General features: G+C 41.5%; 6 protein-coding genes across 7 annotated transcripts in view; 4 read left to right on the plus strand and 2 right to left on the minus strand.

Annotated features, from left to right (window-relative positions):
* The first annotated feature begins 21,284 nt into the window (after nt 1–21,284).
* On the plus strand, nt 21,285–36,356 carry grhl1 (grainyhead-like transcription factor 1). Of its 2 annotated transcripts, none has more exons than XM_069661533.1 (16): nt 21,285–21,442; nt 23,475–23,664; nt 23,945–24,018; nt 24,529–24,662; nt 24,750–24,985; nt 25,521–25,603; nt 25,906–26,059; nt 26,158–26,269; nt 26,637–26,731; nt 28,366–28,609; nt 29,445–29,572; nt 31,089–31,117; nt 31,382–31,467; nt 33,099–33,184; nt 33,665–33,729; nt 35,075–36,356. In XM_069661533.1, the coding sequence occupies exons 1-16, from the start codon at nt 21,423–21,425 to the stop codon at nt 35,187–35,189; spliced, it is 1,851 nt and encodes a 616-aa protein (XP_069517634.1). In that variant the 5' UTR covers nt 21,285–21,422; the 3' UTR covers nt 35,190–36,356. The 2 variants fall into 2 exon arrangements, with proteins under 2 accessions (XP_069517634.1, XP_069517635.1); XM_069661534.1 differs by having other exon boundaries at nt 29,451–29,572.
* An 11,581-nt stretch (nt 36,357–47,937) lies between these two features.
* Nucleotides 47,938–51,578, plus strand: LOC138591552 (Krueppel-like factor 11). Its single transcript, XM_069662184.1, has 4 exons — nt 47,938–48,108; nt 48,971–49,249; nt 49,697–50,639; nt 50,868–51,578. The coding sequence occupies exons 1-4, from the start codon at nt 48,070–48,072 to the stop codon at nt 51,167–51,169; spliced, it is 1,563 nt and encodes a 520-aa protein (XP_069518285.1). The 5' UTR covers nt 47,938–48,069; the 3' UTR covers nt 51,170–51,578.
* A 2,277-nt stretch (nt 51,579–53,855) lies between these two features.
* On the plus strand, nt 53,856–55,977 carry LOC138591217 (protein kintoun-like). The gene is made up of 2 exons (XM_069661737.1): nt 53,856–55,463; nt 55,543–55,977. The coding sequence occupies exons 1-2, from the start codon at nt 53,856–53,858 to the stop codon at nt 55,975–55,977; spliced, it is 2,043 nt and encodes a 680-aa protein (XP_069517838.1).
* A 127-nt stretch (nt 55,978–56,104) lies between these two features.
* On the minus strand, nt 56,105–60,630 carry lrr1 (leucine rich repeat protein 1). The gene is made up of 5 exons (XM_069662090.1): nt 60,087–60,630; nt 58,727–58,825; nt 57,726–57,978; nt 57,024–57,498; nt 56,105–56,944 (listed from the first exon to the last, which is right to left on the minus strand). Exons 1-5 carry the CDS (start codon nt 60,414–60,416, stop codon nt 56,689–56,691), a joined length of 1,413 nt encoding a protein of 470 aa, XP_069518191.1. The 5' UTR covers nt 60,417–60,630; the 3' UTR covers nt 56,105–56,688.
* Nucleotides 60,631–61,804: 1,174 nt separating this feature from the next.
* Nucleotides 61,805–67,106, minus strand: LOC138591484 (transmembrane protein 151B). The gene is made up of 2 exons (XM_069662099.1): nt 66,522–67,106; nt 61,805–64,040 (listed from the first exon to the last, which is right to left on the minus strand). Exons 1-2 carry the CDS (start codon nt 66,654–66,656, stop codon nt 62,427–62,429), a joined length of 1,749 nt encoding a protein of 582 aa, XP_069518200.1. The 5' UTR covers nt 66,657–67,106; the 3' UTR covers nt 61,805–62,426.
* Nucleotides 67,107–67,428: 322 nt separating this feature from the next.
* Nucleotides 67,429–70,663, plus strand: part of rpap1 (RNA polymerase II associated protein 1) — a 13,165-nt gene continuing 9,930 nt past the window's right edge. The window contains exons 1-7 of the mRNA XM_069662491.1: nt 67,429–67,519; nt 67,983–68,187; nt 68,948–69,096; nt 69,247–69,339; nt 69,595–69,781; nt 69,874–70,026; nt 70,163–70,393. Of these exons, the coding sequence (XP_069518592.1) occupies nt 67,992–68,187; nt 68,948–69,096; nt 69,247–69,339; nt 69,595–69,781; nt 69,874–70,026; nt 70,163–70,393 (1,009 nt within the window). The 5' untranslated portion in view covers nt 67,429–67,519; nt 67,983–67,991. The remainder of the gene's footprint in view (nt 67,520–67,982; nt 68,188–68,947; nt 69,097–69,246; nt 69,340–69,594; nt 69,782–69,873; nt 70,027–70,162; nt 70,394–70,663) is intronic.

The following is a 70,663-nucleotide window of genomic DNA, read 5'->3' on the forward strand; positions in this document are numbered from 1 at the left end:
TGCAAAAAGACACTGCCCCAACTGCTCCAACAAGTCCAACGAGAATCCTGCCTCTGCTAAGTCAAAGATGAATGATAGTAAGACAGCTATGTGAGACTGTGACAGTTTGAGAAAACAATTTTGAAAGCATATTTGCTTTGGTAATTATCCAGAGTGGATAATTGTAATAGCCATTTTTTTGGTTTAGACATTAAGAAGGAAGCTAGTTTTGTTGCCCAAGCACAGCGACAAATTATATAGAGAGTAATGAGTCAGGCTGATGTAATAACATTTACACACACAAAAAAATATTCCACAAGGAAATTGTCATCTGGACCCTTTTTGCCACTATCAATACAGTAAAGTAATTTAAGTAAAGTAAATAAAAGGCTGACTATAGGTGATGCACCTGAAAACTGAACCTATAACACAAGGAGTAAAATGTTAAAGGTATAATTAGTAGGATTTTTCCTTGCATTTTGTCAACAACACATTCAAACTGGGCCCCTCCCCCCATGCTCTTCGTCACCAGAGCCTCACTCTCACTCTTGCTCACTCTCTCTCATGCGAGAACACGCCCACCCCAACGAGCTAACACCGACAGCATCACGGTTACCGTTGCGCTAGCATGCTAACCGCCGGTTAGCTTGCCCTACTCTTTTTGTGGCACCTAACTGTCCACCAGAGAGAAGGCCAACTCTGCATCGCTCTTTCACCATGTTAGCCGTTCTGAATAGGGCCCAGTTGCTAATTTGACTCCCACACTCACCTATACGCTGTGATTGGCTCAGGGAACCACAACAGCACCCCTCCTGAAAACATCCCATGCAAAGAAAAACAACAGAACAGATGCAGAGGGAAGGGTCTCACAAGGGTCACACACACACTCACTAACACACGTATAGAGGCCCATATCTGATGATTTATATTATATTATATTTGTAAAAGTCTATATTTTATTTTTTTTAGGAAAATCCTACTTATTATACCTTTAAACTGATAATCTCGATGATTTCAGTATCGTCAATATTCGGATGATCTCTTTCCTTGTTAGACGCTTCAACTGAGCGTCGAATTTGTTTCTTTTTCTTTGTATTTTCACTTATTGTTGAAGTTGTATCTGTAGTCATCGATCTTTTCTTTGTTTGTTCAGCCATAGTAGATTACTGTTTACCCGCAATACTCGCAGAGACTGGAAGAGCAGCCGCTTAGCTCCACCTACCCTCTCTGGCAGGCCAACCACTGCTGGCTGATGGAAAATGCGTCACTAACTGGGCGCCGCTTGTGACTGTTTCAGCGAATGTCGCCAAAGACACCCAGTCCATAATAATACTGTATACTGCAAATGTAAAGGCTTTCATCAGTGGGCCATAGGCTCAATCACCATTGTGTTACCTCATCCCCCTCAACCCCAACAGACATTTATTTAAAGAAAATCTTCGAGATTATTACTTTAAAAATACCAACTGACTGAGCAACAACAAAAACAATACATATGAAATTATACCTTATAATGTGAATTATGTCAAAAACACAGCCTCCATCTCAGGAAATATGTCGGCACAAAATACACAATATAATTATTGTGTGGAATACCTTAGCATGCCAAAGTAGCTCGCTGTCAAGACTGCAAAAAAATGAAAAACCATAAGAGAACCAGCCTATTTGGATGTAATACTGTAAAATAGTTTCAAACTTAGAGGACCTAATATGTTAGACATCTTACACAATCCCTCTTCAAACTATGTCAAAGATAAAGAGAGAGTGGCACCCTGCTACAGTACAATTTTATTAAGGCCCTGTGCCAAAAGTGCACCATCTATCAGTGAGCCACTACATTATACATAAAGCCTGAAACCATGACCTAATGCAGCACACCACCAGTAGATTTGATATTTACCAGCTCTTGCCAGAGGGGCTTTTCCAGTGTGTCCAGCTTCCTGCAGCTTCAGGCCAGGAGTGATGATGTCAGCTCACATCACAGAGGTCACAAACTCATTCACAAGCATCGCTCATTTTGGATCGATATATCGATTTATTGATTTGGAGTTTATTCCTGTAGCCCAGTAAAAGCAGTATAGTGCATTAGCTTTTTCAACCAGACATTCACAGAATACAGTGCTTCTGTAGCTATAGTATAATTAGCTTAGGCCACATGAAATGGTTTGGGGGGTGGGTGTTAATTATTAAGTGGCTGAGTCAGTTGCAGAGCTTCATTTTGCAGGCAAACAGCAGCAGAAAGGTCACCAGGACCAAGGCACCACTGAGCTCATTTCTAATGATTAAAAGAACCCTCTTATCATTTGTAGCTGATATTTTGATGCTGGTGTTATGTGATGCAAATTGTCTTTCAAGCTTAACCACTACCACTCACCCACACGCTCACAATACCACACACTTACACATGCCCATGCTCATGCTCGCCCACAGTCCAGCGCTCTGCAGATGATTGCAGCTCGTAGCTCATTTTAAACCGAGCAGGCCATCATGAGTTTTCATCCCCTCCTCCCGACCCCGATTATTCTAACTGACAGTGCACTCTGTCTTTTCTGGGTTGCCTCTGCATGCCTCTGGGGCACAGATTGGCACAGAGATAAACTTAGCAACAGCTAGCCGGGTCAGACTGCAGCCTTAATAGAGAGAGAGAGAGCGAGAGAGAGAGAGGTAGTGTGAGTGGGGGATAGAGAAAGAACCAGAATGTATGAGACACAGCTGGTAAAAAAAGGTATTACAGTCAGTTCTATTGGCTTATTTAGCATTTTATCGAGTTAATGTAGACTAAGAAGTTAAAAGACAAAGAGGCAAACAAGGAGGTTTCGGACTTCTGTATGTTCTGTACAGTGCATAGCTTAGCTTAGCACAAACACTGAAAGCGGGGGAAACAGCTCTCCCAGCTCTGTCCAAAGGTAACAAAATCTGCCTTGTCTAAAGCTCATTAGGCTAATTAACATTTTTATATTGTAAAAATACCGACTATTTAATTAACTTGCCTGGTAACCTTATGCTAAAGTCAAGACTTTAATCACCAGCTCCAGTCATGTTTTTAGACATATGAAATGCTCTGCTTGGAATAATAAATTCTATCTGATATGTTTTTTCTCCTCCTCCTCCCTCATTAGAAAATCCTGAATCTGCATAGTCCCCGCCCACCATGCAAATTTCAAACCGCCCCCTCCGCCACGAAAAGAAAACAAGTCTGCCAGCGTTTAGCGGCAACTTGTTGAAACTTAGCTAGCTTGAAATGTAGTAATTAGTAGTAGTACCATTAACGTTAGTAGTCAGTAGTGAGTTTGCAAAAATTACAGTGATGGTTACAGCAGGCTCGCACATCGCAGAAGTGCTTGACATAGGTTGTACATAATGATATGCATAGCGTCACCCCGTCCATTACCGGGATTGGCTCTTTAGGTTTGTGACGTCTCAAACCTGCCAATCTGAAAACGTGTTGTTCAGCCTGTCCTTGGTACGCTGCAGTTTAAAAGCAAACAGGCCCAGCCATGGAGATGACTGCTTATGTTGTCCCTGATATGTCTTGAAGCTCATGATAAAACACCACATGTTTACAAGGTTAAACACTTCATTTTACCTCGAGGGGGTCTTTAAACAACACAAAGAAGTAAAAAACATAACTTACATTAACAAGCTACCTTTAGAGGTGCAGGTATGCATTTTTTAACCTTTGGACCGAGCCACGCTAGATGTTTTACTGTTTCTAGTGTTTGTGCTAAACTAACAAAACCAGCTACTGGCTGTAGCTTCATATTTAGCGTACAAGCTTTGCAAAACCTTCCAAAAATGTCACGCTTTTTCTATAACTTCTATAACTGTCAGTCTATGTGTGTGTTTGTATGTGAGTGTATTTAAAAGCAACACCACCAAACCAAAGCCCTTTAGCTCAAGTGTTTGTTGTAGATACTATTAAGCTGCTGACATTTCCTCTAAAACATTACCCTTCAATTAGAGAGATGATATTATCAGCTTTGTGGGGCTCTTTATCTTCCATGTCTGTGCTTTTGTTCTGAACACAGTTTATTATCATTCAATCAATGCATCTGCTCACTCTTCCCTCTCACATTACCGATTCATACACTTTTGCCTTTCTTACCTCCTGCTGTGATCTTGTCACCATAGCAATGTGAGCTTCCTGCCCACGCTTTCTATTATCATTTAAAAACAACGGCTCCATACAATAGAAAACAGAGGAGCTCTAGAGATTTAAAGGACGCTTTCACACACTACACTAGAATTACATTAAGATTATTTCCCCTGTTGGCTTAATTGTCCTTAACATTTGCTATTGCGGTTAATTTAATATATTAAATGCATGTTTGGAACAGGCCTGGAGCCAGAGCTAGTGCAAATATCCTGTGGCTATAAACACACAAAGGATATCCCAGGAGGAAGTGCTGCCACACTGTCGTCTGTAAACAATGCTTTACAGGAAGTGATTTATGACCCAAATATGAAAAATAAAATTGGATGCTTTATTAATGTATGTTCAATAGCTTTTAAATCTTTTCATCAGTCTGGATTTTCAAGTTATTTATTCCCTTACTTCAGGCAATCTGCTCTGCTCTTAACTGATTACGCAAGACCATCAGACTAACACAGATGGAGATCTGCGTGGTCTTCAGCTTTTACACTTGTGATAAACGATTGTTCGTCCACAGGCACAAAACTGTCATCCCAATGGCTTTGTTTCAAAAGGTTTTCTGGCTAAAAGGAAGAGAAGCACAGACAGCAGTACAGGGAGAGACAGAGAGAGGCTTCAATCTGTGTCCAAGCCTCGGGTCACGTTCTGCTCTGATGACGAGCTCGGTGCTCTCGTTTCTATTTTCTCCTCTCCTCTCCCAAGGTGACCCTGATGCAGCTGAGGGTTTTGAAAAATGGCTAATTTGCACCTAATATTTTTTCTCGGCAGTGGCGGAAGAAGTATTCAGATCCTGTAATGAAGTTGAAATATTTATACCACGCTGTGAAAATACTCGACTACAAATGAAAGCCCTTACTTACGTCACATCAGCATGTAAGCAATGTAGCATGCTAATGTTGGCATTTTGCTTAAAGCACAACAGTCCCTAGAGATATACCCTTCTACTTGTAATATTGTATACGTTATGATTGCCCCCTCAATTGTAAAACACAAATGTGTCCCCTAAAAAGAAGATAGTTTACAGTGGTTGCAGGATTTATTAGGTTGGCCATCTCATCTTATCTGATGCTAGTGAGAAAAAATATTTACAAATGAACAGTATTATTTAACAGCTGTAGGATATATTACTAACCAAGTATGGATGTGATAAGATTTCTAACATAGAGTTTAATAGACTAACTTTGTACACTATTGGAATCCTTCCTAAAAACAAGCCGAGCACTTAGAAAGAAGCTGAGCTAACGTTAGCAGCAGCTTGGCTAGTAGCGACTCCTGACGTCCTGTGTCTGTAGAAGGCTGTCTGGGAAACCCAGATTTTTAACAATAAACTCCTTTACTTTGTGTTTTCACTGGTTTTTATTATCTTACACTTTTTACAAAAAAATGCAGCCTTAAAACGCTGATTGCTGAAATGTTGCTAACTTGCTAATGTTAAACTCTTACCTACCAGTGCTCTGTTGTTCATTGTCGCTCTCAAACAGTAGTTGCAAGTGGCAGCCATAGTCTATATTTTTTCTGCAAGCCTACCATTTGGGAGCTAGTAAATAATGTTATCAGGCCGTGTATCTACTGGTGTACATGCAGATACCTCATACCACATTTTAGGCAGTATTGGAGACGTTTCAGTTACTGCTATCAGTACTGGAACAAATATAGTCAGTATATTGCAATACAATTCAACAGAGAGTCAATGCTAATGAATTTTTTAACCTCACTTAAACAGTTTCAACAATAACACGTACATTACAACCTATGAAGATCACATTTATTGCATTGGTTTGTTTGAGACTTCCTCAGTTAAGCTAGGTTTGACTAATTAACTGGTAGGTAACTGTAGCATTAATGTAGTAGCTCATAATGCTATTCCCCGCATTTCCTTATGAAATCCAGTCACGCTCAGAGCCTTAAATGGCCTGCATCCTGTCTACAAACCTGCCTCTCTCACTGTCTCCTTTTCCTCTCTCCCACGCCCTTACTTTGACTGTTGCCATGGAGACCACAGGCAGTAAAAAAAAAAAAAAAAAAAAAAAAAAATGAAGACGGAATAAAAAACAGGTTGACATGCTCACCGGCATCCCTGTGTGATCTCTGGGCAGCAAGGGCATGTGGTGCATACAACAGAAAGAGAAAGACAGTCAAACACAGACATAAACAGACAGGATTTGGGAGGGCAGACAGAGGGAGGATGCCAGGAGGAGTGTGTCACCACAGACTGGTCAGTAATCTCTCGACACCTGGTATCACATGCACAAACACAAAGAAAGGCTGACAGAAAAAAGGGCCAGTCTGTTTCTGCATTGTGGCTTAGAGTGTGAAAAGTAGATCTTTATTTCGTCTGTTATCACTCGTCTGGATGTGACAGTGCTGTTTACATTCCAGAATGACGGCTGAACCAGGGCGTTAACTAGGCTGATAACTGGGCTGATAACTAGGCTAATAACTGGGCCGATAACTGGGCAGATAACTGGCTGGTAACTGAGCCGATAACTGGCCTGATAACTGAACCGATAACTGGCCTGATAACTGAGCTGATAACAGAACCGATAACTGAAATGAGAACTAGGCTGATAATTGAACCAATAAGTGGGCCAATAACTGGCTGATAACTATTCCGATAACTGGACCGATATCTGGGCTGATAACTGATAACTATTCATGAATACTGTACACAAAATTGTACAAATATGTATATACATGTGCATAAAGAAAATACCACCAATTTACAGTTAGGCCAGAGGCAACATAGAAACAGGTGGTATACGTTGTAGATCATGACTAAAAGGGCACCAAATTTCACAAATCATTAAGATCTACGAATGACTTTAATGCGCGCTCATACTCAACAGGATTATAATTTCTAAGACCATCCAAAGTAGGAAAATTGTCTATTTATATTTTAGTAATAATGACCAATAAATTGTGATCAATGTAGCAGGTTGTCTGTATGAAGCATGACAAATTAAAAATGTCACATAAGCAAAAATATGCTTTCCAAAATATCCATGGCTTTGACATTCTCTTAATAATTTCCCACCTAATTTTAGCCATCACAAAGAGAGACAGAATCTACAATTTTTCACTCATGGGATAAAAATATTGAATTGATCTCAGGATTTCTTCATGGAAAATGAAAAAGGACAGCTATGGAAGTAGCAGTACATTTTTAAGTGAGGTTTTTCATTATTATTAGACGTTTTTCAACTATTAACTTTGCTTAAATTTGCTTATATAACATGGACACTAGATAAGCATTATTACATATTGCTACTGTGTGAGTATAAACTGTATGTCTAAGTATTTCAGCCCTTGTTTCTCTTGAATACTTGTCACATCTGTGTTATGCTGTCAGACCATCAGATTGAAGTCTAGATGCTATTCTTGGACTCTCTCGTCGTGTTTGCAGCAGTCGGCCATATTAACGCCCCGATCTGCCCTCGTCATGGTGATGAATGCAACCCTCTTCCTCCGGTGGGAGGGATAGTCCCCCCCCCCCCTCCTCCTTTCTTTTTTCCACGCTGTGATTCTTCTGAATACATTTCAAGCGGGTCCGGCATGCAGACGTTTCCATCGTTACCAGCAGCACGCCAACGTTTTACAAGTGCAGAGGATTGGGAGGGAGGGGGAAGTACATGGGAACATCTGTGTGTGAGTGTAGTGAGGAGGAGGAAGAAGAGGAGGAGGAGGAGGAGGAGGAGGAGGGTAACCCGCAGGAGAGGGATGGTGTTGTTGATGACCTTCCCGTCTTGTTTTCCTGTTTCCTGTTTCCTCTCCTGTGTGGAGTGGAGGTCTGTCCATCCTCCCCCCTTTGTATACTGTCTGTCATGTGTGTCCTACTCCTTGTTGCATGTCCACAAACATGAAAGCCAAGTGTTTTTTTACCTTAACAAATCCTAAATTGAGGCAGAAATCATGTCAGCAACAATAAATCATTTTATCTGCTTCCATTTGGTGCCGAACAGATCGATGCCAAGCCCCCCCCTTCTCACACTCGTCGAGATAAAAGAAGGGAGTCGAAGATGAGAGCAGCCAGCAAGAGCAAAACTCAACAGGGGAATGGAAACGGTGAAATATTCATGAGAGAGAGACGGCAGAACAGAAAGGAAAGAGACAAACTGCAGCTCTGCATGCATGTGAGTATCATCCTCATAAGAGGCCTCACAGCTACAAGGCCTCATATCAAACACTGTCCCCTCGCCTGCTGCTCATTTCCATATACAAGAGCCTCCATACTCCATGTCCTACAGCAAGACATTTGCATGAAAATAGAGCGGTCAGACAAGACTGGGAGTAAAAAAAAAGCCCGTTTTACTTGTGTGGAAAAAAAAGCCCGTTTTACTTGTGTGGAGCTGCGTAGTGTAAGCGGTGGTGTACGTGTGTGTCAGTTTCAGGACAGATGGCATGTCGGGACAAATGTTAGAGAAAGATCAATGTTACACAACCCGGTAAAATAGAGCAGGAGGAGCCGGTTTGACTCCTGTTTGTTGGTTTTACATAAATGTGATTGTACGCTGCCCTCTGCTGGTCGTTAGCATGCACTGCTGCACTCACAAAGATGGTGATGTTTCCTGTGTGTGCAGAGAGGGAGTGATGCTGTGTTTTTGAGAATCAGGTGACTCTGAAGCGTCGGTTGACGAAGCTTAGTACTTTAAGCTCTGGCAACCTCTTCTGTGTCTGCCAGTACCTTCTTTGCATCTCTTCTCTTTATTGAACAGGTAACTTCTGGGCCTCTGGGTCTTTGTGCCAGAGACGTAGGTCCACATCAATATAAAAGCATAATAGAAGACAAGAGGAACACATTGTGACACTTAGTGTGAGCGGAGTTTGTGCCATTTGTATTACTTTTTAAGTCAATTGACCAACACATTTGTACTCGTACTAAATCTCTCAGCAGAGCATGAAGGGCGGGAACATTATTCAGTCCCTCTAGGATTTTGTGGGCGTTTTCAGTGATTGTTTCAGCCAAAAATGCCTCATTTCGCAGCAGCTTTTTAAAAAAGTATTAATGTTTTCAGCCTTTTTTTTTCTGTTTAACACATTACACACACACTGTGAGCGACTGGAACAAACGCTCCGATAAAAGCCATCTATTGGCTGAGCAAGCTGTTTGTCCTCTGACATCACTTCCTTTCTATTTCTGTGTCAGGACTCCAAATAAAATATGTTAAAATTGAATGACACTAAAGTCAAAAGCCATGAAATTATCATTTCACACTGCATGTGCACATACAATGCTATCCATATGCGCACATTTACACTGTTCTGCTTGGTGTTTCTGATGCTGTGGCAGTATAAGACACTTGATACGAGACAGCGGGATTACTATCTCACTGTACAATTTAAAATCAGCAATGACAAACACTAGTAACAGTAATACAGTAAAAGATGCCCTGTTTATACAACATGGCAGACCTCAGGGGATCAATATTTTGAATATCAGAGAAGTGAATTTGGTGATGCAAATGACTTCACGCATGCGGGGAAATAGGATGATTGGTCAAATCTGTGGAAAATTGCAAGGTGGAGAAAAAGGCAATTGGTTGAATTTGCGTGAATTCATGAGAATGCAGTACCTTTCATTTACAGTTCACTTTTAAGTAACATGCTTAAAGTCATTCAGTCCTGTTATTTACATCGAGGAAACATTGCAAAACACCGCCGGTAGCAGCAACTTAACACCTTTGTGCTGACTTTTGCTAAATCCTTGATAAGTGCAACCATAATTATGCATGTTAAGAAAGCAGGTGAACCGCTCATACATCATGCAATTTACTTTTATTTTATGAATCAAATATGTGATCTCCTATTTCTTCAAACAACACCACCCAAGAGAAGGACATGATAATCCTACTGTGTTTAAGTTAAGCAATATAAACGGAAATCAACTGCACCACTAGAGCGCCTTTCTGGCCTGCTGCTCATTTAAAGCACTTACACACTGATTGCAGAGGCTCAGCAGGATGGAATCTAATTCTCATTCAAACAGTCACACTGCGATGGCTTTGTTCTCAGGTGCATTTAGAGTACCTGGCTTAAGGACACTTCAACATGCAGTTTGGGGGAGGCAGGGGTAGAGCCACAAATCTCCTGATTAGAGGATGACCCACTGTACCTCCTGAGCAACGGGGTAATACTGGACCAACGTGCAGGAGGCCTAAATTTCAAGATATGAGTTCATGTAGTTAATTTGCAAGTAGTTTCAGGTTTCTAACTCTTCCAGATCCACAAAAATACGAGGCTGTGACTTCAGTGCCCTCAATGAGAAATACATCCACGAAGCCTCTCTGGGTCATTAGAGCAAAGGTATCTCTCGCTGCTAAATGGAGCGACTGTTACACATGTGATTCTTCAAAAGAAACAATAAAGAAGCAGAGCATATTGTATGTGTGTAAACTGTAACTGGACATGCATGCACAACACCATTTTTACCTTTACATGCATAAATCTAAGCACACACTGAGTGAAACCCTGACCAACATAAATCAACAAAAAAACTAAAGTGACGGTTAGCCAAACCCAAGCTGTCAACCGCAGTGATTTCTCTGCTCCACCCTGGGATGGACTTAAGGACGGAGGTGTTGCTGGTTTGACGAGTCTGTGGATCAGTGAACAAAAGACATCCATGTGAAGAAGTTGTTTTAGCGGCAGTTTCAACTTAACCCTGACCCCGAGTCTGCGCGCACATTAGAGCTCGACACGTGATGATGAGACAGAGCGGAGAGTCAGGGAAGTCGTACGGATGCAATTAAATATTTTATCAGTTATAAAGATTGTAAAGATTTGTCAGCCAAAAAGTGTGTTAGTAGATGATCCTTTCTGGACTTTTTTACCTTAAAAATAAAACATAACAGTTTTATTTTCCATCAAGAGGCTTGAAACATCTCCATCCTGCCAGAGAATACATTTAACTTAAAAACACAGACAACATGACTTCAGTGCATCAGATTATATTTCATTTCCTTGTTATTCAGGACTACTGATCAGGAGCTTTCCTTCTGTCTTTCATGATATGTTTTTAAAGAGTAATATTTGAAAGTTGTATCATCACTTCTTCTCTCTTCCTCACTCCCCTCCAGCTCAGACGTTTGGCTCTGGTTCAAGTGAAACCCGCTCTGTGTCGAGGCCTGACGCTGACTTTACTTTTGTTTGTCACTTGCCTCCAACCTCTCGTTTTGGAGTTTCTAAAGGGTCTTCCCAAACCTCTCAGACAAGCTGGGATCATGCAGTATAAACCGGGGTCTGCACAGCAAAATGTTTCACCACGGTCTTCTCTGTATGTTACAGGTGAAACAGGTGCAGACGACACATGGGTTTCACTGCAGCGATCGCCAAGCAGCAACGGTTGGCCTGAAGACAACAGAAACTGCTGCAGGTTCCTGCATGCCCTCTGAGATCCTGCTGAGTGAATCATGAGACAGAGAGAAATCAAATCTGAGACTGTGTGTGTGTGAGTATGGGTGTAGTGAAAATTCAAACTCATCATGTATCACTTGGCCCCCCTAATCAACATGTCTGCTCACTGATGAAGAATAAATGGTTTGTTATGTTTTGTATATGAGCAATCTCCCAGATTCAGGGACAGGGTGAAGGCGTGTATCTAAATTACAGCAGCATTTGACTTCTAATAATTTCAAAATAAAAGCGTTCATTATCAATTTATTCATGCAAAATGACAGTGCTCCCATTCTAATCGACTAACACGTTCAAAACATCCAAAATGAACACAATACATTCACACATAGAACAATACATTGCACAGTAAAACTGGTTAAAGAGCCACTCAAATAAAAGCTGTAAGAGTTAATATGTGTCAGTGACACAGAAAGAAAGTCTGATGACACTTTAACCAATGTTGCAACATCTTTACTAACAGGAAGTAAGAGGAGCTACAACATGTGTCTGCAAAGTCCCCTCAGTGACCCTGAACATCTCTCATCATGTTGTTGCATCAGGCCGCACACATGTCATTTTGACATTTGGGAAAGTCAAACAAAACATTATTTATCTAAGAGATATGACACTGTAACTTCAGGACGACATATTGTGTAAAATGGCCGTGAAGGTTGTTTTAAAATTTTCCAGAAACTTTGAAGATTCTGTTTCCTGCTTCCTCCTTAAAGACACATTTCAGGTTTGACAGGTAATGTGCTCAGGAGGGATTCCTCTCTGCTGAGTGTGTTTGTAGGTGAGAGTGAGGGTACGTACATGAATTGAGCTCTTTTCAAAATCTATCTCAGCTTCTGACAGATTTTCCTTTCCTTCTTTTTTAACCTTTAATGGCTGAAAAAATCTTCTCTCTTAGTGGAAACAGCACTTCAGTATTTCTGAGTCCGAGCAGTGGCTGGAAGTAACAAGTTACTACATTTAGACACAAATCAGGCTCTTTATATTTATAGAGTGTGTTATTATGTGCAATATCACCTCTCGTTTAGTACTACGTGCAAATTACCTAACTTTCACTATCTTGTGCAAAATAACCTTGCACTGACCATGCACTTTTACATATTTATATCATGCACTATCTTAGCAGTCATCGTCTCGTGCAACATAAGCTTTCACTTTTTATTTTCACTGCAAATACGACTGTCAACGTATCTGCCACCATTGCTTCTCTTACTAAGCTTAATTCTGTAAAATTGTATGGTACTACTGTCTCTTGGTATTTAACCTCTATGCACTTCATATTGTATATTTCACTTATATTTGAGTTATTTTGTATTTCTCATTTTTTGTACTGTGTACTTTGGAGCAACGTGGCACAAGAATTTCAATGTTTTGATTTATTTTTAAATACCTGATATAAGCCTCAAACATGAAGCACCAAAACTACAACACTATGAAAGATAACTGAAAATCCGTCCCCTGTGAACCCTTTGTGTTTCCCTGAAGATTTGCATATTGTCAGTAGAGGTTTTAAAGTAACTGACTTAATTTACTCAAATACTGTACTTGTATATTTACTTGGTAGGCTACTCTACTTTCTGCAACTTCTTTCTTTTTTCTCTGCATTTCAGAAAGAAAAATTGAACTTTTTTCTACATTATTTTGCACCTGAAGTAACTAGTTATTTTGCATACATTCATTTTCTACTCAAAAAGTGAACTGTTTTTTAAATAAGAGATATTTTCATAATACAAGCATAAAAATGATTAAGTGATTTCAGTCCTACACTTGGTCTTTAATGGGGACTAAATCTGCCGCTGCTGTAATGAATTTGTGTTTTAAAGCATTGTTTCTGACACCTCTAGTGAAACAAACTTCCTTTATTTTTCTTCTTTCAAGCTACATTAAATGTATCTCTTGACATGAAGTATCTTTACACAATGGATGCCTTTGGCTTTTTACACCTTGACCAGACACAACTTTAAAATCCTACTGACATGTTAATGCATATAAAAGTCCAATGACATCTAAATATATAGAAGCAACAGACATTTTTCTAATAAAAAACAATAATGTGGTAAAAGTAAGTATGCACATTTTTAAACACACTGCTTTTACTTGCACTGAAGTACTGTAATGTCCCAAAAACTATATTTTGAAAAGATTTCTACTTTTATTTTGGTGAATAATCTGACTCAACTTCTTTTCCGTGCATTAAACAGGATGCAGTGATTGTTTCCTCTGCGGGCCAGTAAGAATCAATCAGGACAGAAACCAAACTGGACTGGGCAGACTGGGAGGCTCAACCGGGTGATAAGCTGCAGAGCTTGTTTGGCAGAGTCTCCCACGCTTTCTTCAACAATAACTGCCTTCAGTCACAAGTCACCTCACCGGTCCCATCCATGAATCTCAACCGCTCTATTCAGCCTCGTGTGACATGAAGATAATGTACGCTTTGTCGCCTGTGTTTGTCTGAAGGAGCATTTATGTCACAAGACGGTGAAGAGTGAGCTGGAGTGTTTATCAACTAAAGAAAAAAAAGAGGGGAAAAGAGGGTTTGTTTGATTATTCTGAAACTTTTATCAACTCAAAAAGGGATATTAATAAGGCGTGTTAAAGTTGTAACCATCCAGATACTCAAGCACATTTAGAAAAAAAAGCCCTGATGAGAAGATTGAGGTATTTTAACAGACAGTATCTTAAAGTGGGGAGCGTGATCCAAACTGATAATTGTCCAGCTTTTTGATTTCTTTCTGCAGGTACATTTTAACATCTCATGGAGTATGTCCTCTTTTCTTGTGACATAGATGTATATGTATAGAGTACAGATGTATACTTTAAATGACGATTTGAACATTTCCCATGGATGTGAGTCCTAAAATAGCTCGTTGGAACGTCCGTGATCACGCAGGAATGTTGTGCGTTCGGTTCGCCTTCATTCTTCTCAAGATCAGCCGTCAGCGGCTGCTTATAAAACCCTCACACTTGTAGCTGACTGTAAATACTGAACAGTAAGTAAGGTGTCACTTTTTATGGGATTATATCAGACACTTGGCCCAGCAGGTTCAGAACAGAAGATGTGTGTATGTTTGAGTATAATTTGGGAACATGCTGCCTGCAAACATTTTTTTTAATGTATAAAAAAAATCCATCCCAGCACTCAGACCATACAGATTTAATTTGAATCAAAACTTTTATATGTATTTATAACAAACAAAGTTACTTTACTTATTGAACATGAACATTGAATATTCAGCGTACTGAACTGGTAACACTAACACTGGTACTGGCGTCATAACAGGTGATGGCATGTCTTTAATTGTGTCAATTAAAGATACTAACAAAACTACAGCCTTTAATCTGTGATCATCCACACCCACTCACTTCTCATTTAAACTGTAATGAGTAACGCTGTCCTGTGTTCTATCCCAGGTTTGTTAGGCAGCGAGTGAACAGTTTGTTCTTGAAGTTGAAGTTTAAGGATGTGAGTGACTTTGACATGGTCCAAATGGTCACAGGGTCATGGGCGGCCAAGGCGCAGTGATGCGCTTGGGGAGTGAAGGCTGGCCCATGTGGTTCGATCCCACAGAAGAGCTACTAAAGCTCAAATTTCTGAAAAGGCTGATGCTGGTTCTGATAGAAAGGTGTCAGAACACAGTTTGTTCCGTATGGGGCTGCAGAGCTGCAGACGGGTCATTTTGCCCATGCTGACCCCTGTCCACCGCCAAAAGCTCCTACAATGGGCACGTCAGCATCAGAACTGGACCACGGAGCAATGGAAGAAGGTGTCCTGGTCTGATGAATCATGTTTTCTGTAACATCATGTGTTAGGGTTAGGTTTAGGGTTAGCTAACCTGGGGAAGATATGGCACAAGGATGCACTATTGAAAGAAGGCGAGCCGGCAGAGGCAGTTTGATGCTTTGGGCAATGTTCTGCTAGGAAACCTCGGTTCCTGCCATTCATGTGGATGTGACTCTGACACGTACCACCTACCTAAACATTGTTGCTGACCAAGTGCACCCCTTCATGGAAATGGTATTCCCTAATGGCAGTGGCCTCTTTCAGCAGGATAATGCGCCCTGCCACACTGCAAAAATGGTTCAGGAAAGGTTTGAGGAACACGACAAGTTCAAGGTGTTGACTTGGCCTCCAAATTCTACAGATCTCAATCCAATCGAGCGTCTGTGGGATGTGCTGGACAAACAAGTCCGATCCATGGAGGCCCCACCTCGCAACTCCACCGAGGTCTAGTGGAGTCCATATATCCACAGCTCAGGGCTTAAACATCAGCAGTGTTGTGAAGCAAAACACACACAAACACTCCATCAAGAATCCCAGAATCCCATAACACCTGGAAAAAGTCCTGACCTGTTTCCTGCACAGTGCGTGTATGAATGTGTGTGTGTGTTTTAGCACAAGTGTTTGAGGAGTTGCGGAGCAGCATGCGGGTCTGCCGTGCCCTCAGAGTCTGTGAGTGTTTTTACTGTCATCAGTGGGAACAGAGTGATACCATCTAACCCCAGTCTCAGCAAAACACAGGAACACATCACGACCATCGAGCCGCTGTGACTCAAGCCTGAAACGCTGAAATATCCTCGAATTTAAACTCCTAAATCAAAAAGACAAAGTGATTAAGTCCCTACTGATGCTGCTATAATAGCAAAAACAAACCATCCGTTACACGTTAGAGGCGACAATCCCACAATGTCAATAAAAGAGTATTTGTGGATCAGACTCATCTGTCATCCATGAAGAGTTGAGTGAATGTAAGAAGTAGTCCTACACAGCTCACATCGTTTCAAACCTCAACGGCGTCTGTTAACATTCAGAGAGACACAAACGACAACATGATAATGATCTTCAAACACCTTACAACACTGTTTCTTTGTTCATATTGACTCTTCCCCTGTTTACCCAACAACAGCAAGCTTCAAAATGGGCTCCAAAACCAAAACTGACAGGGGTCCACACAGACCTCAATACAGTTACAAGCGCTCAGCTCAGACAAGTGCTAGCGTGCTAGAAAAGTGGGGACGGATTTGCATCTTATTTCCATCCCGTTTGGACGCCTGGAGAGGGGCAGAACGGCGTTAAAAACTAACTGTCTTCCAGGATGAGGGAGGTGAAAGGAAAAGGGAGGTGGAGAGGAGGGATGTGAGAGATGAAAGGGCGATGGGACTAAGTAAATTGACAAAGAAGACAAAAAACGTCCTGGAGGGTTTGAGTCGTTGGAAACTGTTGGGATTGACTCCTCGTGCATGCAGGGTGCACATTAGACAGTGCAGATGGCACATTTGGATTTTCTGTGGTTTATTGCGACGCTTTCATATCTCGCTGCGTGTTTGTTTCTCTCCAAACAGTCATGAGATCATCGCTTTGCCTCGGGCTGTTCAACACTAACAACTACAGCAAGCCTGGCCTGGGTGTGGGTTTCTGTTGGAGATCAGGACTTTATTTAAAGCAAAAAAACATGCAAATAAGCTTCTTTAAAACAAAAGGGGCAATCAAGATAACCTCCGCTCTTCAAGGAAGGAATTACTACACCAGCTCTTTTTTCCGTTTTAGGGTTTTTACTTCTGTTGTGTAAAGGAAATAACATTGTTATATAAGACTTTTTTCTAGGTCAGAAGTCACAATGTGTGTCACAATGTAAAAAAAAAACACAAGACATAAAATACACGTACAATATAACAATAACATTAAGCAAAGGCAGGTCAAACCAGGAAGTTGTTTACAGATCTTAAATTAAGCAAGGGGGGAGCCGTCTTGGAGTCTGAAACCAGGAAAAAAAAGTGATAACTGAATATCTTGATTGATTAATTAATGTTATAGGCAAGAGCTTGACAGAACAGAGACGCAAAAGTAATCACAAATCTTGATTTTGATTTTAAATTTAATGGAGACTTGATAAAAAAACATGGCAGTTCTGAACCACTTCTAAATGTTTAGTGTTGCCTTGCTTACGTAAGAGGCAACCCAGTCTCATGGCAGTTTGTGAAATAGCAACAAAATGTAATTTATAGGATTTGTGTACATTTGCACAATTTTCTCATTTTCTTTGTGTCATTATATGATAGAAATATATTTCTGTATCACCCATGAGGCTGTGATTAACATAGTTTTAGTACAAACTACATCTGGTTCACAGAATTCTCAGGCTAGGTTAACATTGGTTGCAGTTTGGTAAGGTTAGGTCAAGGTTAGGGTCGGAAAAAGATCAGGATTTTCGGTTAATAAACAGTGCTTAAAAGTAACTACATCAAAGTATGTTAAGTCATGTTACATATGTTAAAAATCAGTGTTTTACTTCTTACATGGAAATAAACTCAACCGCTCCTGGGTGTTTGTTTGATAGATCCATCTATCACCACCATATGGACATAATAACTTTTCTCTGTTTAGGATGCATTAGCCTTGGGTTAAGGAAAATTCAACAGGATTGAATCAAACACATCACATACTGGTCAAGATACATTAAGTTTACTCCGAACCTCGGGGACAAACCAGCAGGGTCAAATATAATCTCTGTTTTATCAGTATTAAGTTGCAGAAAATGATAAGCACTCCATTTTTAGTATCATTTAATAGTATCATAAAATAATACCATCTGCATAGCAGTGATCACTTTACACATGTTTTTGGATAATTGAAAAATGTTGCCGACTTTTTCCAGACCTCATAATTAATGAAAATGAAATGTGCTTTATCATGAAGACTATGCTTGCTTTGCTTGGGAAGACATACCTGCAAAACTCCTTAAATGTCTATAAAATGTAAATACAGTAGGACCCAGAACAGTTCCTTGGGGCACACCACAACACTATTATGCAGATGAGGAACACAACGTTCAGAAACTCATTTTAGAGAGGTAGTGACCACTCCTGGGCCAACCCTGAGATCCTGACCCACCCTATTGTTTGAGAAGATACTGTAATCTATCTATAGTATCAAGACATGCAGAGATCCATAAGCACCAAATGGTAGTTACATAATTTACAATAAAATGTCAGTCACAGTCCATTTTACTGCATAATGAGTACTTTTACCTTGAAACCCTTACTTTTTGCCTACATGGGATTTTGAATACAGGACTTTTACTAGTAATGCAGTATTTTTTTACATTGTTGTTTTCGTACTTTTACCCAAATCTACTGTATTCCTCCCAGTTTCAAGAGCTACGTGGCAGGTCTTTTCTCAGGTTTGATCCCACGCTTTGATCTTTTACTCTTTTTCTATTGTCTGTTTTCCTCCCATGGTTTAGCCTCTCTTCTCTGTGTCGACTCAGCATCTAGTCAGACCCACTATCAGCAACCTAGGCAGATATTCCCAGCCTCCCCTCAGACACACACACAAATCCACGTATCCCTCCCTCACTGTATTATCCCATGTCCTCAGTGCAAACACAAACAAGCTCCAGGAGAAGCAGGTGTCCTTCCACTGGGATAAATAAACAATAAACCAGGATCCAGGAGCAGGAGGTTGTGTAGATGTATGTGTGTGAGTGTGAGTGTGTGTGTGTGAGGGGGGAGGGGGAATTACTGTTGGTTTCTGTGTGTGTAGGTAGAAACTTTGTGTATGGCTGATAGCATCTTTTAAGCCCCTTTGTGTCTTACTAAGCTGTTTGTTTTCACCCACAGTGTTTCTTTTCATCTTGTTTTCTTGTGTTTTGAGGTTTTATTATACATTTATTTTTATCTTCTTAACACATCGGCCCACAGATAGTTGCAGAGGATTATGAAGAGTGGAGGCATCGCAAATACAGTGTGTCAGAGCAGCTAAAATATGTGACAGACGAATAGATAGATGAGACTAATTCTTCTAATTTACTGTACCAGACTTCCATAGAAAAACTCCCAGTTTAATGAAGCCCCATTGACAATTATTTGCTCCAGTTTCTTGTTGTTTGCTGCAGGACACTGTAAATTGTTAACCGTTAAAGCCCCCCCACGTCATTTCATTTGCACTCGTCTGATGTTTTGTGGAGGTTTCGGGACTAATTTGCTTGCTTCTCAACTGCAGCCGTGCAGGCTGATGATAATCTGTCCTCCAGGAGAATGTCAACAACTCTGCGTGTGTAATCATATTTTTAACAGTGACACAGGTGGGAGTATTTCTTTATAAAGTCATGAAAAAAGTGACTCACAGCCATGTGGGGAAAATGTTGGCCTAAGTGGTCACTTAAGAAAAAATGAAAAGGGTTTGGTCTCATGGTGCCTTCAGGGATAATATGGATGAAAGAAATCCTCCATTATAATATTTTGTCGACATTGTCTATGAAAATAAAATGTGCTATGTCAGCAGAGTTTGGCTTATTTTGCTTGATCAGATATACTTTTTAAACTTATATCTTTACAAGACAAACAAGATGGGATCCAGAACGGATCCTTGGGGCACACCACTAAGCAGAGATGCAAATGAGGGACACAACATTAGAAAAACTCCTATCAGAGAGGAATGAAGGAATCCACTCCATGAAATGTAAGAAAAAATTCCCCCCTGAATCGTATAATACTTTACTTTATTTTCTGTTTCATCGTTTTATTTATTGAAGTTGAAATATGTCCAAATTTTTTAGGGCTCGCAAAATGTTCAAGTATGTAAAAGGATAAATTAAAGGCCTATAGCTATTTAACATCCAACTACAATTTTTTTTTAAACTATTTTTATTCTTCTGAAACAAGAGCTGAATTGATCCAGTAACACATTCGGACTTTCACACTCCGCTGTGGAGCTTTGACCATTTCATTTGTTGTGGATCTTCGTCAGAATATTTAGGCGCCCAGTTGTCATGGGATTGAAGAGGTTCAATTTTCCCTTTTTATCAACAGTTAATTGTAATTAGGTCATTTTAAAGTCACTTTTTAACAACACAAACACTGCAAATGTTCACACAGCTCCATGTGTGTTGTGATTCACTGATCCCGTACATTGGATTGATATTGATGCTGATACTGACTTTTTAAGCTGAATGGGTATCAGCCATGACTTAATCTTTCCACATTACAGGATCCGTTCACAGATTTCAATTCTGTCTGGGAATTTCATTGTAAAAATAAAAAATATGATGGAAGATATTCACTTGAAATGTCTAAGTCAGACTGCTGAAGCCTCATATCAGCTTTAGACCTTATTTATTTTGTGCTTAGGACTGTGTCACCTTTCTTTTAAATTGGAAACCTGATAAAAGGGGGGGGGGGGGTTAAAATGTCCAATTAAAACAGGAGCAATTATTACATGAAGTAAATCCTGTTTAAATGATTGTAGGGGCAAACTACTGAACATAAAGTATTCTTATGTAACACATAGCTCTATAATGCTGCAGTGATCATACCCAAAAGAAGGACGTCCTTGTTCTTCCAGTCTTAAAATTAACACCCAACATTGTGTTGTGGAATTAAATGTGATTTTAGGAAAGGCATAAATTGTGATTCATTTTTAAAACTGATTGAATGAATCAAAATTATTTTTAACCCAAAAATCACCTTGTTTTTTATTCTTTAATTATCTAATTTACAAATAAACGACATTTTGCCCAATTAATATACAATGAAGATAAAATCACAGATGTTAAACCTTGTTCTTCCACTGCTTCACCGTCTGTCCCTCTGCAGCTGCAGGTAGGCCACCAGCTGAGCCAATCACAACCTCAGAGAGGGCAATTGACAGCCTGGCCCCGCCCCCCAGTCCACCTGTAATCCAATCCGCTGCCCTGTCACAGGTAAAACCGGCCTCGATTTCTAAGCATTGCCCCAAAAAAGCGAGAAAAGCCGACAAAACCCGTTCTCTCAGTAGGGGACACCTTGTTTGTCGCCGCGGCCCTCATCCAGCGTTTGCGGCGGAGTTTTCCTCGGTAAAGAAGACGGATCGGATTTTCAGTACCAACTAGAAAGTCCAGTTCGACCGACCGACATGTCACAGGAGCATGACAAGTAAGTTGTCCTGACTCTCCACTTTTAGCCTGCACAGTGGGCACGTTCACTCTTTAACCTGGTAATACTGTCTCTTAATATTTCTGCGGATTTTTACTGTTTTTGCACCTTATTTTCTGAGTTCATAGCACAGACGGATTTTAAAAGCAAAGGCAAAACTGTGGTCAACATCTGACCTGCAGCTGCTGCATTATATTAAAAACGTGCTATGATATTTGCGTAGCATTTTAGCACTAATTTAGCATAATCTTTTTTAAGGGTTAGTAGGGCTGCTAAGCGGAAAAGCGATTACATCTCGCATAGTTTCCCATGGTTGTAACTCCGCTCTGTTCACCTGTCATGTTCAAGCCCGTACAGGTGTATCTCCACCTGTCGTGCGAGCACCGGCGCCTGTTAGAATAAAAACCGTCCCGTGATAGCGCTGGGGCGGTTTAGTGTTTGATTTTGCTCTAAGCTCCAACAGTTCTGTGGACAGTCTTAATGATGTTTGTTCTGGAATAAACATGGAGCTCAGCAGGGAGCTGTCAGCTAAAGAAAACTCTCTCTGGTGATGGTTTTATGGGCATGTCAGAGTTTAAATCAGCAGCAGCTCCACTCAAACATATTTCACATTTATTTATGTATCCGTTTTTAATGCTCAGCCTAAATTGTGTATGTTTTTTTAAGGGCAACGACTAGGAGACTTTTTAGGGGAGTGAAATTGTACACCTGCTAGGCGTTGGCCCGACTACTTACACAGACAATGTAAGCAAGCACAGGGCTATATGAGGTTATATTTTTTACTCTATATCAAATACGAGACCAGATGAACTCTTTTCTAAATGTTCAGACAGAAAAAAAAATGTTTATATTCATGCTCTTGTACGTTAAAAATTATATGTATTCATTCTTGCTGATTTTATTTTGAAATCTAATTTTAATCCAAGTATTAAAAACAAACTGTTAGTTGTTTTACTAATGGATTACATTTCCCCATAGAGTTTTATTGCCAGTAAATAATGGATCTTATCAGGTTGCCTTTTATGAACAGCACAATTAGATATAGGATTACTAATTATCACTTTGCTTTGACCATTGAGAGGAGAAAAAGCTGCATTTGTTGTAGATACTGGACATAGAAACTGAGCCAGACCGTGAACACTTGTAGATCTAGATGAAACTTTATTAACAAAGAGCTTAACTAACGACTTTACTTCACTCCTGTCTTTAGGCTTAACACCTCTAAGTAAATATAAGCTGAGCAAATATTGAAATTTACTGTAAATAGGCATGCTAAGTGTTGAAATTAGCTGTATATTCTAACATGTTGAGTCTATTTCAAATTAAAATGAGGAGTCCACTGAGCTTAAATTAACACTTTAAGTAGAAAGTAGATCAGACACAAGTAAGTGTCTTCTTATTGGTCCAAGTCCCTCCTGTTTACAAAGCAAAGGCCTCACAAGATGGAAGAGGAAGAGCAGGGCAAAAAGACCCGTGACTGTGCACGGAAAGTTATTTTTCCCAATCAAGCTGTCACACAAAAACAAGACCTGCCTCAACGCAGGAATGCAGCCGGGTCGGACACGTCACTTGCGGTCAGCGTCTCAGCCAATGAGAGATCCCCGTGCTGAAGTCGTCTGTCTGGACGAGCCTGTAGTGCATCTTTCTTTGGAGACGCCTCAGTGGTTCGATGGCTGAGATTTGTTGCACAATCATTGAAAAGCTTGAACAACAGGTCTCGCATATAAAGAACATCTATGTGGTTGATCTCTCACTCTTATAACCTGTTTGTCTGTTTTGAACGACGCCGTGATTTCAGTGCGAAGACAGTGAGGAGAATCAATCTGAGAGATATTAAACCTCGATCCTGCTCTTTTAAACACATATAAGAAGTGTATTTGAACTCATTCTTTTACATTTGGCTTCTTTTTTAAGTTTAAAAAGTTCAGACATCACATAAGCACATTTTCACTTAAAAACATCTTAATGATCACTTACAATAAACACTGTTAACATATGAAACCTTTAACTTTAAAACTCTCTCTTCCTGCAGTAAGCGTGCGGTCCTGGTTCTCCAGAATGAGCCAGGTTATGGCGGCCAGCGTCGCTCGTTCACCACAGAAGATGAAGCCTGGAAATCGTTCCTGGAGAACCCGCTGACGGCCGCCACCAAGGCCATGATGAGCATAAACGGAGACGAGGACAGCGCCGCAGCTCTCGGCCTGCTCTACGACTACTATAAGGTAACAGGAAAATCTAACTTTTTTGACCATGCAGGAAGAAGTTCTCCAACTCTTTTGTCACAAATCAAAAGCACAGAATCTTACGTCAGGGGATTAGTTACCAAATCCTTTACCTATATGATCTTTCTAAACACTGACGTTGGCCATTAAGCAACATCTGTGGGGCAGAGCGCTTGTCATGTAACTGATCCAGTGGCTCGTATATAGACAGCAGGATGACCCGAGTTGTTGGATGTGATGTGGTCAGACGCTGAGCGGCTGTGTTTACCCTCACATACAGGTGCCCCGGGAGAAGAGAACAATAGCCCAGAGCAAGCCAGAAGCCCTCGTCTGTGATGTGGATCCCAACAAAAGGTAAGAGACATCGACTCGTCTAATTCCACCTCGGTTTAACAAAATAAAAGCACAACAGAGGGGAATCAGAGCATGAAGGGCACGAAGGGATTCAAGCCCTTTCACATTCTTGTGAAAGTGTGAGTGCACCGGCAAATACGACCAAGCTGAAAACAGCACTTTACTGAAATATGAATTGACACAAAAAAACAGAATAGAAACTTACAACTAAAAGACAACACTTAAAAACACTAGACCTGTCGTGAGAGCTTTACACTTCTTTATAAATGGCCTGTTGCACCTTAATTTAAGGTATGTAAGGCTAATCAATCAATCAATTTATTTTACCCCAAAGGCAACTGGTTGCACAGCAGTGACACACAACATAAACATCACAGAGCTCCTGAACACAAATGTACAAGTTCAAACTATTAAATTACAGCTATCTTCATGATGATTTTAGCCAGATAAAAACAATATGGCGGAAACACATTCAGTCCACTTCTACATGTTCTGTTTTCCTTGTTGCAGACACCAGATCCATCCTGGGCACCCCATAGCTCCTCTTCAGGAGTCCGGTATGGAGAGCAGGATCCAGGTCCTCAAGGGGCCCTTCAATATCCTTCAGCTGGCCCAGGACAAGAGGAGCCAGTTCCCCTCACCAGGTCTGTTCACAGTCAGGAACACAAGCAGACGTGAGCATCTTAAATACAGAAAACCTGACCGCAACTTTGCTGTTTTTGTCTTTTCAGACACCACCGTCACAGTTTCCATCGCCGCCGTGCCAAACTACCCGCCCGTGAAGACCGAGGTGCCCAGCCACGGCTTCTCCGTCACCATCCCCAACAACTGCACCGAAACCGACAGCCACGTGAGCGTCTTCGACCGCCAGCTCGCCCACAACGCCGTCCAGTTCAGCCCCAGCACCCAGTCCCGCACGCCCCCCGACTCCACCTTCTCCGAGAGCTACAAGGACAGTTCCCAGGAGGTGTGTGTTTCGATCCCCCTGCTTTCTAAACCCCGCTAATACTCTCCCGCCAACCCCCCCTTCCTCCTCCTTCTTTTTCCTCTCCTCTCCTCTCTCAGATCTCTCCCATCAGACAATAGATTATTCACCCGATCCCATGGAGCCAGCGGTGGGCTCAGCCTTCCCCTGGTTTTATTTGAACATGCCAAAATAGCGGCCAGTGTGTTATTATCCCATTGTCTCAGCAGCACAATAAAGTGCTGTACTTTTCTCCTACAATAGCCAAAGCCCTTTCTCTCTGCTCTTTCTCTATTTAACCTGGAGGGGATTTACCTCAGAAAAGAGTAACCCAACAAAACCCCTGTACAGGAGGGAGAGAGGAGGGGGGCTGGAAACATGAGGGAAGAGTGATTTCAAGTAAAAGAAATGGGGATCAAGTGGAAGAGCAAATAATATAATCTATAAAGTGGTTTAAAAAAAGAAAGAAAAAGTTAAAATGTAGTGTAGTGAATCGTAAGAAGAGGCTGCATCTTTATCTGTGTCCATTGTGTTGCAGGTGTTTTCCTTCCCAGGGGATCTCCAGTTACGTATGGCCACCATGACGCCCGAGGAGTACCCTCACTTTGACACCGTGCCGGGGTAAGTCGCGCCGCTGCCGGCCCACCGCCCGACTTCCACCGCCATTCAACTTTTGACACAACAGCGCAGAATGGCCTCATTCATGGCGGTCACAGGGGAGACATTAGACTCCCCCTCTGTGTGAAATGCAAGAGTCTGCACACACGGGCGTTATCTGACAACACGCTGATTTTAGGTCATGATGTAGCTGCAGCGGCTAACTGAAGCGTGCCCCATTATACTACTACTGTATTATAAGCTTTCAATAGCAGTTTTACAAAAACGTAATTCTTCACATTTTCTGATTGTTCACTGTGTTTTAGGAATAATTTCGAGTACACCCTTGAGGCGTCCAAGTCTCTGCGTCAGAAAACAGGCGACGGCACGATGACGTACCTCAACAAGGGCCAGTTTTACCCAATCACCCTCAGAGAGATCAACAACAAAGGCATGCAGCAGCCCATCACCAAAGTCAGGGTAAGAAAGGAAGAATTGTAGTATCCCAGAGAGAAACCCCCTGCTTAAGGTTATTATATCATATTAAGTTGTCTCTGTGGTTGTTTTTCATCGTCCAGAGTGTAGTGATGGTGGTGTTTGGGGAGGAGAAATGCAGAGACGATCAGCTGAAACACTGGAAATACTGGCACTCCAGACAGCACACGGCCAAGCAGAGGTGCCTGGACATCGGTAAGACATCTTTATTTAACTTTTTAGCAAGAAACTGCGATTAAGTGTCAAATAAAAAATGGGTCAAATAATGTAGTGTAAAGTCTGACACACTGCTGATTCATCCTGGTTTTCCCATGATTGATCCTCCTGTGCCTGCAGCTTAGCGGTAACTGAAGGAAAAGGTGTTTGTTGTTTGGTTGGACAGTAAAGTTCGGTTTGGTTAGGGATCAATTCTCCTGCCTTTAAAACCACAGCGAGTCATACATTAAATAAACTTCCCTGACTAAAGTGTTGACTTGTTTCTGATTGCTTGTCTGATTGCTTATCTTTTTGCATCTCATTCTGCCGCTAAAATAATCAAATGCACTGTTGTTTGTTCTTACAGCCGACTACAAGGAGAGCTTCAACACCATCGGTAACATCGAGGAGATTTCCTACAACGCCATTTCCTTCACCTGGGACACTAACGAGGAGGCAAAAGTAAGACAGTTAAAGACACACACTTAAAAAATATAGTAGTCCTTGTTCGAATGCTTCGGTTTTTTGTCCTGCGGTGTTCATCTAGGAACATGTTTAGGCCCACAGTATTTTTGGTGATCCAAAATGTTCATGCACCATGCTTTTCTTGAATTTGAGCCTTGACCTTCTCACCTCATCAGCCAAAAATAGACCTCTCCTCTTTGTAAAGGAGGTTCTGTGTGGGTTTAACACAGACTGAAACTACGGTTTCACATGTTGACACCCCTTTGATGGGTATTATCGGCCACTTTGTTCCTCCAAAACGGTCGTTAAAGAAAATTGAGGCTTAAGTAGAAGCTCGAGGACGCTGTCGCCTCCTCTTGTGTGTTCGGTCTCGTTGCGTAGAGACATGGAGGCGTGCGTGTTCTGTGCAGATGCATTCTGGACTGGTCCAACCTGCCTGTCACCCCTATTGTGATGCTGCGTGTTTTAGTATTTCTGCACAACCAGACAGCAGCAACAAAGAACGCAGGAATGAGGAAACTCTGGGGGGTGCGAGTAGGGGATTGGACGCTTAAATAAAATCAAGTTGAACAGGTAGAAGAGGTGACAGGAAGGAGGAGCTCCTGTCCTCTCCTGCGTTCTTGATTTAAGGCCTGACAGGCCGACAAAGAGACAACATGGCATCACGCTCGTCTCTGGCGTCTTGCTCTCTGTGGGAGACACTTAACATAAATAAAGTCACATGAACAAACCTCCCATGCACAGACCAGGATGTTGGGTCTAACTGTCTCATGACTCGAGGCCGGAGGATGTTCATCCTTGTGTGTGTGTGTTCATTACTTCGGCGTGTGTGTGTTTTGGAAGCACCGCCCTGCCACATTGTTTGAGCATCTCATCATGACGATTGATCTCATCAATTTGTCGAATATATGTATGTGTGCATTTGTAAGCAGGTGTGTGGGGCTTGCCCCTGGGGGTCATTGCCCTGTAGCTTATATGTATTTGCAAAAGGCAGCCCCCTACCCAATGTTTACCGGCTCTGGGGCAATTTTCTAGTGTTATGTAACAACCAAAAAAAAACATCTTTTTATTACTTTTCTTCAGCCTGTGTGGCAAAAATAACCCTGCTGATAGAAAATCATCTCTCTTTTGTTATAGACAAATTTTACACACATAAACAACAGGAAAGATCAGTAAAAACACACTGTACTTCCTGAGTTAAATTATATAACTAAAACATCCCCATCAATGAATAGCTGGCCTCCTGAAGATTTTAAATGTACATATGCAATGCATGAATGCACAAAAATAGAGTTTGTTGTTAACACAATGATTAACTGTAAAAATAATGCAAGTAGCGAGAAGACAAAGGAGCATCTCCACATTAAAAAACAATGTGAGAGACTGTGAATACTAGAGTCGACCAATAGAGGGCAGCACAGAACACTGAATGCTGCCTCTGGATTAAAGTGTGAGGCTGCAGGAGAGCAGTGATGCTAATGTTATATAGAAGCAGCCATTAGAGAGTTAGATTATCACTGAAGTTGCTTTTTAACTGACAAATTATAGATGTTTTTATATTTGATTTTTCCATCTTTCTTCAGGTAAAGTATCTTCTTTGTCTCAATTTTCCTCCCTTCTTCTCCATGCAGATCTTCATCTCCGTCAACTGTCTGAGCACAGACTTCTCCTCTCAGAAGGGCGTGAAGGGTCTCCCTCTGAACCTGCAGATCGACACCTACAGCTACAACAACCGCAGCAACAAGCCCATCCACCGCGCGTTCTGCCAGATCAAAGTCTTCTGCGACAAGGGGGCTGAGAGGAAGATCCGGGACGAGGAGAGGAAGCAGTCCCGCAGGAAAGGGAAGGTCGCCGAGCTGAACCCCGGCCTGGCCTGTGAGTCACTTAGAAGAATCAATTATATTAAATCTTTGATCATTTCATCAATATTTATCAAGCCATATCCAATGAGTGTATATTCCTCCAATCTGTTCGACTTATAAGAAATAACCAGAACTATTTCAATGCTAACATGACAAGATCAGACATGACAGAACTGAAATTAACATCTCAGAGTCGTTTTAAAGCTGCACTACTTTAACAAATAGGCTAATAAAATTAATCTGTGCGGTGTAAAGGTGGATGCTCGTAGTGATGAACCCACAGAGCAGAATATCCCAGAACTTCACAGTCCCTTTCAGTTCAATGTTAGCTTGTTTTAGCATTTTTTAAGCTTTTATTGCCGACAAATTAACTTTTTCGTTTCACCCTCAGCACCATTATCAACCTCACCTTGTTTCAAACCACAGCAGTTGCTGTTTTCAGCAAAAAAAAATAGCTCTGATAAACACACTGTAAGCTAGCTGCCCTGCTCCAAACAGCAGACAAACTGTTAGCCGCTAGCTAGTGGACATTGTAGCATTTAGCAGCTAATGAGCCTGATGTTTCCCTCAGGAGTTACTGGAAACCAAAACAGAGTTAAAAATAGAGTAAATATTGTGTTAACATTTGCCAGGCGCCCAGAAACATGACTCTTAATAAACGCTAATGTTGCTCTCTGTTTCCTTGATGTGTAAATATACACGTTCTTGCTAACAGTTTGCTATAGCAACTTCATACGGTGATAATATGTCAGTGTTGTGTTTATAGCTTGTGATGCTACCTAAAGAGCTCATAGAAATCTTTTAAAAACTAAAAGATTTTATGTTAAACTGCTCTCTTTTCCTCTAAGTTGTAGATGTCAAAGTGCCCCTCCTGCAGAAACGCAACGATGTGACAATCTTCAAGATGATGACCGACTTCGAGACCCAGCCGGTCCTTTTCATTCCTGACCTTCACTTCTCTACCTTCCAGCGCCATGTAGGTGTCAAACACACACACAAATACCTCAAATCCAGTTTAGGACAGAGTATAATCTCATGGTTTGTGTGTCGTTTCTGACCATAAACAGTGAACCATGCACCATACGTAGCATCTTAGGTGGTCCGTAAACAGTTTTTATTTTTCAGCCTCCACCTACTCATCATCCAGCTGGGTCGAGGTGACCTGCGTGCTTGCTTGTTGGCAGGAACAGTCAGTTCTAGTTTCCTGCTCTGATAGGAGTCCCACATACTGATGGCTGTATTTCAGACTGCTTACTCACTGGATGAATCATTTACCAGCGACTCTGAACAAACCACAGAGATCAGAAAACATCACATTACTTTGTCCGTATTAAATAAAAATGTAGATGTAGAGATGGAGAGAGGGCTGTTTGAGATGAAGTTTTGTAAATGAAGTAGATGCTTGCACTTTTTAAGCATCCATGCAGTTTATTGGGTTTTTTATCAGTGCTGACCAGCAGCAGGCTTCTCCTTCATGACTGGACTCTGAGCTTCCTCCAGTCAGAACGAACGCGTTACATGACACTTGCAGGTGTGTGCGTGCACGTACACCTGACCTGCAGCGTTCATTATTTAGCCAATTTATGCGCTTCTCATATTTTCTGTGAATGGAGCGATGAGTTGCTTTATTTATAGTTCTCATGTCTTTTTATCCATTCAGAAATTTGGCTACTTGTGAACTTTGCGCTCCCCCTGCTGGTCGAACTTTGAACAGCTCCAGTTACAAAAAAAAAAAGCACCTTATCTCCCTTTCTCTCCCTCTCAGTGAGTTTACTTTGTGAGCAGCGAGGCCGAGAGAGGGACGGGAGGTTATTTTTGGTGTTCCCGATGACATTGAACCTGGCTGAACAGCTATCAGTTTCTGATAAACTCTGGGTCTTCTGGGTTCCCTCTCAGAATAGACTTCTATTAACGGCAACAGAGGCAATCAATACTGTCGCAGGGCTACAGGCTTAAAAAAAAACTCAGTTTTCCAAGAATCAAACCACAAAGAAGACATGTTTGATTGATCTCATGCATTATGTAACACATTGCCTTGGCTGAAGGGGATACGTGCTCTGATTTATTGATGTTTTTCAGCTTCTCTGCCTCTGCATTTGAATTAAAACGTTCTCTTTGTGTGAAAAGACGATGTCATAGAAACTGGAGAAGCAGACTTAAATAAGTAATTTTCCCCTTTCCTAATTTCTCTCTGAAAAAGGAAGAAAAAATGGGTCAACATAGGAAACCTTTTGGACTTGGCGGTTGACTTTTCCTTTGACCTGGTTTACCGATTTAGCCGCTAACATGCGGATTGCAGTATCACTGCAGAGTAAACATTAAAAGCATAGTTAAGTGCATCTTAATGTTGCAGTAAAGACTTGTTTCCTAGTTCGAACACTTATAAAGCTGATGCTGTTAGCAATTCAAAATCATCTCTGGCACTATATTTGGTTGTTTTTAACTTTTATCTGCCATGTGAGTTAATTTCCCCTTTCCTGTTTCTCTTGCAGCCTTTCCCCACAGAAGACGGAGAGGAGAGGTGAGTTCATGGAAGCCCTCATCTCACACTTGCTCTTTTCACACTTGCTTTTTAGTAGTTTTGAACCGAGACAACTATTGGCTCCTTCCCCGTAAAAGGCATTAAGGGATTCATATGTTGTTTCTAGGAAATGCCTGTGGGCTGCATATGTGTGTGTGTGTGTGTGTGTGTGTCTGTGTGTGCTGGAGTGTGTTTTATGGCCTGTTAGCTGGTTGTTAAGGGCATTTAAGCAGTGATTTGTGTGTATGTGTGTTTCCACTGCAGCTCGGGCATGAAGAGATTACCCTTCAGTGATGACGAGTTTGGTTCGCCCCCAAATAAGATGCCGAGAGCGGAGGAACCGAAGAAAGGTACAACGTGTGTGTTATTGTCGTGAAATACTTTGACTGTTCACATGCTGATCAAAACGGGGATCAGCCGCTGAAGACTACACACGTACACACACATACATACATGCACGAATACACTCTGAGCCATGTGATCATTCCAGGTCTTTCAAAACACACACACGTGCCAAAGGCCTCGACTGACCCAACAGAATACCACTGATCACTTCGTGCACACACACAAACAAGCCTGTGCCCTTTACCCCATATCTTATTCACAGACGCACAACAAGTTTTTTTCACCTTATAAATAATTTAAGGTGTGTTTAGCTGGAAGAGGAGAGTTTAAACAGTTGGGCTTCACCTTGATCATTAAAAACTGTCTGAGACATGAATACACCTGCATACAGTCTGTATCCTCACAGAGTCAAGGTTGATCTTGCAAGATAAGTTTTCCCTGCAGGGTTTAGTCTGGAAAACATCTGATCAGATGCATACAGAACCAATCAGTGAACCAGAGCGAGCTTTCAATAGATTCTAGGAAACATCAAGGGGTCAACAGACACTCCTCTTAAGTAAAACAATGTGTACTGAACTTATCACAACACATGTTTAGGCAGTAACCTGTGATGAAAGCGGCAAACAGACTTTATTTTAAGGCGCCACAAGCCAAAATAACATGGACAACACTGTTTTCAGTGATGTCGCAACTTGAAATGTGATTCCGGGAAATATTTGAGGTAGTTCTTGTAAAAGCATGATTCAGCAAAAAGAGCTTAAAATGAATTTAATTAAAGGTTTAGGTGAAGTTTGTAACTTTCCACAACAGATGATTTTCCAGTTAGAAAAACGGGGCCGTCTTCTGATGGTTTGGCTGTGATCGCGCTGACGTCTGAGCCAATCATGCCTCCTTTGAATGACGTCTGCCTCAAACAAAGTTATCCAAGGCAGCTCTGGACCACAATGAGCGAAGCACAAACCTATATATACTGCAGCATTATGAAACCAAACGTACACTTAGCGCACTCTTTCACTGCTTTCTCATTTGGTTTTGCTGCACAAACAGACGTCAGTCAAACTAGTGGAATCTCCCGTGCGTGAAGTTACGTCTTTTAATAAACAGAAGGAGCATTTGTTGTATTTAGAGGCCGCGGATACTAAAGTTCCTGCAACAGGTTGGAAAACAACAGAGTTCATCTATTTGGAGCGTAGTCTATTTTAAGTGTTGTGAATGAGAGGTGTGTCAGTCCTTCCGTTTGTGCGTCTCTCTCTTTACAACCATGTATGTGCTTTCTAGGTGTGCTTTGTTTTGGGCCCTGTGCCACTTATTTGACTCGGGATGAGTGCCAATGCGGTCTGGCAGGGGAATATTGAGTTAAAATGGCCTCTAATGTCCTCCATCATATCTGCACATGACCTAATGGAATAAACATACAGGATGTTGGAGCTTTGCTACGTTGAAAATGAGAAAGTGTAACCACAAATCCTCACACCCACACAAATGACCAAAACCAGTTTGACACAAACGCGCTGCACGCCTGCAAGTGACCTTTTTCTGAGGCCAAATTTGACTTTGTTTTTGAGTCTCTAATCCATGAACGTACGTGCTGTGCTTTGACGCCTTCTCGTCTCTTCTTTCTCCTCTCACCACACAGTCCTGCTGTACGTGCGCAAGGAGACAGAGGAGGTGTTTGACGCCCTCATGCTGAAGAATCCCACGCTGAAAGGCCTGGTGGAAGCTGTAAGTTGTGCTCACTTTATTGTGCTGGTAACGGCACTTTTTCTTATTCATATTTGTGGTTTCAGCTGTGGAAACTAGAGCAGGAATAAAGCAGGGAAGAATAAGAGTAAGGAGTGGATTGGGGAGAGGGTTAAAAAAGGGTCAAGAGAGAGGGCAAATGAGGGGCTAATGGATGGGGGAAAACTTGTCAAAAAGAGGAGTTAGAGGCATCTTAGGGACAAGGAAGAAGAGGAGATGGTTGGGATATAGGAAATAGGGATATGAAGAAAAGTAAGAGGCAGTTATAAGGTAACTTTAAGGGTCATTGGGTTTAAAAAAACAGAGCGAGTACAAGGTTCATGTACAGTAATAACAGACCTACAGCAGGTGAGTTGATGAGCTATAACAGGTGAACCAGGTGTCTGTAAAAGATTCACCTTTTTAGATGTTCATTTTGTCCCTAAATTAATAAACATGCATAAATGTGTTTTTCTCCACCAGATTGCAGAGAAGTATGAATTACCGTTGGATAAAGTCGGAAAAGTCTACAAGAAGTGCAAGAAAGGGTGAGTATGAGTCACTAACTCCTACACTACTCTGAGTCTCTGAAGTAAACACTCCTTCACACGAACATCCCACAAACCGACATTTTGCCAACTTCAAGCTTTAAAACGTGATTTTTGTTTCATAGATATTTAGTAGGTTATTTGTGAGTTAATGGATCAGAAGCCATCAAACCAGCTGCTGCTGTGAGCCTCATCAGGAAATCATGAGCTTTAGACCAATAAAGGTTTGATTGACATCAACACAATTGGGATATTGAAAGTAAAGCCATGGTCTTGAGCCAAATCTAACTGCAGTACAATAAATCTTTATATAATAATAATGTTATAATGTTATAATAACATTTATAGCGCGCGTTTCAAAGTCCAAGGTACAAAGTGATTCACAAAGGCAGCTATGTAAGACATATAGGTCATAAAATCATCAGGTAATAAAAGAAAATAAATATTATGGCCTTAAATCCATTAAGAAGATTGATACCTCTATTGAAACTACAATATAAATGTAGCCAGTTAGCTTAGCCTAGCACAAAGCTCATGAATGAGTAACAGCTAGCCTGGCTCTGTTCTAAGGTACCATAGGAGAGATCTAAGCTAGCTTGGTCTTAGAGTTTTTGTGCTAAGCTAGTAGCGAGCTGATGACGCTACCTAATTTTTCAAGGGTGTAATAAAGTACCGTAAAATCCAGAATATAAATCGCATCGGAATGTAAGTCGCAGTCTGTTTTTGGGGGTATCCCAGAGTAAAAAAGGGTTTTCTATGGATATTTATTAATAAGAACGTGTACACACAAGTTATTTCAACACTATTTCAATTTATTTTCATTTGAAACACATTCAAAACACACACAAATTATAACCTACCGTCTGTTTCCGCCATGTTGATTTTGCAATCCTGCTAGCTGCCGGTGTGGTAGTTGAGCTCAGCCTATGGTCGTGTTGATTGTTGTGAGGATGGCGGCTGCACTGGCGATCATGACGTCGCATGTCCGAGACGAAGCTTTAGCTAGATTAGAGCGCCGTCGTCTGGGGAAAATACAGTTACACAATGAAATAGTTCCTTCTGAATTTTATACTGGTATATTGGTCGCCCCGGTAACTAGGAAGCAGTCCACTTTTACATGAAAAAAAAAGTGCATCTTATATACCGAATTTTATTGTATACATCCAAAATATCTGCTTTTAAAGTGAAATTAATATTGTAAAAAAAAATCACACTCGCATACCTAAATGTTTCAAAGTCCTTTGTGTGTTTATTAACTAATGTTCAAATAAGGTTTTTAGTCAATATTTTTTGGGATGCGTCTGAAAAAAACATGTCACTAAAGCCCATGTCTTTCTTTTAACAGGATTTTAGTCCACATGGACGACAACATCATCAAACACTACTCCAACGAAGACACCTTCCAGATCACCATGGAGGAGCAGGGTGGCATGTACAAACTCACCCTCACTGAAATCTGATGTGACAGGAGGAGTGACATCACCCAGAGATAGTGGATGAATGAAACGGAGCCGTCAGGAGTTGTGGTTTACACGTCTTTACACGTGCAGTGAAACTTATATCATGTTGTCTTTGCGCCAGATTTTAAAACCCACAAGTGGTATTTAAGAAGCTCTTAAATAGAAGCATTAATGATTAGATTTGATTCATTTTAAAACCTTCTTGTGCATAAGAATCAACAAGACAGCATTGTTTTGTACGCTGCACCTGAAATATTAGTGCCTACTTTTGTACATGAATGCAGAGTGTTTGTGCTGCTGATATACCTCATGCTATGTAAGCAGCAGTGTTTCTCATATGTTTGGAATCTATGAGGAAAAACGGCTCGTCTTTCCCTTCCTGAAGCCATAGCACTGATGATGACAATCTGTAAAGTTGGGTATTAAGAGCACAAAATGAATCATTGATGGAGCCCCGGTGCTTCAGTGTATTAATACCAAACAACATGGCAGTATTTAGTGTGTAAAACTTTCTTCGACCATCATACGACTAGGCTAGAGTTTTGTAAATGTTGTATTTTTTTTAGCGTAGGTTTCATGTTGTTTGTGAGTGAAATGGCTTGAATGATGTTTTCACTCAGATCATTGAAATAACGGCCTTTTTGTAAGTATTAATAATTCAGTAAATATATTGATAATGAAGCTAAAACACAGCTCCCCATCACTGTAGAGTAGGTTTCTGGTTGCCTGATGAAATAGGTCAATGAATGTCTGGTGCAGTCCACACATGCGGATCTGGAAGTGCAATACGATATTCAGAAACATTAAAAAAAATCCCTTTTGTTGCCATAAACATAAAAGTGTATGATACATATAAACTTATAATGTTTTTTAATGGACGTGTTGTACATATTCACTGACAAAAAGGATCTTTATGATCCCTTCTTTTGTATCTCAGTACTTATTGTGTATATATTTATTAAGAGAAAGGATGTGGGTCATTGTTTCTTTTTTACCTTATATATCTAAATTTCTTTTATTCTTATTAATATAATGTTTTTTTTCTTTTTATAAGAAGCTATTCTTACATTAAATGTCAAGGGAATTATTAACATGTTTGTGATTCATTTGTTTTTTGTAAAGGATTGATGCACAAAGTGCCCAATAAAGTCTAGACTTCCTCCTGTTCTCATATTCTGTATTCTTTTATTACTTTTCAAACAGACTTTTGGACTAGTTTTGTAGTCTTATGGAAATTAAATGTTTTAACAAAGTAATAGTGGGTCTGTCGGTGGTTGATGTGTAGAGCTGTAGCAGGGATTAACTGTGCGTGTGCCAGTGTTTTCTGTGCCTGTCCAAAGGAACAGATGTCCGGGCATCAACCCTCACCATGTGGACAGGAAACAGGCGTGACAGGACAGCCTGCTGCAGAGAAGCTGCTCCTTCGGAAACCTGGACACACATTTCTACATCCACCCTTCTTATTTATGTAGGCTCTCGTTTATATCCCAAGCTGTTGGTTATCTGAATTTCTCCAGGGAAATGTAATGTCAATCAGCCTTAAGAGATCTCTACACCTATTAGATGGATTCACTGTACGCAGAGGAAAATCCTTTAAGGAACTCTGACCTTTCCTGTGAACACACCATGAGGTTCACATTTGTGGCTTTGACTGAAATCAATTATCAGATTATCAGATGGACGAACGTAAAACTTTGTTGAGACATTCATGATCCGCTCAGGATAAACCATAATCACTTTGGTGATCCTTTAATATCAAATATTTTCAAAATCATCACTGATGAACGCAAATAATGTGTTGTCAGACTCTACGTCTGTAAAAACTACAGCTCTTCCCATGAGCCTCAGCTGTACATTGCAAAAGTATGCTGTAGCTAGCAAATGTTGCTTTGCTAACAAGCTAAAATAACAAGTGAACATCATAAACATTCAACGTCAGCTTGCTAACTGTCATACAACAAAAATTTCCGATCAAGTAATCTGATTGGACAAGAGGCCTTCCATGAGTGCTGACATAGAGTATAACAGCACAAGGACTTTAAACCTGAGGTATCACTCAGCCTCAGGTGTTCTGAATACTGTTATTTAACGTTAGAATCACACAACTCTAATTTTCACTGGTTGCCTGATAAATAGAAACATACAGATAAGTGTATATAATACAAAGTAGCAACACTGCTGTGATGTGTAGACATACACATAGTAGCAGGTAAGTAGGAAAAGTGTGAGCAGACTTAAATAAATGATTAAATAACAAAATAAGTGTTATGTGGCTTATTACTGTTTATACAGTATGGCACTGGTAGAACTGTTGTTTAAAAGTAATATCACACTTGAAGTCGTGCTAATGTACTTAATACCAGCACGCCATGATTAGCTTAAGCTCTGACAGAACACAACCATGCTAATATTTAGTACATCAGCACTCCCTCTAGTGTGATTCTGCTTGACTGTGAGCATGTGTAGCATCCTGATGTTAGCATCAAAGCAAAATGCATAGACAGAGCCACTGGCGCCCCCTACAGTCCACCATTATTGTTTAAGATAGCCTACTAGGACAATTACAGGCTATTTATTATTTATACAACATTTAAAGGACATTTAACTTAAATGTTAACTTGGTCACTTAAGAAGTTCACGTCTTAGCGTTAAGTTAGTTTAAGTTAGAGTCCAAGAGAAAAACAAAAGTGGAAAAATCACGTTGCTGTCGCTAAGTCTTTTAGAAAGTTATAGTTACAGTGAGACAGACCATATCTTATGTGTTTATCATAATTGTCACTGTCATCAGTCTGATATCTGAACAGGAAGCATCATAAAAGGTGAAACTCTCTGACTGTTCCTGCGTGCAGGTTCAGGAAGGCCACAAGACTCATTTAGTTATATTTTAACCAGCCAGCCAAGCCAATGTTGCCATGCTGCCGTCCTGTCCTCGTGTGTGAGGCCATCTGCTCTGTCCTTCTTTTACTGTCCCTCTCATCCTCCCTGTTCTCCCCGATATGTCCTTATTTAAACCCACAGTCAGAGTCAACGTGCAGCTTGTGTTCTCTGTACGGATGTCAAGAAACTGGGCAGGTTCACCTCTCAGACTTATGATCCCTGCTTTTTCCATACTGCCTTACTAATAATGTGTTATGTAATACGGCCAACGTGTATTAAAATCATGTTACAATAACACAGAAGATTTGGATATAAATCTCTCTGAAAATATGTCTGCTCTTTTTTGTGGATACATTTTTGTCTTTTTAATAATACAAAATAATATGGTTTTATGAGTGACAATATTTTTATGACGTGGCAGGACTTTGTATGATGTTTTTCATAGTATTATTCATTCTATCGTTGCAGTGGTTTTGTATTATAAAATATACATCTTTTCCTTCACCTCATTTCCCCTTCCCAACATTTTTGTAGTCCATATAAGACATAGGACTACAGATCTTTGATTATGCTCTTGTGTAAGGGATACATAAGTACTTTGCACTCTGTTTGCCTTTTTAACTCCATAAAGATGGAAATATTTTTTAAACATGACTTACATGAATCCAGTGAGTAAACTTCTTTTATGATGAGAGATCTTAACTTTCTCTTTTCTTTGAAGAGATGTCATCTGGTTTGGAGGTTTTAATGATTCAGCATTTGCTTTGGGTGGAGACCTTTTCTTTTTCTTTCAGTTGCAGTGACATCTTGGAAAGTTTTCATTTTCTGCAGGGAGAACCAACAAAACATAAACTGGTTATAGTTTATTTCTAGTTGTATTGTGTCAGATAGCTGAAGGAGATATGCCAAATGTACAATACAATGAAATATATCTTAGATTCAGATAATTCAACTTGCATGTAAATTGTTTTAAATGAGTGTAAACTTGATCATTTTTGCATCCCTGCCGTCCTGATGGTGTTGCTTGACTCCCAGTTTAAATCACTCTTAACCTACTTCTCTTCAGAAGCAGACATGCTAACTAACCTTCTGTTTGATGGAGTGAGCAACAATATATTTACAGCACAAACAGATGACTCATCTTTAATCTCCCCGCCGTGGAGACATTCCTCTGAGTTTATATTCTGCTCCACTTTGGGTTTTCCCCTCCAAATTGCTCACTCTTATGACACTATAACGTCCCCTCGGCGGACCAGACCATGAGTGACCTACTTCAATGCCGTTCAAACATCCCAAGCAGAGCTTCAGTATCAGCTCTGGTTTCGCACTTTGAGAAAACCAAACACATTCCTCCCTCTGCGCTGTAATCCCTCTCTGAGATACTCGCTGCTCCATATCTGGTATCAGGCATTTACACATATAGATTTATGATACAGTTTCAGACTGGTTTCAGAATTACTCAAAAGTACTGGAGTACTCAAAAGTACTCCAAAAAGTTACCAAACAGGGATGAAAAATCTTCACTGTCCTCAGTGTTCGGATCACTTTGTTCTTGTCTCTTTGTATGATTCATTCATTTCTTTTACTCTTCAAAGTAAAAGCTCCCTCCTGCTGCGAAGTTGTTCTCTGTGTGTGGACTCGGTGACATAACAGGATGATTTTTCATTGTTCTTCTATGATTCAGCCTGCACATACTGAAAATAGCATCTATGAAAATAGACAAACACCTACTATACCCACACAGCGAAACTACTGTTCTTTCAGGAAACCTGCACATTGTCGAGCACTGATAGACATGACTAGGCTATAATGTGGCGCAGAGACCACCTTCTTCCTTTACAGGCATTTAAGCAAACCATAAAAACAATGAGGTTTATAACACTCAGAGAAACATAGGTTACTGTATATATAGGCCTGAGAAAAGGGGCTAAAATACAAACTAGAATAATGAAGAGCCCCGGAATTCTATTGTGCATTATAACTTATTATATGTGCAAATATTTCAATTATATTTGGGGATTTATTTCTACATATTTGTACATATACTTGCTGATGATGACTAAATGTGCCCATTCATGAGTGATGCGACAACAACTCTATAAGCAAGTCAGAGAGTGGAAATGACTAGCATCAATGTTCCATCTGAAACTACCAGGTGCTATCATTGCTGCTCAACATGAACAAGTACGTTTGTGCATGTGGGCACATGCAAGTTTGGATGGGTGTTCGGGTATGTGGGGGTGGGTTTGTGATGTAACATGCCCACTTGAATGTTCTCAATGAAACCAAGATGGAAAAAAGTCTTCATCACAGTCTGTTTGCAGTCCGACCAGCGAGACAACAATGATCGGTGTGAGGAAGAAGTCATCTGTCCATTAAAAATGAAGTTGACAGGTTATCTGGCCAGAGACACCTGCAGCACAAAATAAGAACACACTGGAACCAATCATGTCCAGCTGTGAGATCACAGTTATCAAAGCGACTGATAAAATGTATGATCATATAATGGCCAGCCATACATATCAGAGTAGGGTGGATGCCGTGCACTTCCACCCTTCTCCTGAGGTCCTGTATGTCATGACGGAGGATGCAGTGGGAAAGTTCTTGCAGCAGGTGCAGCTCTGGTTGCAGATGGAGCCGTCAGATAAAACCAAACTCGATTAAGGAAGTGTCTGGTGCACTGAGCGACATAGAAAACGTGCTCGCAAGAATGCTGACCCCTCAAGAAGAAGATAAGAACATCAGGCTGGAGCCTCCTTAAGCGGGGGTTCTCAACTGGTCTCGCCTCAGCACACACCACTGCCTCCTTAATGACAAATCGCGACCCAAATCTTTCAACCACAACAATTTATTGAATGAAAAATGGTGCAGTTTGGAGACCGAAAGAAAGATCACAGTATATCAACATCACAAAAGACAACAGTATAAAAGTCAACCAAAATGGTGGCAGAGTGGAAGGGGACAATATTCTCTCTTCAGAAATATGCTTAAAAACTGCAACTTAAATGCAACCACTGCAGGGCTCAAGTTTCAAGAATATAAATGTAGCATGGGTTACCCAGTCAGTGAATACATAGAGTGTGACTAAACTACAATACTACTGCAGACATGTCAGAGGAAACCTGTGTCCTTCAAAATAAAAAGCCATCATCGTCTTTTTCTTTCCAAGCACACATCCGCAACCTACGGAAAACAGCTCCCACTTGTGGGTCCTGACCCACCAGCTGAGAACCATCGTCCTAAAGCAAGCAACAGGCAAGTGTCACGCTCTAAAAAGTCAAGTATGGAAGAATTAGCGGTGCCAATTGATACCAAATATCCTTACGCAGAGAGGACAGCCAACATCCTTATCACTGCTCTGCTCATGAGGATCATTCCAAAAGTCTCTTAGAAAGCCAGATGTTCCCTGCAGGATAAAGATCAACTCCACCATGCAGCGTTTGTCAGACAGAGCGCTATATGAGATTAACATCTTCAAAAACAAGGGATGCATGAAAAAACATGAACAAGGCCATGATAAGAGACCTTAAACAGGAGCCAGGAGTTTGGTCTCAAAGAAATGTTGGGGGTTAGATTCCCAACTTAAATCTTTGCACATTGGAAACCTAGAAACCTTCGAGGTGAATTCTTAATGAACTGGGACACTGACTTTTGCATGGGTGGCATGTTGTATATCTGCCTACATGCATTTATTACTGAATACCATCTATTTACCAGTTCTGTCTCTGCTAATCATATCTACTTTACATACATAGTTAAAGGAGCAGTTCTCCCCTGGAAAAAGCCACTGTCAGTCAAAGCTGGTGTTCTCTGTAATCGATAGAAGCAGTAATATTTGAAATTGACTCCATAGCTGTTGAGAAAGTTGTACAAACAGTTTGTGGTTTCACCCATTCTACATTCCTACAACACCCAGCATGCATTGTGCGCCTCCCTCTGAAAGTAACAGCCCAGTGAGAGACGCTGGAGTGAAATACTACACTATAAAAAGCAACCTATAGAATCTACTCAATAAAATTGAGGTAACAATTTGCACTTTATTTGATTGAGTAAATGTTGCCTTATTTTTTGAGTGAAGGTTGCCTTCATTTAACAACCATGCTACACCAAAATAAATTGGGTTCTACTTAACATTTCTCAGTAGATTACACAACTAATTACTTAATAAAAATGAGTGATAATAACTCATAAAGACACATAAAGACAGACAACCTTTGACGCTCACACTCACGGGCAATTCAGAGTAACCAATGAATCTAACGAGCATGTCTAAGGACTGTGGAAGGAAGCCGGAGTACCCAGAGGGAACCTACGCCTACATGGCGAGAACCTGCAAACTCCACACAGAAAGGCCCGCCACGTCTGAACCGGGATTTGAACCAGGAACCATCTAGCTGTGAGGCGACAGCGCTAACCACTTTTGAGAATTCAAGATGCTCCAATAAAACGAAATAATAATCAAGAACATTAGCCTGCTCTTGTTCATTTACTTACTAATATTCAGAAAAGTCAGCCAGTGTAACCGCCAAGAGAGGGCTACAGATTTAAATTTCTTGTCATATACAGACAAACTTTCAAGGATCTGGGCGGTTCTGATATTGACAGGCAGACTATTCCACAGGTTAGCAGCAGCCACTGCAAAGTCTCTTTTGGTTTTGAGCTTGGATCTTGTAGCATCTGATTTGTTGTCCTCAGTGCTGTGAGTGGAGCATGATGTTGCAACAGCTCAAATAAGTAGGATGGTGCCAGCCCATTTCAAGTTTTAAAAACAAGTAATAAAATCTTAAACTGGACCCTGAAACTGACAGGAAGCCAGTGAAGAGAAGCCAGCATTGGCGGGATGTGATCTCGTCGTCTCTTTCCAGTCAGAGGACGGGCAACAGCATTCTGGACATAGAGGTGGTTAAATAACAGCCCAATAAGTTGGTTTGAACATAAGTCCCGCCTCTGAATGGGAAAATAGCCAATCATAGTGTAGGATTTTGGGGTGGCACTCGGGGTGGCCAATCAGATTTAAGGGGTGGGTGCCTGTATGGAGTTTCCATCTCCCTGTGCTGGCATGGGTTCACCTGGGTGCTCCAGTTTCCTCCAACACTTTAGATCAAGTCTCCAAATATATTCATAAGTATATGAAATAAATACAAAAAAACATATGCTTAAATAAATGCAGAAAATAAATAATTGCATGTCTTGTTTTCAACTAAATATATAAAAAACTTGATAATAAAAGATGTGTGATGAAAATAACTGGAAGATGTGACCTGTGTTTATATATCTGTGTTCACCTGTGCCTCAAAGCAGCCAAACTGCAGGTATGTAAACATTAAAAACACTTGACATGGTGTGACAAATAGACTTAAAAAGGATTTCAAAATAAAGGTACTGCATTCTTCTCATAGAAAAGTACAGTAAAAATATATTTTTTCTACAACCACACAGGAATGTATTGACTTGTATAATGATTTCCTCCATCATTCGGCTCCGCACATGCTCAGTCTGCAGGGAGCCTCAAACCTGCCTCCTGCTCCTCATGTTGCCAGGACAACAGACAGCGATCTGGCAGCACAGAGTCAGTGTCTCTTAGCAACAGATTGGCTATGAATCCCATTCCGACCAATCAGGAGCCAGGAGCCTGTAGAGGAATTCCTGTTGCTGCTCTCTAATGTGTAGGAGGAGGGAAAGGGGGCGAGGCCACAAGTCTTGAGTGGTAAACAAAGCATCGTTCACTACAGAGTTTTCTATAAGAGGTGGCTCATACAAATGGTCATATGTGGTTTGTTGTCAGGCAGTATTTGCTAACAATAACTCACACACTCACATGAATTGGACATTTTTCTTACATTTTCTATCTCGTGGTTGAAAAATATATGTGATGGTTCTTTTCTAGCAATTATTTAACACACAATTTACAACATTTCTTTTAAGATGAACTTAAAAATAAAGGTTTTCCTCCTTGTTTGTGAATCTGTGGCTACAAATGGCCAAAATCAGTATTAAGCTCCTTTAAAATAGCCTACCATGGACTCTTTCAGTAATGCTCCAATCAGAGACAGAATACATAAAGCCATGACTCTTTGACTCTGAGTTTGACTTTTGCTAAGGTAGAATTCTGACACATAAAAAACAAGGAAGTAGATACCACTTCATCTTTTGTGCACACATCAACTTTACATACTTTAGTTGTAAAGTCCAGTTTTACATTATATGCTGCTCCATCACGTTTCTGAAACCAGAACACAGTGCAGAGACTTTTACTTAAAATGTCCATGTCCAGTATTCATATTGATCGAAAAGCAATAAAAAAAAGGCAACAAAAGAGGAGGGAAGGAAGCATGAAGGATCCTTCTTCAGAGGTTTTGCACACAGCCCGGGGTATCAGTACTCGCCGTGTCCTTTAACCCAGATGCCAGAGGAGCAACTGACCGACTGTTTTCCACAAGTTCAAGTGAGCCCACAAAGCATTCTGGGAAGCTGTGTAACATTAATACCAGCTATTAATATTAAATCATTATTGCAAAACCATGCAAAGATAAAAAATGTGATTCAGCAACAGAGCAAAGTGTTGCAATATCTCTTCAACAATAACAATTGGTCTTCATTCCTGCAAAACAAAAAAATGTAAACTCTCGTCAAGAGTGCGGTAAAGAGATTTCACAACACAAAAGTATGCCTTTTTTTGTTGCAGCTGGTTCATTTGTTTGTTTGCTGCCTTTATAAAAGTATAAAGTCATGAATCTGGCAATATATTATGGTAAAAGCAATGAAATCATGTTTTCCAATGAAGATGATTTGAGGTCACTTTAGTCACAGGGACCTGTTGAATAATCATACAACCCCAGGTATGATGAGGATGTGGGCTTTTATGTAACACTGAATACAACTTCTATAGTTTTTAGCTTAAAATATCAATACGTAACCTAAAAAGAGGAATTTAAAAACTCATGTAAGTATTCACACCTTGAAAGCTCTTTATAACCATATCTACATTTTGTCAAACGAGTGAAGTGCAGCTTGTAAGTTTGAAGAAGTGTTTGCTCTCTCGTGAATGTAAAGTAATTTAAAACAAAGTCAGTGTAAGAACAACCCAAGACCTCATATTACTCCTCTCAGCAATCTGTAGGAGATTTTCATATAAATATCAACATAAAAAACAACATTGCAATATCTTTTGCTGATTAAGATCGAACCTGTTATGTCTGTGTCTTATAAAAACATTTTGATTGGATAAACTTCCTGTTAAAGAAACATTCTTGTCTGTATTTCACGACCTGTGGCTGCCTGTCAGTGCTCAGGGGCTGTTAGTGAAATATAGCCTCAGGGTGGTATATTTAACCCTGCTGGGGCAACTCCCCCCTTTTTGAGTCCGCTCCAGGAGTTCCTGAGATGGGGGAGCTGGCTGGACAGGGGAGGTGTGCATGCGGAGGCCCAGATAGGGCCTGTGTAACCTTTCCTCCAGATTCCCTAACTAAGTTGAAGCGGCCTGCCCCACTTATATCACAAACAGGCTGCCTGTCATGCCTGCGCTCGACTCGTTGTCGCTGTAACTCCGCCCTCTTCCCCTGCTAGCTGCTGGCACTGGAGCTGCACTGCCACAGCTACGTGCCCTCATTGCTCCCTGAGGTCATGCTTATGAGTCATACAGAGGCCCAGCCTTCGTTAGTAGCAAGGCGCTGTCAGGGCCGGGTGAACACACCTGCTACACTACCTTCTGCTGCAGGAAGGCTGCTCACACACACACACACCAATTTGCCAATTTGGCACAAGGTTAAGGTATAAGACTTGTTAATAAAGGCAAGCAGGAGATGGAATAGGAAAAATCATAGATCTCACGCTCATAAAAATGACACAGGGCCTACTCTTGTTTTGACCAATGCATCTTGTTAATAATGACTTGGTAACATTACTGAAAACACCCTTTTCATCTCGTGGCTTCCAGAAGTTTGTTGGGACGTCTGACTCATTTTTCTTTGTCCGTATGCAGTTAGTGATGTAACAGCATATGTAGGTCAAGACAAACTCGAATTCCCTAACACTTCACTTCTGTACATCAGGGAGTGATCTCATAGAAATGGTCGGACAACAGGCCACAGGAAAAAATAGCCCGGCATACATTAACATTAAGTTTAAAGAGCATATTTAGAGGAGAACAAAGCACAATATCCTTTCCCTGCAGCCAGGACAATAAGTTATCAGTGCAGGGCATCTGTAGACTTGAATGCATATGGAAAAGTCTTATTTATAGGCCTAATATATTTGCACAATAATAACATAAATCAAACATCTGATGTAGTCCATATGGATATAAATGTAGCAATGCTGTTGGCTCCACCCAAGAAGTGGGTTGAAGGTATGAAGGGTATGAAGTTTAATAAGTGGCCTGTAGTCTGTGACCTGATTTACTGTGAAACATAAATATTAAAATATCTGTTTTTGGAGTCATAATGATTAAATATTTCAGTGGTAACATGGGCTGTAATTATACAAGAGATTAAATAAAGCATTATACTCACTTTGTAACTTGGTGACATCGTGTTTGTGTTATGAAATCTGTGAAGTGAGGCTCATAAAGAACTTGTTTTTTTTTATTTTTTAAGGCTGCACAAAAAGCTCCAAAAAAACAAGACAGAATCCCGCGCCTCATCTGGCCCTGGTGATGCATTCAAGAATTGTGAAAAAATTGTTCAAATGACTTTCATCCAGGCCTCTCACTTCCATGTTGACAATAAAGTTTCAAAAGTCAAGGTTTCTTTGGATGGGCATATTCCATTAGTGAAAAGGATTTACATGCAATCAAACTAGAGTAATGTGTTTATTCCTGATTTTGCATTACCATTAAAGTATGTGTGCGCAACATGAATTAATCTAGCAAACTCAAACTTTTCTTAAGAGAATTTTAGCATTTGACATCAAGTAGACCTGGACTAATGGCCAAAAATAGTTTTATTCTTAGTGTGTTTCAAAACATTTTATAGAACAGTTTAGAATTGCAGGCTGTGCAGCGAAGGATGAAAGTGTACATAAACCCATATATAAGCACGCCATTTTTTCCAATTTAAGCAACTCCAATTGAAATCCTTGGTGTTCATATAGTTCATAATAGGTACAGAACATTATGGAAATTTACATTTGATCTCAAAATGGCTCTACAAATTGTTCTATAAATTAGGATATTTTCAGCTGTCAAGGCCAAACAGAAGGATATAGAAAAGCTGCCAGAATACTTAAATATACATAGGCTACTATAGTCCAATATGATAAAGTCTCAATTTTGAAATATATGAAATAATAGGAGAAAAATAATGTTACATTTTAGATTAAAAATGCACAGCAACAAAACAGTAGGCCTTATCTCTGCTTTTGACTGCTTTTGCTTTTGGTTTGTATACTCTGTCGCAAAGTTGCTATGTAGTCCTTTCACTATGGCTAGAATTGTGTTCCTTCCTTAAATACAACTATTAATCAAAGTCATTTACAATGCTGCATGTGGGTAGATATTTCTAATTATAATTTTCTGCTTTTAATAACAAGAATTGTGGCCTTCAGGTCGTTTCAACCCGTTCATTCCCATAACCACTGAACGCAGCATAGACTGGGCCGACCTTTCGCCTAGTTAAGCGGACGGCAGTTCATCGGGTTTACCCTGACACTGCTGACTCTCACGACCACGCCCACCAACGGCCACGCACCCTATTTCCTCCAACCGTCCAGCGGGCATGCACTGTTCACGCGCTGCCTGTTCTTGGATTGGCCAACGCTCCGCACACACTCAATTGTGATTGGCTGAGTGTTGCCACCCGCCGGTGCGTGTTGTGAGTTTTGTTTTTCTTTTTTTTTCATCTCCTCCCCATGTTTTACACACACAGCTGAGAGAAAAGGGAGCCAGTCAGAGAAAAAACGACCTCAACCCTACCCTAGCAAAGGCAGCAGCACTGGCAACCGCCGTCTCTTTGTTCTGTTCGGGCTTTGACAACAAAAAAGTGATATTTTGGTATTTTATTCCTTAATGCCATCGCGAACATTTACAGAAATGGACTCAAACGGGGTAAGTCAAATTTTTAAAACTATTATTTCAGTTGAGGCGAGACATGTTTTTTACAGTTCTGTAACATTCACTTGTTTACTGAGTGAATTCATAATTCGGTACTCAGGCAAAGACATCAGCTAAATAAAAAATGTACTCACAACTTAATTAATATTATTTTTATAAAGTCAGCGTCCCACTAATGCCAAATTAACCTCCATAAATCAAACATTTTAAACGGTGTCTTTTAAGGTTACTCATAAGTCACTTTTATTGTTATTCCCTATTCAGAAGATGATATAACCCATCTATCTGTGTTAATCTAAAGTAAAATAGTAATTTAACATATACGGAAGCCTGTCAATATCGTCATATAGTTTCATATAGTTTGGTTTCTGTGGTCAAAATGTTATATGCTTTGTTAACTGTAAAATTAAATTATAAAGTTATAACATACCAAGCCTACTTCCTGATGCAAACCCGCTTTATGGGGATTTCACATGGCTCATCTCGGCAGCACGTCACTGTTTGGTCTATATTTGGCAATGGGAGGTGTCCTGGCGCTCAGCCAAAGGCAGTGCATGCTGGGCCGGGGTGTAGTCACCCACACCCCCTTTCCCTTATTGGCAGCATCATGCAGTTTGGCCCGGGAACTGTGACAGAGCAGATGATAACTGGAAATAGATTTCCTCCCCAATTCTGGTTTCACAGAATAGAAACACTCCCTTTATTTGCCTGTAAGACACGATCAGATATGAGTCAAAGTTGAGTAAAAACAGCGTATAATGCAAGTGAAACAACCACGATAACCAAATGATGTGGCAACACTGAAACACTTTCATTTCATTTCCTAAGTCTGATGATCATGTATTGTTCCTTTCAGACTGAGTACATGGATCATTGTGGGTCCTACGCAAAGAGAAGGAGGCATGACAGCGAACAGACAGTCTGTAATGTTACCTCTGGTCTGGAGTACACAGACCTGGAGGCGGCTGAAGCGCTGGTGTGCATGAGTTCTTGGGGCCAGGGCCACTTTATCAGCAGCAACAGGCCGACACCCTGCAAGCCCCGACCCCTCACCCCGGCCTCAGACTCCTGCGACTCCCTCCTACCGCCAGAACTTCCAGAGCCTCCGAAGGACTTTGTGTCCCTGTCGTCCCTGGTAAGTGACTTATTATAATGCTGTACAGGCAAACCATTGAGTAATATGTGTGTCAATCCTGCATGGAGTTAGCCCGCTTTGTCTTAAAAATTGGAGCTGTAAATCACAAAGAGCTGTGAAACCATTCTGATGTCTGATTAGCAAACATATTCCATAGAGTTTAGGTTTGCATGAAACCCTTTTGATGTGAAAACATAACAATGGGAGCATGGTTTATGACATGTGACCAGAGCAGGTGAGAGCTGCTGCAAGAAAGGCCTTGATACAGCAAGAGGGTGTGACCTCCTCTCTGTTCAGGGTCATAAAAAACCTTTGAGTTTATTGCTCAAAATCGTCATTATTCCTGCGTGTTTGCCTCCCACCTGTGATACTAATCTTGGCAAACACTTCATCCTTTAAAACCACAGAAACAGTCTTTTAATGCTCATCTCTCTCGTCTTTTTCCAGTGTATGACCCCCCCTCACAGCCCCAGCTTTGTCGAGACTTCAACATCCAGCGCTGCCCCGGCTGTGGCCTCGCAGCACTGTGTGCCCGGGCTCCATCAACCTGTCCTGGCACCCATCGCTGAGAAGACCCCCTCCCTCCCTCCTCGTTCACAGCCCTGCAGAGCTATGGCTACCAGCGTCATCCGCCACACCGCAGACAGCACCCCCTGCCAACACCGCATTCCAGTGGCCCCCAACCTAGAAAAAACAAGAGACACAGTACCGGCTGTGACGCTCTGCCAGCAGCGACAGCAGCGCATCACAAAGACTGAGATTAACACACCTCCACCTCTTCCTGCTCTGCTCACAGCCGCCTTAAAAACAGAGCAGCAAGCCAGTCCCTCAAAATGCTCTTCGGACAGTGTCTCCACCTTCTCTCCTGTTAATTTCCCACCACAAATCAGCCCACACACTCCGCCTGCTCCCACAACCCTGTCCCCGCATTCAGTCACCAGCCCTCAAATCTTCTGCCAGATGTTCCCTGTCAGCAGCCAATCAGGTATCATCTCAGCCTTCATCCCCAGTGCAGTTCAGACATCCAGTACAGGGATTCGGACCGCCGCCACGCCCATCCTCCCACAGCCCGTCTCCGCCAACGCCTCCTCTGTCCAGCAGTCCCTCATAGTGGGCTCGGCGGTCCCTCAGGGCACGGTGATGCTGGTTCTCCCACAATCCTCCGTCTCTCAGGCCCCTCACTGCCCTCAGACTGTCATGACGCTGGGCAACACCAAGCTGCTACCTCTGGCCCCGGCCCCCGTGTACGTGCCGGCGGGGCCCAGCGGAGGTACGACAACCACAAAAATTGACTTTTCCCGCAGGAGGAACTACGTGTGCAACTTCCCCGGCTGCAGGAAGACTTACTTTAAGAGCTCACACCTCAAGGCTCACTTAAGAACACACACAGGTGAGGTTTACAGCGTATTCACCTGTTTTTGTTAATGATTGGGAGGATGTTGAATAAAATCCAACCACGGATGAGTGTTGCATCCTGTTTGTGAAGCAGTCCTTGTCATTCCTGATGGGAAGAGAGTGAGCTCATTGTTATATCTCAGACACGGCATGGTGTCGTGTGAAGTGTTTATGACTGCGCTGTGACTCATTTGCTGACTCTCCTGTTTTTCTCTCTGTTTAGGTGAGAAGCCCTTCAGCTGCAGCTGGGACGGCTGCGATAAGAGGTTCGCCCGTTCCGACGAGCTCTCCCGTCACCGGCGGACACACACCGGCGAGAAGAAATTTGTGTGTCCCGTGTGCGACCGGAGGTTTATGCGCAGCGACCACCTCACCAAACACGCCCGCCGACACATGACCACGAAGAAAATTCCCTCCTGGCAGGCTGATGTTAGGAGCCTGAACAAAATGGTGGCCGGAAAAACACCTTCCTCCAAACCTGGCCTTGCTACACTTAGCATGCTGGTGCCTGCAGGCTCACAGTAGACAATGAACACTGCCATCTTTAATACTCCCAAGATACCACAGGGACACCGGGAGCAGCCAAGCACACAAGGCTGCTGCTATTTTACTCATGGGAATAAAAGAAAAACATGCACTGGACTCTTTGTTTTGCTCTCTACTGCTTATTTGTACATGTATTTTTCTCCTTTGTTTACTTTGATATAACTGATAATATGTATGCACTCTTGCCAAAGCCTTTGTATGAAGTTGGTCTTATCCATTTCACCTTCTGCACCTCTCCTACATCATATTTGGGGAAAAGTTAACATGAAAAACTATGTAAATATGAATATTAATCATCAGTACTATGATTATACCATGATTATATCTCCCTGTCTAACTTTTCATATTATTTAATACATATTTGTAATAAACAAAAGATTGAACCAGTCATTTTTTGTGCATCTTTTGATCTTTTCCAACATCTTATCCAGGAAAAGTCCAGGGTCTCAGTATAGTCAGCAATCTTTCCCGGTTGTCTCATGCAGAAATGCAGTGAGTGGTTCCTGCCCACATCCTGTGTGCGTCACACTGTGACTCCCCCCCACCACACTGTCCTCTTTTGGTCTACTGCCTGAATGAAATTTTTTCTGTAGTTACAAAAGCTCTTTTTTGGTGATACCATTTCCGATATATAGTGTTCATTAGCTGGAGTGCTTGATGAGTTAGAGCAGACTGAAGAGACAGCCTTTGTTAAGAGTTCATGAATTGATCATTTGAGCCCATTCAGCTCCATCACGTGGGGACAAGCAGGCGGTGGGGCTGTGTAATTCTTGCATAATACACCACTGACTTTTATTCATTCAAAAATCCCTAATTGGACTGATATAACTGGCAAACACGTGCCAATTTTGTGGTCAATGGATACAAATGAAATGATGTTGTTAATAAAGACAAGACCACCCCTCACCATATAAATTAAGATGGAACATGGTATTTTAAACCGGAAAAACTGGGCTGATTCAAGTGGAAATTTTATGAATTACACAACAACAACAAAAAAAATTAAGATGCTACTGGACGTAGCGTTTCTCTGCTCTGCCTCCATCCTCCCTGTCTCTCCCACACATTCATAAGCAGTGGTCCCATACCTAGTAACAGCACACCCCTTCCAATCAGACTGAGAGAAATATGAACTGTTGGGGGTGCGACCAATCACCTCTCTTCCCTGCATACCCGCCCCTTTGCCTTACTGACCGACATACTCCCTGGCCGCGCGCCACTTGAGTGGTGGTCTACAGCGACACCTGCTGGAGGAATCAAGTCATTTCAACATTTACTCCTGTACTGAACAACGTCAAGGTTTTGGACAAACTGTAAGTACGGCACTATACAGTAAATGCAACACATTAAGAAATCCGAAAAATTATAATTGGTCTTGTACATTTTTTCCATGTTGCTAGATTCTAATACTTTTTTTTAATTTTTGCAGTACTAATCTCGAAATTGATTTTTGCAGGGATTTTGTAATAATAACATAAAAAACAAACAAAGGGACGGACAAACAAATAAAAAGATGATAAAAATCACGGTTTATTTAATGGACATTATATAATATATATTATATATATTAAACTATACCTTGTTGTCACATTTTCTATTCATACGTTTTTGTGAAATTAAAACTATGAGGTTATAATGACTTAAAAGAGTAAAAATAATCATTATATTAACCCATGGCCATCATATTGTTTTTACATTTACACTTATGGTTACATTTTGTAATCAAGCTAATCATTGATTTTAATTTAACTGAGTTATTTACAGTTAGGCTAATTGTTGTCTTCTATTGATGCCTTATTTATATCACATAATTTAATGATAATTAAGCAATATGGAGTATGAATTTAACTGTGGTGGAAGTATTCAAAGTTTAAGCTGTAATGCAACAATGGAAAAAAAAAGTCTTGTATGGTTACTCAAGTCTTGATAAAGTAAATTAAATCAATTCATTTAGGCTAAACCATAGTAGATGAGGGGTTTTCCCTCCACGATTGAATTAAACACGAGGTTAACCCCAAATTATATATCTATATGTATATGTATATGCATATATGTCTTCTCTAAGCTCAGCTGTTTTACTTGCAGATGTGGGTACGCCACTCTCCACCATGTGGTGGACAAATCCAAAGAGGATTGTATGGAGAGCTTCTTCCTCAGTGAGACGTGCAAATACCTTTACTTGGTAAGTTACAGCCTGAGGACTCAACAATAGAGCTCTGTTAGGGAGTAATGTGAGTACATAAAATAATAGCAGTATTTTAATAAAAGCAAATTGGTCTAAATGTTATGTTATCCCAGATTTAAAGACTTAGTAGTAAACTGTTTATTTCCGAAAACCTGACTGATTCACAGAAAAAGACCCACACTGTTTCTCAGGGAAGCATTTCCTTGTTGCACCAATTACCCCCGCGTTGCTATGGTTACATTAATACAACTTGAACGGTTTGTGCTAATGGGGAAACGCAACACGAGCTAAATTAAATGTAAATGGGCATAAAAAAGACATTCAATGATTTTTTTTCAGCAAGGATTTTTGTGTAACTGTTTTAATTGAGCTTAAATCACTCTTGACCTTGTTTTTCGGACTTTTAGCTAACAAAAGTTGTGTTGCAAGTTTGGTCCGCTAACTCCATCCGTCCCAACATTTCTGTTTGTTATATTCAACATGGAGGTTGGAGACAAGCTTAAAGAACTAAACATGACAGCGGATGAAATCGACAGGATGACCCAAGCATTTAAAGACGAGAAATTCCGGGAAATGCTGCGAGATTACGCCGAAGAGTTATCAGACCCTGAGAATAAAAAACGATATGAAGAGGAGATCAAACTTCTGGAGCAGGAGAGAGGAAACACGATTGAATTTATCCACCCGGAACCATTCAGGGCTCTCAAGACGAGTGTGAACGGCAAGCAGAAGTGTTTTATCAACATCTGTGGCAATGAAAAAGTTGGTAAACCTGAATGTAAAGCGGGTACCTCGGAGACTGGCCGTAGAGGGCAGTGCTGGTCCTTGCCTTACAGTCTGCACCCAGGGAAACAAAACAAGGATGCAAAAGGAAACAAGATCATGATCTATGATGTTGTTTTCCACCCTGACACTCTGCACATTGCAAGCAAAAACAAGAGATTCATGGATATGGTGGACAGCACGGCCATTGAGGGAATCCAGAATACTTTTGAAGTGACTCTGGATAAAAACAACGTGAGGGAGATGAGCACAAAATATAAAGGTACACCGCAGCCTTGTGTAATCAGGAAACCCATACCTGGATGTAAAATCAAGGAAGCCTCAGACACGCCTGACCGTCTTGCATTCCCATACCCAAATGAAAAAAGCCCTTCAACGTCCTCACAAACAAAAAATGTCGATACACCGAAAAGCTTCCAGAGCCAACCTCAGAAAACAAAAGAGCCAACCAAGCCAAACTGCACAGTCAAATATCGATCTTTCATTGACCTACAGGACTTCAGGTGTTCAAGAGACTCAACCCAAAGCCCGAGGCCCAAGGAGATAGTGGTTACCATCGACGTGCCACTCCTTAAGGCGGTCACAGATGCCAACCTCGAAGTTACAGAGAGAAATCTGCTTCTGGAGTCCAAGAAACCAGCCTACAGACTGGAGCTGCCCTTAGCCTACCCTGTGGACGAAGATAAAGGAGAGGCCAAGTTCAACAAGAAGACAGGACAGCTGACGGTCACACTTCCCGTTCTTCCTTCTAATGAAGCTTTAGAGTTTGCTGTCGGGCTCCACAAGGCTGGAGTTAGTGATGGAGAACGGCAGGAGGAGGAAAAAGAGGCAGAAGAGGAGGATAAACAGGAGGAAAAGGAAAGGAAAGGCCAGAAAAGAGAGGAGGACGAGAAAATAAAAGTCAAGGAGGATGAAAGAGATACTAAAGAAGAAGAAAGATGTAAGGAGAAAGGAGAGAAGCAGATAACAAAAGGAAAGAATAATGAAGATGAGGAAAACTTACAGAAACGAATACAGTATGGAGACAGGGGGATAAATGAGCATAAAAACATAAGTGAAGATGTTTGTGACAAAGCAGCAGGGAAAAAGGATGCAGGTGTTATAAGTTCTCAGGGTGACCAACGCATGGATATCTCTCCTGAAGAAGAAGAAAACCCTGAAGCAGAAATCCAGCCTGATTTAATCACAGCTGAAAATTCACGTTGCATTATTAAAGAGCAGGGAGTAAGTCTGGTGTCTACACCCAAAATTAAGACTCCAAACATCAAAGAGGAGACTGAAATGACTGAAGAGGGAAACCTGAAGGTAAGATAAATCCTGACCACTGTTTGAGTCGTGTTGAAGTTACAAGCGTGTGTGATTAAACTAATATCTTCTCTTCTAGGTGGAAATAGAGGCTGCATTTCTACAGCACAGCACCAGTGAGGAATCCCAGGTTTCTGCTACCGCTGTGTCTTTTACACCAGATCATAGCGAGAACATAAAGGACAGCTGCATTTCCCAGAGGTCAACAGAGTCCAGCAAGATGCCTGCAAAAGAAGAACCCAACAAGACAAGCAGAGAAAGTTCAAGCAACGTAGTCACCCTCCACTCTGAGGAAGTTTTCACAGGATCAGAGAAGCAGGAGGAGATGGAGAGAGCGGACGAAGACGACCTGTGGACGGAGCAAATCATCCGAAACCAAGAGCATGACGGGAACATGGCGCAGCCTGTGTTACTGAGGGAAGTTGATGAAGATGGAAACGAGAAGGTCATCAGTGATCATTCCACATCTGCTGGGTTCATCTTTGAGAACTCCCTGATGTTCGAGCTGGACTGAGGACTGTGCAATGATCAGAAAAGGCTGTAATATTTTCAAAGTAAAAGCATTTTCTTGTGTTACAGCAGTTTTGAATGTAAGTTCATTCATCAAAATAAGTTCAATGTCCAAAAATAAACAACTTAAGACAAGAGAATGAATACTTTTATTTGATTAAATTCTCACATAGATATTTATATAAAAAATTGTGGGTCATTAGAACAGTAAAAACAACCTCCCTTCAGCCAACGCTCCTGGACCCTGAGGCACTGTGAAATCTACTTCTTCTAGTGTTTTTATTCTCCTGACTAGTAAAAGTGGGTCAGTAAGGGAACCTGCAGTTTGCTCAAAGACGCAGGAAGAACAGAAAAGACAATGTAGGACAATATGTCGTTTTGAGTCAGTGTTGCTGCCAACTTGAAGTGTCACTCAGTTACAGCTGGAGCAGGTACAAAGGGATTAATGTGTTGCTTTTAACCTATTTCAAATGTGTTTGAAGTGCATTATAGGTTAAATGGAAGTGTAAAACAGAAGCACTTTTAAAAAAAAACAAAGCTTAACAGAGTCAATATTCTCCTTTCATTTAAAGGCATTCATTACCAGAAAACTGCAGATCCTTCAACAGATTTATTTTGTGGTTGTCTCATCAGATACTTTCCTCTCACAACTAATGCATAAAAATCCACAGCAATATCCAGCTTTTGGGTGTTTTTCCTGCCATATGGAAAGTGTTCATCTGACTCCTCTCTGGAGGGAGTTATCTAAAAATTCAGAGTAGCAGGACAGCGAGCAGAAGTGCTGCTGCACCGGAGCGTCCGTGCCCCCCATGTCATCCACCAGCACCACCGTGTGAGAGACCTGGTGCAGGTTCATGCTCACCGCCGTCTTGATGTAGAAGCTGATGCAGACACGGCCGCAGTCGCAGGTCTTGGATACTTCAAGGTCTCGACACAGGTGTGCAGGGATGAGGTGAGGTCCGTATGGTATCCTGTGTGATTAAGGAAAACGATCAGCTCTAAGAACGTTTGAAAAATAAGATTCTGAACTGAGCATGTGTGAATTCTTACCTGAGGTTGGCCACAGCTCTTGAAGCCAGCTCTTGAAGAGGAACTGGGAATTTAAGTTTCATGGTGTGGTCCAGAGGGTTAGGTTGAACAAACGGATTTCCAAACAGATCCAGGTTCTCCAGACTCAGCTTGCGAAAGTCAGCGGGCAGCACGGCCAGCTGGTTGTGCGCCGCCGACAGGAACCTCAATTTGGAGAGTCTCCCCACGTGGAACGGCAAACAAACGAGCTCATTGTCGTCCAGTTTGAGGTTCACTAGTTCTCTCAGCTGGGTGAACTGAGCGGGGAGGGACCGCAGGCGATTCTGGCTGAGGTCCAGGATCTGGAGGGTGCGCTGCAGGGTGGACAGGCAGAGGGCCTCGCTGAAGGCCTCCAGGTGGTTGTTGTTGAGGACGAGCTCGGAGAGGCAGCCGAGGTCACCGATGGTGGCGGGGAGTTTCTTGATGTGGTTGTTGCTGAGGTCTAGTTTGCGGAGAGCTGCAAAAACAAACCCAAAGATAAACACAACTACTTATAAAGGGTAGTTAAAGGGGGTATTTTAGCTAGTATTGCATTTCAACGAAGATGGGGCACTTGCAAGAGTCAAATAACTTGATGCCTCATTTTCCATGATTTAACTCTTTGGCTTTATTTGGCTTCAACATTATAAAAATCTACAGGCAAAAATCAGTATGTAGTCAAAAAAAAACATCTTCTCACTTTACCTTTAAGGGAGAGCATACGCATGTCCACCCGGGACAGTTTGCAGTAGGAGACCTGCAGCTGCTCCAGGGAGTAGGGGAAGTTGGAGGTGAGCGGGTAGTCCTTCTTAGAGACGATGGTGAGCTTCTTCTTGGGTTGCTCTACGTCACGGGCGCGGACAGGAGTGAGGGTGGAGAGAGGAAGGCTGCTCGTGTCGCTTCCTCTGTCTGCCAAGCGAGCGGCTGAGAGGAAGTTCTTCAAGCTGTTGGCATCAGCCTATCAATCAATCAATCAATCAATCAATCAATAAAGGCAAAGGTGGATTAATGGGATAATAGGTGACAGGAACAATAGACCAGGGTCCTTGAAATATCTAACCTACATTCACAGGCCCGAAATATCTTGACATACATAGTTTAATGAACTTTTCTGTTGGGAATATGTCAGTCTAATGTAATGTCTGACCATTTAATGCACTTTTGTGAATACCTGTGTACATATGCAGTATACAATTACAGATAAACAACCTCTGAGTTGGTCATTTACGCAAATTTATAGGTTGGATTTTGTGGCGTTGATCTTGCTGTTTTTAAAATGGTGGCCCTATAGGTTAACAGAAGTATGGTTTATGGAGCTCCTGATTTCCCTGTTCATCTGCCTAATGTGTTGTCAGTCTGCTTGTGGGTGTGTGCGCAAATGTAACAGGTTGAACTATGTCAGGATCTAGGTGAAAGGTCACCATTGCCTCAAAAAACCAAAAACAGCCAGGAGAGCTTTAAAGCAGCTGGAAACAATGAGGCTGCTGTGGCGCTGTCTGTCCACGCAGTCAAAATAACATCATGAGTCTGTCTAGTTGATAAATGAGTGAGTGGAAATCTTTTTTCTCTTGCGTGAGAAACTTTGAAGGAAATGAGACAGAAGTTGCTTCATCATAAACCTGATGATCGTGTCCTGGGCACAAAAAAACAGACCAGTCGTTGCGTATAAACACAAGACTGTAATCATGCCACGTCGGACGTGATACCTTGCTCAAGCAGATGTCAACAGCTGGTTCCTTTAATCTCACGGTGGCCTTGCCTTCCTCCACAAACCAAGTGAAGAACTTCTCTATGTTGTCTTTGAGCTGCAAGAGAAAGTGATGGAAAAATACATTTCACAATGTAATGCAGACGGGATTGCATCATCGTTCAGTGATTCACTCGCTCAACGAGTTCAGACAGGAATACTGAATGATGTTTACAGAGCTATGACATTTTAAATCAGATGTAGGAGCTTCTGAGAAGTACCTGAAGGCAGCATTTGAGACAATGAAAACAACACTTCTAGGGTTTCCTATCTAGATCTTTTATGAGAAAGAAGATGATAAATAATTGAATAAGTTGATTTTATAAGTGACTCAGGGGATTGAGTCAATAGAAAAACACTAATAAAGTCAATAAAAGTTGTGGGAATGTTTGGCTGTTGCCTGGTTCACAATGTCTATTTAAAAAGAAAAAACAATAGCTGATTATCTGGGTATTTAACTTACAAATGAATAACATGAGTATTTCGCTGGTTATGAAACGGACTGAAATTAATTCTGATTACTCTATATGACCTGCAAAAGCACACCAGACCACCAGCGACAAGATTAATTGATTTTTATATAGTTATTTTAAATGCCTGGTGGGGTGTAGGTGTCAGATGAAGCAATTAACTGCACGCTGCCTTTGTTTACATTTTCCAGGGCAAAAATTTAAAGTGAGTGATATATATAACTGTTGAAGAAAGCAGGATCACAGGAGCTTTAAGTATGTAAAAGCTCAGAGAAATGTAGCATGTAAAATCTGTTATAATATCACCTTATCGTTCAGAAAGGGTCTCTTGTTAATGCTATTATACGAGCAATATTCAGCCTCCAAATTGGTGCCAGGACAAGACCTACTGTGTATCAAACTGTTAGATTATGGCGAGCAAAAGTATATATTGTTTTATGGACCCAAACAACAACAATCACAGCACCACAAATTACATGACTGTGGTTCTTTACTTTTCTTATCCCTTTAAAGCGTCTTGAACCAGAGGACTTACAATTGCACCTGCATGTTAAAAGGACTAAATCTCGCATCATGCCTTATAGGCAGACACTACTGTTTACTTTAAAACCTTCTGTTCCTGTGCCTGTAAAGGGTTGGTATTGTTTGATGAGGATAGCCTTGTGTTGTCAGACTTTAGCTGGCCTTGAAAGGCTCTTTGGGCGATAAATGAAATACCTTGAACTACCAGCCTAATTTGGAAATCAACAACAGTGTTCACACACATAATTATTATCAGGCAGCAGCAGTACAGTAGTTTGTACAGTGATTTACAGAAGACAGGACAAGTAACAATAACAACACACTGACCTTGTACTTGGAGCCTGCTCTGTCTTTAGCTGTGCAGATCATCATGTAAATGTTGCTGCGTTGACTCGTCTTGTCCAAATGCTTCCCGATGGAGATCACGGCTCTCGTGCCCTTTCCTCGACTCTTCATTCCAAACGTGGGGAGCATACGATTCACCACCTCGACATCACACTGCAGCTTCATCGCAAACCAAACACTAGAGCCAGAAGTCCGGCTTAATGCCGAGTCACAGTGAACAGATGGTCTGAATGCATACCAGAGAAAAACTTCCGCGAGAAAAGTCACGCTAGCTAGTAACTTACGTCCTGCAGCTAGTGACACAACACACATCCGTGCTCGTCATGGATGTCAACAACAGAACAGCTTTCTTCACATAACCGCAAATAAACCGCACAAGAACGGCTGTGGATGACACTACACACAGTCTACAGCCAGTTTAATGAGCCTTTGACGGGCAACTGTCGATACCTTTACAGTATTTCAACAAATTGTAAAGATCCGGGATAGTTTTCGATTGTCAGTTGGTTGGTTAGCTGCCGTTAGCATGATCTCGCGCGCTGGGGAAGTGACGTCAGGGTAGAGGCACTCGTTAACTCAGCCCACGAGCGCGAGCCGCAGATGGACGGACAGACCCGAGTTTGGTGTCAAATTACTTTTTAATAAGTGAAACAATTACGCGGTGGTTTATCTGACAACAAAAAACAAAAGACTTTAATAAAAATGATTTACTTACCACTTAAAATCATTAAATATCAAATGTTGCTCTAAATGATCTCCATGACAACCGGGCAACAAATTCCTCTGCTGAAGAGGACCGTGAGATGCAGCTGAAACTTTGTATAAAAATATTAAGTGTATATATAAATATAAGTGTACAATGGGATCTTTATTTTCTTTCAGTAGGTTAATACTTTCATGCTCAGTCTGTAAATTAGGTAGTAATCCTTTTATAAGTTAATTATGTGTCAAATAAAATGTAGTAATATGATTAAAAAAAATGCAAATAAGATAAGTAGTTGTGGCAACTGTGATTTTACATTTATTTTGGGCTTAAATAGATCTGTATTTGAACTTAACTTAAAAGGGTAAGACGTTTACACGTTAAATAGTATTTTTGCATTTGACCTTATTGAATTTTTTATTTCATCTTTTGCTGTAATTCTCAACAATTTCCTGTATTTGCCTTTGTACTTATCCTTTAATTGGCACAACATTTCAAACAACATGCTGTATCTAACCTTTTTTTTTTTTTTTTTTAATTTATTTCTATACCACTCTCTATCTTGCAGCTACAATGGGGAAATTGTTGGCTCAATGAAAGTGGAGTCACACCTTGGTGGTTTTTTGTAGCTGCAGATAAACATAAGCACAAGAAAAACATAACACATGCATACAATCCAGTCATGCTAGATGACTCCCTTGTATTCCTTGTTCTATGTAAGAAAATCATTTAACCTCACAGGATACAAGTAAAGTGATTCATATACCTCACATGTCTTGTGATTGACATAAAAGAAATGGTAAATGGACTGTGCTCATATAGCGTCTTTCTAGTCAGTCTGGTCACATTCACCCTTTCACACACTGATGGCAAAGGCCTAAGTTCCAATCTCCAATAAGAATCTATTATAGGCATTCATACACCGGGAGCATTTTGGGGTTCAGTGTCTGACATGTGTTTGACATGTGACTGTAGCAGTCAGGGATCGAACCCCCAACCTCACATTTGACAGACGACTGACTCTACCACTGAACCACAGCGATAATAATCCTTCAGAAATGTATTGCTTCCATTTTGACATTCATTCCATGTTCCCCACTCGATAGAATCTTTAAATTTTTTAATAAAAATATTTGGAAAACACACAAACAAAACAGAATGCTCTTTGGTTTCACTTTGCTGATTATAAATCAACTTAAAGACAAAAATACACCATTGGTAATAACATGCAACTTTTCTTTTTTTTCTTCCTTGTATTGTTCTTACATGTGCTCAACACATAACATATATGAGTTCAAAGTAAGTAACTGGTGAAGCTTTGTTTCCTGTGTTAAAAAAATATAAGTGATGAAAACAGTGGGATGCTGAGGTGCTGCAGTTTTCATGTATCAGTTTTCAAGTGTGCACCATTTTATTAGATTTGACAGTTACGGTCATTGTACACACTCCTATGACTGCAGAGTATGACACTGTCACAGTATCCCAGTGCATTTAGATACACTTCATATAGTTTGTCCCAAACCTGCAGCTGTTTTCACATAGAAATACTGCCTGCAATTTGACCTTTGACCTTCCAATATTAGTGATTTGAGTCATCTAAGTAGGTCTCTTTATGTCCCTCACAGAGCTGTCTCCACACAGGATGACCCTCTCCTTATATAATACCGCCTCACTTCCCTTCCGTCCTCGCTGCCGCAGCCCTCTGACCGATGCACTATGAGAACCGGAAAGAACCGTGCGTCCCTGTAGGTCGGCGGGCTGTCGCTGAGTGCCAGCTGGCTCGAGTCGGACCTGCAGCACTGCTCGTCCACGCAGCAGGGCTCAGTCAGGGTGCTGCTGCGACTCCTCCACAGAGCCACTGTGCGATGGGAGCCGTACATGCGGCACAGGGAGAAGCGAGATGTGTCCGAGGAGAGGTGGGATTGGAAAAGCGCTCCTCTGCAGGAGAAGATGGAGGAGCAGGAGCTGGTGATGGTTCGCCTCCTGCCTCCTGGTCTGCTTGGCTCGCTGCATCTCTCGGGGTCGTCCTGGTTCTGGAGAGCGCCGTAGCTCTGGGCAGTCGAGTCCAGGAGGAAGCAGTTCGAGGAGGAGGTGTTTTCTGCGTCTTGTAATGAGTTGGAGTCCGCTGTGCTCATGTTGATCAGCATCGCCTCGGAGTAACTTGGAATCACCTGGCGGTTACAGCGAATGTGCCACTCCATCTCTGTGCTGTCCAACGTGTCGACTCTTGGAATAACACAACCAGGGTTACTCCTGGAAGGCCTGTCTTCTTCTAGAGGAGAGGAGCTGCTGTGGCTGTACTCCAACCCGAACAGTTTCTCTATGCGGTAGTGCACATAAGCAGTGCGGTACTCTACCAGCACCCTCAGAGGCCAGGACAGCATCAGGAAAGCCGCCAGCCAGAAGGCAACATCGGACGTGTACCAAGGCATCCTTTCTGGGTCTACATACGCAATCAGGTTTTCTCTGAAGTCCATGTTCTTCAGCTGCATCCCCTCTCTGGCCTCCATGTAATCGTCCAATCCCTCGATCTCCGAGAAGAACCTGGCTCTCTGGTTGAGGTACTCGTTTTCTGGACCGGCCTCGGTGAAGCTGAAACATTTGGTGAAGCGAAACCGAGTCGCAGAATGTCCCTCCAATCCTCTGAGTTCCCGCGACACGTCTTTCATCCCACTTCGGCTGAAGTCAAACTCCCCCTCGGCCACGTGGGTGTTCACTCGCTCATGGTAGACCTGCGTGGTGGTGTAGGCGTCCCCGTTGCGATATCGGGTGACCTGCCGAGTCCGTCGCACAAAGTGGTAGCTGATGGCCTTCCACCAAATGCAGGGTTGGGCCTGTTGCATGCGCAGAACTCGCTCGTACACGCTGTCCACGTCCGCTTTGCACTGCAGCTCGCTCCTGGCTCTGCAGTGCCAGCACTCTGCCAGGTAGAGCACGTAGAGCATGAGCAGGAAGGCAAGGGGGATGTAGATGTAGCCGTCAGAGCAGGGGCTGTCGTGGTAAATCATCGAGTGTCCTCCGACGCCAAGTCCCGCGGCACCGCGCAGAGAGGAGGTGAAGGAGGCCGTGAAGGAGGAGGTGATGGCCGGGTTGAAGCTGATCTTGGTGACCCGGGTGACTTGGCACCAGAAGACCACGCCCAGGCAGCCATACATGAGCAGAGAGAGCAGCAGGCAGCGCCAATGGGAGTCCCGGCAGACACAAGCACCCAGGGACTGCTTCACCGGACGCTGCTGCAGAAAGAGAGAGAGAGGAATGAGGAATGGGCACTTAGAGCGATGAGGAAACACGGCGGTGACATTATGACTTGCAGTAGAAATACAAATGAACGAGGCTGTACTATAAATTGACAGGTTTCCCATACCTAAGCAGAAAATAAATCAACTAAAGGAAGCTCAGTGGAATGCAATTAAACCCTGTAGTGTCCCCGGGAGGCCGTGAGTCAAAGCAGCCGACAGACAAAATATTAACTGAGGTGTTTGCAGACATCTATCTCTGAATTTATTTGATTGATATTGAATCAGGTAAATCTGTCACAAGGTGAAAACTTTGATATTTGAGAGTCTAAAATCTTATCATGTCTCTTAAATCTACGGGTAAAGAGAACCTTAAAGGCATCTTGAGCATCAATTAAGCCAAAGCATCATTGGCTACAGGTAGTTGACTTAAAAACAAAGCATTTCCTCTAATTTATGAATTTTCTGATTTTCTTTGTAAGGATAAATGTGTTTTTAGATGAGTTTTGGTTTGTTGGTTATAAAAAAACTTCCTACTTTCTCACATTTATAGCTAAATTATGAGTAAATAAAATAATCAATACATATTTGGTAATTGCAGCAGCCAGTATAGGCTCATGCATACGTTCATGCATTTAAACAGAGGAAATATACTTGAGTATTTCCATTCAAAGCTTCTACATACTTTTATTTCATTACATTCCAAATTAAAATATTGTACTTTTAATTAATTTATTATTTTAGATTACAAAATCAGTGTGTGAATGTGTGTGTGAGAATGGGTGAATGTGACATGTAGTGTAAAAGCAGCTTTGAGTGGTGGGAAGAAAAAGCTCTATATAAGTGCACTCCATTCACCATTTAAAATATGTTTGTAATATCTGTTATATATTAAGCTGTCCGACAGTATGAATAAAGGATTAAAGTAGCTCAACCTGGACCAGAGTCAACATTAAGATGCTGCCTACATGTTATCACATCAGAATTAATATTGTAAAATGTAAACCTACAATACGCTGAAAAGTGCTGATTAAACATTTTGAAAATGGGGCATGTAGTATAGTATTCTTAAAGTGACTTGATGCTACTGTAACCTTAGAAAACATATCTGAATACTTCAGCAGTCAACACACAGCACACACACCTCTGCTCCACACTTATCTGCTGCGTGTCGGGTGTTAGTGCAGAGACGCCAAACAGAAAGTGCTCACATTTGCAATACTGACCACAGTCGAAATTGTCCCATTCAGCAAAGACTCCTGCCTAAAGCTATTTAATGAGCAACACTAACAGTAAAAGAAGCTGGAGCATAAAGGGATCTGCAACATTAAATCTGCAGGGAGGACAGTTTGGGAGTTTCACACTGTAAATCTGTCACATTTGTCTGGATTTCTGAAACACTTCATGGTGCTTTCTCATATTTTGTCTGTTTCTTTTAGTGACAAACCTCCCGACGAGCTCCTGTGTGCTTGAAGACTACCTCTGGTGTTTTATGGAGTGAAACGATTTATGTTGACAAGCGGCCCATCCATTACTGCTCTGACAGAGGGGAGGAGATGTCGCTTTGCTGGTTCCACCGCAGCTATTTATGAAGCAAACAGGGATTCAATTCTGGTGGACCAGAGAGCAAGGACTTCCTTTTAGGAGCCAAGGCCTCCTGACTGTGGAAATATATTGTAATCAATGACCTTATTTGTTATGCTATCATGTCTTTATACTTAGTTAATATGCAAGATGTGCAAAAATACCTGTTGGCTGCAGATAAGTAAGACTTTTGTAGACGTTTGTAGCTAAATTGTGCTTAAATATACTCCACAAGGCAAAAAAGTACTAAGCAGCATTATGTAAAGTAAGACAACTTGGTCTTTTTTACTGTCCATCCATCATGGCTGGCTGCACACAGCCAATCCCCCAGATGGAATCACAGTAATTACTGCATGACAGTAAAGACAGAGGGCACCGTGGAGCAAACACACACACACACATGCACGTACACTTAAAGGACTGATCAAGAAATACATGTTTGCTGGTTTAATAATTCTCTGTGGAATAAAAAAAAACAATTGCATGACTTTGTCAGTAAGAGTATCTTTCCACATCACTGGATTCTACTGCCACTATGTAAAATGGACTTTTCTGACATTTCAGCAAACAGAGAGGCTGTTTGGCTGCAGGTGGAAGCACTGATGGCACAGAGAGGATGTCAAAATAAGACTTATCTCCCAGTTAGACTAGTAAAGAATCAAAATGCATGTGTTTTGCATGTATATGTGCTGTATTTTTCAATGGTATTTAATAATAAATGGCAACAATGGTCATGGTTTACAATTTCTGTTATTTCTCATACTTTCTAAAAGTAATTTATTGATCAGAATACACTGCTTCTTAGATGATTAAGCTTTTTGTTTAAGTTTATAAATTAAAAGAAATGCAAGGAAGTCTACACCATAGACTGTGTATAAAAATGTCTTCACCTACCTCCTCCAGGACATCACTCTCAGCCGGTGAGTCCTCCTCCTCCTCTTCTTCCTCCTCCTGCTCCTCTGTCTCAGCATCATTGGCAGCGTTGACAGCTGTGTCCTCCGCAGCAGAGTCCAGATCTGAAGAGAGCATGCTGCACTTTTCGCATGTCAGAGGGGGAGATTATAAACTCACTCCCTTTTATTCACCTGCTCTGTCCCCTCTTTTTTGTGTGCCTCCTTCAGCCCCACAGCGTCTGGGCCGGAGCCAGCGGGCTGCTGCTGCTGCTGCTGCTGCACGGAGCGGGGATCCCGCGGTGGTCCCGATTGACCGGACGGAGGGGGGCGGGGTTGAGGGATTTCACCGCAGCAAAGGCAGCAGAGGTTGACCATGATGCAGTCAGTGAAGGTTGTAGTCTGTGACAAGTAGTTAAAACCTAATAAGAGCAAACATCACAAAAAACATCACTGCATTATGTGTATCCAATGACCTGAAGGAGGAAGGAAAAATAACGCAAGATGTAGCTCCGATATGTAGTAAGACCTGGGCGTCCGACAACATAAATCACCGAGGATGCATTAAAATATTCGCTAATATAACTAATTTCAGATTGCATGCCTTCCGAGCCTATAAATTGCCTTGTAATTTTAGGGAGAAGGAGGGCGGTGTAGTCGGAGAACAACCGCTACGCCTTAATTTTCTTTCTACGCTGACGGAGCTTTTATTTTGAAGGTAGAATTTGGTGCCACATTAAAAATCTTCCGTGTTGGCACAAACGACTGTTTATCACTGTTTCACGGATCCCGCATTTAACTGAAGGTTAGCTAACATTGCATATATCTGCGACACATTTTCAAGAGACAAATACTGTGTGTTTTTGTGATGACCCGAGATAGGTTTGAGATTTCAAGCTAACGTTAAGCTAACGTTAAGCTAACGTTTACCGTAACATTACGTTACATTCATTCCGGTGCGTGTCGGATGGAACGTTAAACTTCTGTGCACGTGAAATCGAGGTAACTTGCTTACGTTACATATACGTATAATTTGTTAAATTAGTTAAAGTGTATCGCTTTATGTCCTCTCTTAAACTCTTAGATAATGCGAGTTAGCTTGAAGTGTAGCCACGCTAACCAACTTCAACTTCTTACGTTAGTTATGTTACTCGGAGGCAGATGAGACTTTCTGTTGAATTCACAGTTTTTTCTTAAATTGCAAGGGTCTGTAATCCGCCAGACCGAGCTTTTAGCTAATGACGGCATGAGAAAACAGAAGACCACTTGAATGAGTTTTTTTCAAGTTAAAATGTTTTTGTATCTGTGATCAGGGGCGTAACACAGTCATTTTTGAGTTACCCACCAGCCTTGGGCCCCTTGGTGTGTGAGAGGTGACAGGTTGGGTTTGGGTTGACATATAGATAAAATACAAATAAGGAGGGAAATAATGCAGATATATGATTGACAATGTCTTTTGTGTCAGTTCAGAGGGATGTTGCGGCGTCCCAGGCCAACCGACTCTGAGGCAGACCTCCTGAGAGAGCAGGAGCAGTTTCTGACCTCTGGTGCCCCATCAGCTGCCAATGTGGTCCGCCGACCTGACAAGAGGAGAGGCGAAGCTGGAGGAGAAGGAGGGGAACAAAACGGGGAGAATGGAGAAGGACCGAGGGATGTTGTCACCATCGAAGGTAAAACTTATGTATCTTTAGGCTTGTTCAAGATGAGCGAGGTTTGCGCAGAATCGATTGCCGCCTTGCCAAGCATATTGCATGACGGTTAGATTGTTGTCCGACTTGCTCTGAAAACCCGACTGTGAGAGGCTTTGAAGTCCGGCGGGAGCGAGACGGCCGCAGTTTTCAAGGCCAGGTGCTGCAGTTGCTCTCCACCAACTGCACAACTCCATGCATGATGGGAAATGACTTTCTCTGGTTTGAATGAAGCGCCGATTGGCTGAAAAAAGCTTAAAGCTTAAAATAATAATGATAGTAGTAATAATAATAATAATAACAACAACAACAAATGAAAACTTTATTCACTTCAATTTACAGTGAGGTGTTGGTATTATAGATGCTTGACGAGGCAAGCAGCAAACTTACTCAATACGAGCCTGAGAAGCTATGTTATGCCCCACCCTTAGGCAGCCCTATGGGGCTAACGACTATCCACAATCTGACCCAGAAATAATAATGTGAAACACCTTAAAACACTTATGTACAACCAAAACATGACAACACATAATCCCACATAATAAAGAGGCAGAACTACAGCCTCTGTCTTCAGTTGTCATGTCTGGGGTTCTTAAGCAGCTAAGACCAGGTGAACCTTGTTGCAATCACCTGGGAAGCTGCTGCAAAGACACAACAGTAGGTGAAAAGGGACACACAGTGTAGGGAACACATACCAACGTATGTGAAATTTAAATGTTATGTTCCACTATATTCTTTCTAGATCTTCCAGACCAACTCCCCTCCCTGACGCCAGCCCCTCCAAAGAAGTCACGCTTTAAAGCCAGCCGCGTCACTTTTGAGGCTGAAGATGCTCAGGAGAGGTTGGACAGACATGACACCCACATCAGCGCTGTTCTCTCCAGGATTGTTGTAAGTGTAAACTAAAAGTTGGGTCAATAAAAGTGACAGAATAAAGACATTTTTCAGGGGTTACTGCTATCACATTTAGCTTGATATCACACAGTTGTTTTTTAATCATTATTTCACTGATACATCTGTAACATTATTCTTTGTTTTAAGGAGAGAGATACCAGCTCTACCCCGATATCTCTACCAGCACTTACAGGCATGGCTTTCCCCAAAGTACTACACCGCTCAGAGACCAGCAGTCAGGTAAAAAGATATTCATGCCCTTTCTTTATAAATGCTGGGATTTTAGAGCCTTAAAATGTACAAAACAATTAATTTTACAAATAGCCAAACCCTCTGTGCAGAATGACATATTACTAAAAAAGCAAAAAAAAAACTACTAATGATTTATTATTCAGGCAGTTTGTTGATAACCGTATCTTGTAGTGTTAGAATAATTTAGGGATGTGTACATTTATTTTTGTTTGCTTTTATCTTCCCTCTCTCTCTCTTGACCAGGTTCCACTGTCTGCAGCTGCTGGAAAGAAGAGTATCTTTGCACGTCACATAGCAGCTCAGAGACTAAAGGAGGGAAAAACACCTTTACACTGCGCACCTGAAGCCGCTCAGATACCTGGTCACAGAGAGCAGAGCCCGCCTCCTGAAACCAGCATGGATACAGATCAGTGTGACGCTTCGGAGAATCGTAAATCGGCCTGTGCTGGATTACTTTAAATATAATACACATCTCATAAGTCGGACACCAGAGAACCCTTTTTTGTCTCCCTTTCTCTGCAGTCTCAGGCTCGAGGCTGGTGTCAGGTCAGGGTCTTGAGGGCTCAGACGGCTCAGCAGAGACCATGAGGATCCACAGGGAGAACCAGGCTAAACTCCAGGCCATGTCTCAGGGAGAGATATTACAGGAGCAGAAGAAACTCTTAACTCAGCTGGGTAAGAAAATGCTATCCATGTGATAGTTAACTAGTGTATAGTATATGTTGAGACTCTGTACTTGGGTCGTAGCCTAGCCATTTTTTTCTGTTTTGTTGGTACTACTGCGTATAACACGATTATTTCTGCTTCCCAGACCCTAGACTGGTGGAGTTCGTTAGATCTCGTAAAGCCCAGAGCGTCCCGTCCTCTGCCTCCCCGTCCAAACAGCCCCGGGGCAGAAGCAGCGAGGGAAACTTTCCTCTCGTCAGTGTGAGCAGAGAGTCCGACTCCTCCAGTGCTGCTGCGCTGTCTCAGAAACACCAAGAAGTAGAGATGGAAGGAGAAGAGGAGGAGGAAGAAATGCCACCACCACCTGCTGTGATGGGTATGATGGGTTCAAAATAAACCCTTTTATTACTTCTATTTCTTTTTTCAGTTGGTCCTGTTGTTGTGACGCAGCAGACCACAGCAGAATAAATGTACAGGAGACAAGAGTTTCATCACATCTGCCTCTGTGTCTGCATCAACTCACCTGATCGTCTTCTCTCCTTCCACCCCCGAGCATCCGTTCTCTAGCTGTATAAATAATGCCGGATGACTCTTGTCGGCTGAAATCCAGACATTAAAGCTGATCATTAGCTTCACTCTGTGTGAT

The sequence above is a fragment of the Semicossyphus pulcher genome, unplaced genomic scaffold, assembly GCF_022749685.1.
Source record: "Semicossyphus pulcher isolate SPU_LCO1_2020_fin unplaced genomic scaffold, fSemPul1.0.p SCAF_14, whole genome shotgun sequence".
NCBI classification, from domain to species: domain Eukaryota; kingdom Metazoa; phylum Chordata; class Actinopteri; order Labriformes; family Labridae; genus Semicossyphus; species Semicossyphus pulcher.

Coding starts and splice junctions, on each gene's coding strand:
- LOC138591484 (XM_069662099.1), bottom strand. CDS start 66,656: ATGCTCTCTTCAGATCTGGACTCTGCTGCGGAGGACACAGCTGTCAAC. Junction 64,041..66,521: donor AGAGTGATGTCCTGGAGGAG/GTAGGTGAAGAC, acceptor CTCTTTCTGCAG/CAGCGTCCGGTGAAGCAGTC.
- lrr1 (XM_069662090.1), bottom strand. CDS start 60,416: ATGTGTGTTGTGTCACTAGCTGCAGGACGTAAGTTACTAGCTAGCGTG. Junction 57,979..58,726: donor TTGACATCTGCTTGAGCAAG/GTATCACGTCCG, acceptor ATTGATTGATAG/GCTGATGCCAACAGCTTGAA. Junction 57,499..57,725: donor GCGTATGCTCTCCCTTAAAG/GTAAAGTGAGAA, acceptor TTGTTTTTGCAG/CTCTCCGCAAACTAGACCTC.
- LOC138591552 (XM_069662184.1), top strand. CDS start 48,070: ATGCCATCGCGAACATTTACAGAAATGGACTCAAACGGG. Junction 49,250..49,696: donor TTGTGTCCCTGTCGTCCCTG/GTAAGTGACTTA, acceptor GTCTTTTTCCAG/TGTATGACCCCCCCTCACAG. Junction 50,640..50,867: donor TCACTTAAGAACACACACAG/GTGAGGTTTACA, acceptor CTCTCTGTTTAG/GTGAGAAGCCCTTCAGCTGC.
- LOC138591217 (XM_069661737.1), top strand. CDS start 53,856: ATGGAGGTTGGAGACAAGCTTAAAGAACTAAACATGACAGCGGATGAA. Junction 55,464..55,542: donor CTGAAGAGGGAAACCTGAAG/GTAAGATAAATC, acceptor CTTCTCTTCTAG/GTGGAAATAGAGGCTGCATT.
- grhl1 (XM_069661533.1), top strand. CDS start 21,423: ATGTCACAGGAGCATGACAA. Junction 24,663..24,749: donor GAGCCAGTTCCCCTCACCAG/GTCTGTTCACAG, acceptor TTGTCTTTTCAG/ACACCACCGTCACAGTTTCC. Junction 31,118..31,381: donor ACAGAAGACGGAGAGGAGAG/GTGAGTTCATGG, acceptor TTTCCACTGCAG/CTCGGGCATGAAGAGATTAC.